The sequence below is a fragment of the Phyllostomus hastatus genome, unplaced genomic scaffold (assembly GCF_019186645.2).
Source record: "Phyllostomus hastatus isolate PE091 unplaced genomic scaffold, TTU_PhHast_1.1 phas_contig_308, whole genome shotgun sequence".
Lineage (NCBI taxonomy): Eukaryota > Metazoa > Chordata > Mammalia > Chiroptera > Phyllostomidae > Phyllostomus > Phyllostomus hastatus.
The window spans coordinates 522160-578370 of NW_025333848.1; the positions used below are offsets into that span (position 1 = coordinate 522160).

Sequence of the window (56211 nt, forward strand, 5' to 3'; positions counted from 1 at the left end):
GGTTTCATGGCACTAGTATAGAAGATTAGGCATTTGATGCTTAGCAGCTCAGGAAAATGTGGATCTTACAACAAATTAGCAAATGCCAAAAAGGTTATTGGATATGTATACTGATAAGATACGTGTGAAAGGGGTACTGATAACATATTAGAAACAAGGTCAAATACATATTTGAAAATGAAAAGAATTTAACACTGTAGAAGAACAAAGCAGAATATAATATTGAATATCTATAAAGGTATTATGATGTTTGTCCAAGGGAGTTAAACATTAACAATCTTTTCTATTAACTGGAATTTTATTTTAATATGTGATTAGAGTTATCTTTATTATTTTGAAAGGTTGATTTCTTCTTTATAGTCTAGTAAGATAAGAACTGAGAATTGCCATTGGATTTAGCACTGTGGAGATCATTAGTGAGTTTGATCTCTAGGAACAGTTTTGGTGGAAAGGTGTTTTTGAAAATTTGATTGCCATGGGTTCAAAATAGAATGGGAGGATATCAGATAAAATATACATCAAGGAGTATTAAAAGAGAATAATAGAAACAAAAAAGAAAGGATAATAGGATGATTAAATGATTTTTAAGAGATGACAAAATAGCCCTGGCCCCACAGCTCCATTGGTTAGATTGGCATCCCCACACACCAAGGTGGTGGGGTCCGTCTCTGCTCAGGGCACAGACACGAACCAACCAATGAATACATAGGTAAGTGGAACAACAAATCTCTCTCTCTCTCTCTCTCTCAAATCAATAAGTTTAAAAAATTAACTACAAAATAGGGAAAATAAAATTAATTTTAAAAAGTGGATCAGAGATTTCATAGTAGACAATGTTTTGAACATAATGATTATGAAAATATATTAAAACTTGTGTGATACAGCTAAAACTGTGCTTTAAGAGAATTTACAGCTTTAAATATATAGATCAGAAAAGATGAAAGGCTGAGAATCAATGATCTTAAGAAGTGAGAAGAACAGCAAATTAAACCCAAACAAAGAAAAGTTAATTAGTTGACATCTGACCACCCTTTTTGGTGGCTAGAGAATCACTTAATTGACCAGAAATTTAGAACTGTCTACCTACCCAAAACAATATTTAAAAAATTGGGATACAACCCTTATTCTAGACAAATATTTGAGTGTTTTTTTTTGCAAATATTTGAGTGGGTTTTTTTTGCATGTTTCTTTTTATGAAATATGATTACCTTGTACCAAGTTGTTTAGGGTCTCTTGGAATAGATGCTATAATCAGTAACTGCTTTATATAATATATAACCTACCTTCATCTAAGAAAGCCTTACCAATAAAATTGATATGGAAAGTGATAATACCTTTTCACTACAAAATCATTTGGGATATATATAATGTGTGATGTTGAATGAAAATGAATCAAAAATTTTAATGTGTATTTTTTTGATATGTCATAAAGTATAATGACAAACACAGTGAATGCTGAGAATGGCAACAGTTTCCACATTCTAATATTTCTCTTGGTCTTTTTTCTGTTTTTGCTTGTTTGTTTGTTTTGATTAGAAAAACTCCAAAGATCATTCTGATTAGGATGGTGTACTGGAGATATGCAATAAGATAACCAAATTTGAGCCATTAAAAGGTTTTGAGGAGTAACATACTTAGATTTGCATTTTATTCTCCCTGTATTAAGGAGAAAGAATTAGAAGGAAGCAAGAGCAGAAATAAAAGTTTTTTTCAAAAAACTTTTATTGAACCTTGCCTGGTGTGGCTCACTGGATTGAGTGCCAGCCTGCAGAGAAAAATGTTGCCAGTTCAATTCCCGGTCAGGGCACATACCTGGGCTGTAAGCCAGGTCCCTGGCTGGGGGAGTGCAAGAGGCAAGCAACTGATGTGATAATGTTTTTCTCCCTCTTTTTTTTTCCTCCTTTCCTCTCTACCTAAAAATAAATAAATAAACATTTTTAGAAATTTATTTATTGATGAGAGAGAGAGATTTGTTGTTCTACCACTTAATTTATGCATTTCATTGGTTGATACTTATATGTGCCCTGACTGGGAATCAAACCCTCAACCTACGTATATCAGGATGAAGCTCTAACCAACTGAGCTAGCTATTCAACCAGGGCCACAAATAAAAACTTTCATGATAAAAAGGTACCAATATGAGCCTCCCTGAGGAACATCTGGAGCTTTGGAGTTAGGCCATTAGGTTTAAATCTAAATTTTACCATGCACAACTGGTACCAGCTTTGGGCACATTGCTTAAAATGTTGGCTTCCTTTTTATTATATAAAAATGGCTATAATAATAAATCTCCTTTGTAAGAATAGTCAGAGAAGGATAAAAAAAAACTTGCCCTGGCAGGCGTGGCTCAGTGGATTGAGTACTGCCTGAGGAGCAAGGAGTCATTGGCTCAATTCCCAGTCAGTGCACATGCCTGGGTTGGAGTCCAGGTCCCTGGTAGAGGGCACATGAGTGGCAACCACACATTGATGTTTCTCTCCCTCTTTTTCTTCCTCCCTTCCCCTCTAAAAATAAGTAAATAAAATCCCTAACCGCCCCCCCCCCAAAAAAAAACTTACTACACTAATTGCTGAATACTAGTAGCTAATATGGAAACCTATTGACATGGCAGTGAAATTTCCATGAGAAGTGTGGTTACCATTTACTGAGTGTGTAATCTTGGGAGATATTTTACAAACATTGACTCTTATCCTCACCAGCACCAGATAAGAAAATTATTACTCATATTTACTTTACAGATGAGGAAACTGTGTTGCAGAATCAGTTTAGTATATTTGTAGGCAGGTATGTCTGGGGTACAGGTGCTGCAAACTCTTGAATTGTACATACATATTTGGAAACAATCAGCCTAGAGAGTATGGAGGTGCTAGTGAAAAACATGGACAAAGCAAGACAGAGAGCAGAACAGGTCTCATGACAGAATCTTGGGGAATACCACTCTTCATAGTTAGCAGAGGAAGAGAAACCCTTAAGAAGTCTGCCAAGGTAAAGATCTGAAAGGTATTCACATGCCAAGGAAAAAAGATTATTTTTTTAAAGGGTGCATTGCAATATAAATAGGTACTAAAATGGAAGTATTGTCAACATACTGAAAGGGAGAGAAATTCATATGAAAGTGTGCCTAAGATTAGAGGTTCTGGAGTCAGCTCTTCTTAGATGTGCGTTCATTGGCAAGTCATTAGTCCTGCTCTCATGCTCAGAATCTATAAAAGATAATAGTATCTCACCTTGTTGTATTAAGATCAAATGAGAGTGCATTTAAAGTAGAGTCACATAGTTAGCATAAATGCTAAGAGTCAAGTAAGATAATCCCTAAGGTTAAAGACTTGAACCATGCATGTTATCCTGGGAAGATAGGCACTATATATATATATGTTGCTCATCTCAACACCTAGCAAAACAAGTATTTCAAATGAACTATGAAGGATGGATTTTGAGGGGATTTTTACATTTTAGTTTGGTTACAGTGGCTTGTTAAGGACAGCAAATGGATTACAGTGGATTGAAGACAGATAGAGCAGTTTCCCCATGGAAACAGGTTATAGTCTGCTCAGACTGGGAAGGGAAGGTAACATGACAACACTGGATGTGTTATTTAAACTTCCTGAAGGAGGGATGGGCTGGAACAACAACAACAAATAACTTCCCAAGCTTAAGTTTCTTTACATATAAATAATATTTAACCTTGAAGCATAAGGATCATGAGAAATAAAATTATATATTCCCATGTAAGAGTACTATATAAATGTGTTTTTGGTTTTTTTTTTTCAGAGAGAGGAAGGGAGAGAAAGAAACATCGGCTGATGTATTGTTTCACTTATTTATGCATTCACTGGTTGATGCCTGTCTGTGCCCTGACTGGGGATCCCACAGCCTTGGCATATAGGGAGATGCTCTAATCTGAGCTACCTGGACGAAGCTGTAAAGTATTCTTATAAGTATTTTTGTCTAAGTTGAAACTTACTTTATTTTTCATCTTTTTTTTTGAAAGAAGTGGCATAAGGAAAGGCACAGGAAAAAGCCATTGACAAGGTCAATAATGATCATATTTCTCTAACCCCAGTGGAGACGGATGCAGCAGATGTTTAAACAAGGGCTTCTTCTTCATAGAGGGCAGAGTCTCAATAGATAAAAGGAACCATTTCTATTGACCTAATGAGATAGGAATTGAACACTGCTGATGGAATCTGCAAAGCCTTACATAATTTGAGGCACATTGAGTATGAATGTAGGATCAAGCAGCTGACAAAGGGTAAGAGACTTCAGAAGTAAGATGCAGGATCTAGGGGAGGCTAAGCATTAGGGAAAATGTAAGGGTTGCAGAAAGGATAGGACTGTGTGGCTAATCTAGTGCAATGTGCATTTATTGTGTTGCCTGAGAATGCTCACTCTGATTACGGAAGTCAAAACAAATGAAATTTGTGTAAGACATAGCACATTAACTATAGATAAATTATTCATCTGTAAGACATTGATTTAGATAAGTAGATACATGTGCACACAACACAGAAAGAGATGGAAGAAGCAAGAGACACCTAATACCTTATTTGGTCTCATAGTAAGTATCCTTATACACCAGAGGCACTCAAAATCCATCACTCTAAATTGACCATCCATGGATTACACCCACTCCAGCCTCACAGGTATCTTGATCAACTAGTGAAAAAAAATTAGCTGCTCATCAGGCTAAGGAGAGCTACTTTATGGCTAGAAGTACTTGCCCTCAGTGTCTGTGAGAGTGCAAGTCAGTGTGATTGTGTCCAGGTGCCTTTTTTCTGCAACATCCTGGCCCTAATTCAACCTCAATTTCTGGTCCTCGGTCCTTGTTCTTAGTTATTGTCACTACATCGTGCATCAGAGAGAAGGGTCAAGTGAACATTGCAACCCCTTTTCCCCTACTTGTGCCCTATTCCAAGTGCATTAGAGTGACCCATCTCATTCCTCATGCTTCATGCCCTGTGTTTAATTTGCTTCTAGCGTCTTAATTTGGTCTGAGATTTTTTTGTCGTTGTAGTGTACATGGAAGTAGTGTTACCTTTGCATTAAAGCCATTTTTCCAGGCATTTAACCTTCTAAAATTCTGAAAGGCACTTCCTTCTTGGCCAAAGAGTTTATATCAACCACCCAGAAACCAGGAATTGCTTAAAGAGAGACTGACCACCAGCTGCTGCTTCTTTTCAATCAGGTTACACTTCAACCTCACACCAAGGAACCTATTCAAATGCCTACATTTCCCTGTCCTTAGTCAACCAACTTCCTGTGCCGGAAGCTTTTGTCTGCCCCAACTGGTTCTTTATTTAACAAATTCCCTTTAAGTCCCGCTAGAGGCAAAGCTCACTTGGCCCTGGGAGCAATATTTACTTTACTAAAAGCCCCTCCCCCACTTTCCTCCCTGTCTGGCAGTTGCCCGCCTTTACCTTGATTTGCAGTCTTGGCTTGACTTTCCCTTGTAGACATCAACCTTTCTAAGTATTGAGTGTGATTATTTAGAACAGAATTAAACATGTCTTTTACTGTGAGAATTGTGTCCTTGAAATTCACTAAGCAAAGTATATATTCCTCACACTTCTTCCTTTTTTCCTCCATGTTCTTTATTTATCAAAGTAGGTGAAATGGGTGTGAGTTCTGTATGTTATAGGAAAGATGTGTGGTCTGCTGAGTACTTCTCCCACTTTCAGTCCAGAGTGAAAGTCAGAAGACCCAGACAACTCAATCCACTGTGCTTCTTCCCTTCAGGTACAAACTGAAATGCAAATGCAAGATGAAAATCGAGACAAGGTGACTTAAAAGCTAAGATACAGGGTGTGGTAAAAGCAGGTTTACAGTTGTGAATACAAGAAAGTTTATTCTTGTATGATTCATTATTGTATTATTTTTCATACAAACAACTGTAAACCTACTTTTGTCCTGCTCTGTATAATAAAGCAACTAAAATATGACATTGGGAGTAATAACCACCTCCTTCCATTTGGGAGGAGAATGAATGGAAAGAGCAGGATTTTGAGGGGAAGGGATGTGAACAGATGGAGAGGCTGGCAGGTGAATTTATAATTAACTTTATCTTTACCTTATCTCCTGTGCTAGTTTATAGTCTTGGTGGTTCTGTGACCAAAAGAGATAAACTGAAAAGCCTTTTTAAAAAACAAAATTATTTTTTCCTGTTTTTGGTTATTTTTTCCATTACCATTTATCCCCCTTATACCCTCTTCCACTCCTTGCTACCTCCTTTCCCCCTGAAAAGCTTTAAATTGGGTTTTTACCTTGCCTAATTTCTTAAAAGTTTTTAAAATTTTTTCCTTTATTGATTTTAATGAGAAAGAAAGGGAGAAAGACATCAACATTTTTGTTCCACTTATTCATGCATTCACTAGTGGATTCTTGTGTGTGCCCTGACTGGAGATTGAACCCACAACCCTGGTGTTTTGGGACACTACTCTAACCGACTGAGCTACCCAGCCAGAGCTCTCCTAATATTTTTTTGGCAGCTTCTTCCAGCTTTTGTGCTGACATTCTCACATAGATGATGAATTTGGCCCTAATATTTATTAGCTTAATTGTCACAGAGCAATCTTTTTATCTTCTTAGGTATTAACTACACATTTTTAAGTTTTTAAAACATAAACTATAAACTTGTTTTTTAATCACCATTATCTAATAGTGCTTTAATAAACTAGCCGGTTAATGAGTTCTCATTTAACCACGAAATCTGCAAGAAACAAAAGGAATGGCCAGTCCAAGAATATTGTGAAATGTCAAGTATGAAGTTTAATTTCTATTATTTATGAAAACATTTTTCCATATTTTAAAGCATATCTTAACATGTTTAAAATGACAAAATGTTAATAGCAACATAACTTGTGGTGGCAAATAACCGAAACAGAAACAACTGAAGTTGTAGTACACGTGTAATATATACTATGTAGCAATAAAAGCGAGTCAGATCTGAATATACTGAAATGGAAAGATATTTCTGATATTTTCTAAGTAGAAAAAGCAGGCTGCAGAACAAAATGCATAACATAGTCCCATATTCGAATAGGGAGAAGTGTGTTATAATTCTGTTTGTCATTTGTGCGCATGAAAATGCCTGGGAAGACATTAACAGTGATGTAAACAAAGTTAACTGTAATGACCTTGTCTTAATGAAGTTTATTTTTACTTATTGATTTTTTCCTCTAAAAATAAATGAACAAAATCTTTTTTTTTTTTTAAGGAAGATGCCCTGGCTGGTGTGACTCAGTGGACTGAGTGCCTGGGTTGCAGGTCAGGTCCCCAGTAGGAGGTGCATGGGAGGCCCCCCCACGTTGATGTTTCCCTCTCTCCTTCCCTTCCCTTCTCTTCTCTCTAAAAAATAAAATCTTTTTTTTTAAAGGAAGAAATGCTTTGGTAGAGAATATTTGAGAAAGAAACTTTCTCAACCTTTGCCTAATAAACTTAGGAAAAAAATAGGGAATCTTACTGTTTTTGCACATATGATCCTTTCAAACAAATATATTTCTAAATTCTGACACGCCAAATTGAAGATGTCATGATAGGTGAAAAAAGTAGTTTTCAAAAGAATAGAATATATGGCCCTGGCCAGGTGTCTCAGTTGGTTAGAACATCATCCCAACACACCAAGGTTGTGGGTTCAATCTCCCATCAAAGCACATACAAGAAACAAACAATGATTGCCTAAATAAGTGGAACAACAAATTGATGTCTCTTTCTAAAATTGATTTTTTAATGAAAAAATGCATGGTATAATCCTGTCACAAAGTATACATATATCCATTAAAATTCACATGTACTGCTTGCTTCAGCAGCACATATACTAAAATTGGAATGATACAGAGATTAGCATGGCCCCTGTGTAAGGAAGACACACAAATTTATGAAGCATTAAAAAAAATGTACTTGTAAAACCACCCATATACAATAGCTGTAGAAAGTGTTTATCATTGAATAGATGTTTTTAGTAGATTCACTTTATTATGTAGTTCTTAAATTTGTTTTTAATAGCAGGTTTCTTTCAGTTTTGCAATCAGAATGTACAATTTTATAAAAAGATAAATCAAAAATGTTCTTTGGCCCTGGCTGGTGTAACTCAATGGATTGAGTGCAGGCTGTGAACCAAAAGGTTACGGGTTTGATTCCCAATCAGGGCACATGCCTGGGTTGCAGGCCAGGTCCCCAGTAGGGGGCATGTGAGTGGCAACCACACATTGATATTTCTCTCCCTCTTTCTCCTTCCCTTCCCCTCTAAAAATAAATGTAAAAAATCCTTAAAAAAATGTCCTTTGCTTCCTTGATTTGATTTTGCTATCCTCTGCCTTAGGTTTTTTTATCCCCCTTTTTCTTTCTTTCTTTTTTTTTTTTTTGGTAAATGTTCACTCTGTTCACATAACACAGACCCACAGACCTGTCAGTGCAAAACAAGAAACGGCGCCAAGTAAAAAGCAGGTGAGAAGGAGGAAAAAGAAGAGGCCTGCTCAGTAACGCCCACGTGGTTGTTTATGTAAATAATTATTAAAAGGATATTTATTTAAGTGCTGGCAACCTTGGGTGTTTTTTATTCACAAATCCATTGTAAAATCTAGCCATTTCTTTATATAGTTCTTACATTGTTTTAAATAAACCTTCTGGAGAACATAACAGGTCTTAAATAATTGTCACTTTAGTATAAAGTGTGCAAGTTGATGAGTGAAAAAGCATTTTCTTAGTGTGTCCAAAGGGCTCAAAGAGTCTAGGATCATCACAACCAAAAAATAAACAGATTTATTCCAGATTTGCTTTGATCATGCAAGTCAGCAAATGGTCCGGACGCTTAGGAAAATGCCAGAACCACTGTCTGTTTTCCTGAAACTATAAAATACAGTTCTTTTTCTTACAGTTTTAGAAGCCTCCCTAATCCCCATAGGAGAAAATAACTTTTCTGAGTGAAATCCTGAAGTCAAATTTTTACCTCAAATTAAATTTGACTTACAAAATCCAAGTTTTCTAAATCGATTTATTAATTCTTATTCTTATCCTGACGGTTGGCATCGTTAATACTTTAACAAAACCACTTAAAATTGGCCACGTGTGTAAGATAGTTACATGTACAAAAGATATACACATTAAAACCACTTTAAAATAGCATAATGTGTATTGAGAATAACTTTTGTGTTCAGAAATGATGGTAAAGACCTAAAATAAAAGCCACGCCCTGTCCTCGGAGGGAGTCCCATCTTAGAAGCGGGGGCAGCTGCCCCTGTCACACCCGTAGTGTCTCTGGAGGGATGAGGACGGAAACGCCATGGTACTTGGGGTGCTTGTATTTCTCTCTGACCTGCTGCTGGGCCCTGAGGTAGGTCTGGTTCAGGTCCAGGAGACAGGGCTTCAGGTTCTCCAGGGTGTACCTCGTCTGCCGCACCCAAGAGTCAGGCCAGCTCTGTCCTGTGACCGTGTAGAGTGCTAGGTAGAAGGCCGCTCCGGCGATAACTGAGGGCAGGTGGGCAGGTGCTTGGGGTACGGGTCCGCGTGGATCAGACTCAGCTCTCCCAGAAACATTGCTAAGCTTTCAACTTCGCAGTTTGCCGGCTGCTGGTGCAGAAAGCACTGGGTGAGGAACTGATTGGCAGTCGGGGCGACCAAGTCGAACGCGAGGACTTTGAGGACCAGGTGCTCCATTCTGAGAACCTGCTTCTTGGTGTAGGTGTCGTCTGTAATGTACACAAACTCTGCTACTTCTGGGGGGTAAATTTCTTCAAACTTCGGGGCTAACAGCATAGCAGCAGTCCCCACAAGCTGAAGTTTTCCTCTCAACACAGACATGGATGAAAGGAACCTATTGATGTCGTTCACAGCCAAGTGCAGGGTCTCATTCTGTAGTTTATATTCCTCTCCTACTTCAACTAACCAGTCCACGAGGATGGCCCTCATTGCTGTTGGTGATGTCTGGCTGTTTCTTCATGTAACCCACTTTAGGCTTACATTTAACCTCCATTTCCCAAAGGTAGGTGTGGATGTCCTCGTGGTAGTCTGGGACTTCATTAACATTCACTGGCTTCTCATTTTCCAATATGATCGACATATCCATGGTCTGCGGTGACTCAAAACTTCCATCCACTGGATAATCAAGAGATACCAGTGGTTTTCTCGGTTCAGGTAAACCAATAGCTGAATTAAACGCCAGGACGTCTTCACATTCTGTTTTGGATTCACTTGGCCTTTTCTGAGTCTCTTCTGCTTCATCCACATGGATGGTAAATGCAGGCTGTTTACTGTGCATTCCAGGGAGGGATGATGACATGCTCATCATTTACATTAAGATCCTTATGGGGTGCACCCCGTCGCGTCTCGGGCCTTTGCGGCGGCGCTGGACCCCGCTAGTTCCCGGCCTTCAGTACAGCCAGCCCCGGACTGGGTCCGGGGCTGCTAAGCAGACGACTCCTTCTCTGGGTTGATGTTCTCCTTGTCCTCTTGGGGTGCTGTCTGCTGCACTGTGAACAGCGCTGAGCCCGCCTCGCGGGCCGCAGAGCTGCCTAACATCCCTGTTCCCAAGGGCAGGGCGGGATGACCCTGCGGTGCCAAGCAGCGTGCACTCGGTCCCTGGTCCCTCCGACCCCAAGTGAGGAGCAGCGCTCCAGTCAGCTGCCCAGCTGCCCAGCTGCCCGCCGCCGCAGCCCGGGCCACCCGGCCCGCCCTCCCTCCCGCCGGGATCGGAATCGCTGAGAACCAGCGAGGCCGCAAAAGGAGCAGGCACCGCTGGGCGTGGAGGAACAAGATCAACCAGAAACTCAGCCAGCAGCCCCTTTTACCTCCCTTTTTCAATCTTTTTTTTCCTTTTTCTTCTCCAGTTTCCAGCATGATGCTTTGAAGGTGATAGGTGCTCTTCTCCACTTTGCTAAACTTTCCTTAATTCTTAGCCCTATCCTTGCCTATTCCCAATGTCTAATAAACCCAAGTTTATGCAAAACACAAGCAGTTAAGCAGGGGTGTAAAGAATTGCTCCATGACACGGGCAAGTACTGCAGAGCTGTGCTGACATTTCCTGGGCTCCATCACTTTATAATAATAGTTTCTTTTCCCAAAAGTTTCTAGGCTCAGGTTCATCATTTGGTATTTCCTCAAAATTTTTGTCTACTATGTGCATTTAGTTGGAGCCAAAGATTTTGTAAAAATGTTAGTGACAAATTAAAAAAAAACATAGTTTACTCTAACTACTTTTGTTTAATCCTTCATTCATATATTCAAAACTTAAGTGAAAAAGGCAGGTGGCAGGACCAGATTGACTTTTTTCAAAGTCACGATTGAATCTGTCCTTGAACTGTAAGACTAAAAAGTGGCGACTTAGAGAATGGCATTTCGTACACTATTTTCGTAGTTCAATAAAATTTTTGTTTTGTTTCAGGTGTCTACTTGGTTCATAATGTAATGCTTGGCACAGACTCAGACACCTGACAGTTGAAAGGAACAGCGTGTTGTCCTTAGGTCTTGGCAGAAATTAATTATCCCGCCTTCCTTTTCTTCTGTGAAATGTCTAGATAATTGGATTGGATGACATTATAGAGCAATATTGGAAAATTGAGAGAACCATGAAGAAAATGACCACGAAACCTACTCTGGTTATTCTCTGCATCTCTGATGCTTCAGAGACCTGGAGGTTTCCATGGAGCAAAAGGCAGAGTCATGAATGAAAAGTGCTCCCACAATCCAATAAACTTGGGACAAGCCTGGGTGGGAACAGGGCAGTGAAAAAAAGGGTTTACTAGTATAAGTTATAGGGGACTGCTTAGCTTCTTCTAAGGTGAGGACATAGTTTACCTGGAAAAGAAAAATTCTATTTCAAACTAGCCCTAGTGTTTACTTATATATTGGTCTCTGATCCATTTTTTTTCAGTCTTAACATTAATACACTTATCAAGTCATACATTGCAATGACATTAAATTGTGCTGTGTAGTTATCTATGAATTTAAATGTCAAAAAATAAAAGCATTTTATTTTTAAAATGCTTAAAAATAAGCTTATTCCAACATAAGGTGCTTCTGGCAGGGTAGAATTACACTGAATAAAGAGAAGTCACAGAACCTGTCGTATATGTGACATTCGTTACAGGGTGACATTCCAGTACTGCCTCTCCCCGCTGCCTCTCCAAACCCAAGAGCTCTGCTCATCACTTTCCGCATCCTCTAGATGTGTCACTCTTAACTGAAAATAGCCACAACTGTATTGTTTCAATATTACACATACAAAGAGGATGTAAGCTTGTTCAAGTTTAGTTAGTCATCTATCATAACCTTCATGACTTTTTTTTGACTCATTTCTAAGATAGCAATCTCCCCAGTGGCTAGAGAAAATTTCAGTTAATTTCCCCCCACATCAAAAATGCAGTAAATACCCATGTTGAGCAGATTTTTACTCGTTAGACCACTGGGTAAAAGTAAGACAAAGCCAACTAATGGGAAAATAGATGTTTTATTTATTTGTACTTAAACTTATAAACCAACCAGCCAAACTGGTAATATGATGATACAGCAAAATACAAAACATCTATCACAAATACTTGAGTAATAAATTGGGGTTTGTAGTAAAACAGCAAAAGGGGCAGAGGAAATCAGTTAAGTATATTGTAGCTTAACCATTCACCTGAACTGAGGTTTTTAACAGGCCTCCCAATCCCAGAAAACACAAATAATCTTTTATCACACATCTTTGTACTTTTACTTTCTATTCTTGAGTTTGAAATTCTACACCCTAGAGTAATTCAAAATAGTATTATATTTAATTATCTATAGCCAGAGACATCTTATATGTCTCTAGCTGCAAGGCTACGGAAATCTCTGATTAGACTCTGCATACCTCACCCCCACCGCTCCAAACTGGCATAATGAGAAGCAGCATATCAAGGCAGAGACACACTGAAAAATCCTAGGACATATATAACCACTGCCAAATTGAGATTGAATACACCTGTTGTCACATTGAATGTTCAGGACTAAATGTTTGTGGAGTCAGGCTGCATATTCATGGAGTAATCTGGGAATAAATCCATGGTTTGCTGGGTGGTATAATACATAGGGGTTTGCAGTATTGTATCATAGCTTTCCCCAGCAGTTTCCAAGGTGACCTCTAAATCACTGATGGGAGTTTGCTGGAACTGAATCTGGGGCTGCAGGGATTCCTCTCCATAACTATAGAACTGATTGGTCCAGGCCTGGTTGTTCCAGGCCTGGGGGCACCAGGTCTGACTATTCCAGGAATGGTAGTTCCAAGATGGGCTGTTCCAGGAATGGTTGCTGCAAGAGAGGTTACTGCAGGTCTGGTTGCTCCACACTGAAAGGTTTCCAGAAGCATTCACCAAACATCCCTGGTGATGATAGGAAGAGAAGCCCAGGTACTCTGTAGTTGCTGAGCTCATCTGAAAGAAAAGGGTGTGTTAACTGAAAGGGTACAGAAAAACTCAGAGCTGTCTGTGACTGGAGTTGTATGACTTCAGTCATACAACTGTGACTTCAGCAATAAACAAAACTAAAATGTCACTGAAAGGGAAGAGCAGAATAAATGTTTCCTGTTACCTGAGTTAAACGGTTGCTATTCTTTGGCCAGTTGTACTTCTGCCACCTCTTACATTTCATTCTCTGGTTCTGGAACCAGGTCTTAATCTGCAGGAAAAAAGTGACAAAACAACATAAAATAGTAGTAACACAGATGTGCTAGGGACCAGAATATTATTCACATTCCACACCCCCCCGCCCCCCCGAGACGACTACAACTAACTAAAGCTCAGGAACAAAATTCTAATTTCTAGAGTCTTTTAAAAAACAGGCTGCAAATCTATTAACCTGGAAGTGTACTCTATTAACCTGGAAGTGTACACTTAAACGTCTACTCACCTTCCTTTAGTTTACTCATGCCATTAGTCACAGTTAATTTTAATCTGTTTGCAGTAAAAAAGCCCCATCCCCATGAACACATCATGTAACATATTTTGCCATATATAATGTGCACTTTTGTCCAAATTTTTTAGGGAAAATTAAGAATGCACATTATACGTGAGTAGTACTAATTCCCTATCTATATAAATGCTTTTAACTCTTTTAGTTATGCTTATGTGTTAAAAGTGTAACTCTAGAGAGCACCCTGGCTATTGTGGCTAAGTGGTTTATCAGCCTATGAACCAAAGGGAAGCTGGTTCGATTCCCAGTCAGGAAACATGCCTGGAATGTCAGCCAGGTCTCCAGTAGGAAGTGCTCGAGCAGCAACCACACATTGATGTTTCTCTCCCTGTCTACCACCCTTCTCCTCTCTCTAAAAATAAACAAATAAAATGCTTTAAAAAAAGTATAACTCTAAAAAAGCAATAACAATATCCATATGCAAAATAATACCTTGGAATATAAACAGTCAGTTTGTTGTAAAAAATTTTTTGTACATTGTATCTGTTCTTGTATTTTTGTACTTATTTGTTACACAAAATCTCCTGTACCATAATATGTTCAATAGTAGATGCTAAAATTCCTTTGTAATACAAATCAAGTATCTAAATATAAATGTATAAATAATTGAATTAAAAAAATTAAAATGAAAGATGTCCCCCCTGAAAGTGTGGGCCAAATCCTATGTGCACATTACACATGAAAGTACTTTATACATGGAAAAATGCAGTATTTCATGAAAATGGTGATATTTTAATTCAGGAATTATGAAATATACCACTAGGACAATTAGAAAATATCATGTTATATTGCAGGACACAATAAACTAAGATTCCACATGGCAGCCCTGGCTGACGTAGCTCAGTGGATTGAGCACGGGCTGCGAACCAAAGCATCGCAGGTTCAATTCCCAGTCAGGGCACATGCTTGGGTTGCAGGCCAAGGCCCCCAGCAACCGCACATTGATGTCTCTCTCTTTCTCCCTCCCTTCCCTCTCTAAAAATAAATAAAATCTTTAAAAAACATTTCCTATTGCAAAGAAAACAACCAAACACCTTACCTGTTTATAGCTAAGGTTCAGGACGTTGGAAAGTTCCTGCATCTGCTGGAGGCTGAGATACTTCTGTCTCTGAAATCTCTCATTGAGTACACAGAGCTGGGCCTGTGAGAAGACGGTTCTGACCTTCTGTTTCTTGAGCTGGCCCTTTTCCTCCTTTGCTACACTGTCCTCTATAGAAGTGGGCAGTGTTATGTTGGGACTGGTGGAAGAGTCAGGGCTGTTCTGAATAAGCAGGTCCATGGAGGAAGGAAGAGGAGAGACTGCTGGGAATAAAAACGACACTTTTCTCTAAAGCCTTTTAAATACTAATATGCATATTTATTTTCAAAGCATTTTTAAAGTCTTCACAACCTCAGAGCTAGGTAGGAACAAATAATTTTTAAGTAACCTGAGTAATATGCCAATCTTTGTACAGTTCAGTAAGTTTACCAGTGTTACCATTTTACATGCAATAGTCATGGCTACTCCTAATGGACTTGGCTAATATTGCTGAGGAACACAGTGGGATTCAAGCCTCTGGGGCAACACCCTGGCTGTTCATACAAGTCAAAACAGATTACTTGATTCCCAAGTACTGTGTCCCTTCATAACTTCCTTTTAGTAATCTTCATACCTACATAATTTTTTTAAACCGATGGTCAGCTTTTTCCAGCCGGTGCTATGCCATGGGCATGTCTCAAGACTGGCACAAATGCCAAAGACTGGGGGCAAGAGCAAGTCCCAGCACGAGAAGCAAACCTCTGAACTGGAACGCCATGCTGCCAGCACTCAGATTGGCCCCACTGCATACGCACAGTCCACATGTGGGGAGGCAGCAAGAAGTACCACCTGTGTATGTGGGCAGCTTCTCCTGGGGCTCCTGAGTGTTATAATGCAAAACAAGGATTACTGATGTTGTCTGCAATGCACCCAACAAGCTAGTCTGTACTAAGACTCTAGTAAAGAACTGCATCGTGCCCTGGCTGGTGTGACTCAGTGGATTGAGCATGGGCCTGTGAACCAAAGGGTTGCTAGTTCGATTCCCAGTCAGGGCAGATGCCTAGATTGCAGGCTAGGTCTCCAAGATGGGGCTTGGGAGAGGCAACCGCACATTGATGTTTCTCTCCCCCTTTTTTCTCCCTCCTGCCCCGTCTAAAAATAAATTTAAAAACAACTGCATTGTGCTTATTGGCCACACAGCAGACAGTGGAAATCCCACTAGGTACTGCCCTGGGCTGCAGGAAGGGCACCAAGTTGACTCCTAAGGAAGAAGAGAATTTAAAGATGATCAAAGAAAATTCAGAAGAAATATGACAAAAGGACAAAGAATTCCAAAATCAGCTGATGGCTCTGTGCTGGAGGGCAGGGAGCTGGGGTTCTAGCTGATAGAAATCAAGGCCCGGAATGGCAAATGAATGCTCCTCCCTCCTATTACAGCTCATGTAACAAAGGTATTTATTCCAAAAAATAAATAAATCAGTAAACTGATGATCAGATTCTGGCAATCCTATACCATCAACAGTTACTACCCATTACTAAATACCAAGACTAATAGGAGATGTGATGTTTGATAGGCTTCTGTTTCAATCCAGACTTTCTTAGCTCTGTGACCTCATCTCCAATATTATTCCTCCCTCAGTCAGTTTCTTCATTGACTAAATGAGGTAATAGATAAAAAAATTGTCTAGCACAGGACCTGGGTATATTGACTTTGTAATTTATTTCCTGTATTACCTACATTTAGGTAAGTGCTTTGATTCCTATTTGCATTAAGTAATTCCCAGTTCTCAACTCCAATTCCTAGTCATGGTATAAATGCACAGGCTTTAGAAGGCAAAAACTTGCCTTAGGTGGTGTGGCTCAGTGGATTGAGTGCTGGCCTGCAAACCAAAAGGTCGCTGGTTGGATTTCCAGTGTAGGGCAAAGACCCGGGTTGCAGGCCAGGTTCCCAGTCTGGGGCACATGAGAGGCAACCACACACTGAGGTTTCTCTCCCTCTTTTTCTCCCTCCCTTCCCCTCTCTAAAAATAAATAAATAAAATCTTTTTTTTTTTTTAAAGGCAAACATTCACAATCTTATGCTTCTTGCAAACAGATACAGGAAGGAAACAGATACAGGAAGGAAACCCTCAACTAATGACTAGAAGTGGGGCAAGTTTTAAAAATTAACCATCTACACAAACTTGCACTTGGCTTGTTACAGAGGACATGCCCACCTGCTATTTCTCTCACAATCCAGCACTGTTTTTTCAATGTTGAAATTATCAAAGGACATTAATACAAAGTTCACCCTGGCTGGTGTAGCTCAGTGGATTGAGCACGGGCTATGAACCAAAGGGTCACTGGTTCGATTCCCAATCAGGGCATATGCCTGGGTTGCAGGCCAGGTCCCCAGTGGATGCCATGTGAGAGGCAATCACACATTGATATTTTTCTCCCTCTCTTTTTCCTTCCCTTCCCCTCTCTCGAAAAATAAAGAAATTTTTTAAAAAAGCAACACAAAGTTCAAGGCAATAGGATAGCATTAAAGCCCAGAACTCACAGTGGTAACTCTTCCACATCTTAGGTTTTACAGTTGTAATAATAACATAGTTTTTAAGCTAAGTTTTATACTATTTTGAAAATGGTATTTTTGGCTAAAAGGTACTTTACCTTTTCATTTTTAACAGAATGATTTCCAAAAAGGTGTTGCTGGCTTTAAGTACCCCAAGCACCTCCCACACACTGTTATTCGGAAGCCTAGGTGCTAGAGTATAGGTTTTGAAGCCAGACTAGATTTTATTTCCCAACGCCAGCCACTGTCAGCAGATTAAACCTTCTGGAATTATCTACCATAAAGCTAATACTTCCTTGGGATTTAGGAGATTTGAGCATAGCCATGTGCTCACAGAGCTTTCCATGAACTCCCATACATCCAGCGCATGGGAGAAAAGCCAGACTGCTACTGTCGTGGAAAAGTAAAACATTTCAACGAGGTGAGACTCGTGTAACCAGCCAAGCCATTTCTGGCACTCCTGGAGAGATGGACCAGGAAGGTGATGCTCACCACCAACCACTGACACCCTGCCCCCGCAGTCCCCCCAAGCTGTGATGTTATTTATCACCTCTGGCTTAGCAACGTCTCCTATTACCATGTGCCTGATGCAGTGTTCTGATTTATACATCAGCTCATTTATCACAACACATTTGTTTCCATTGTTTACACATATAAATTCTCAAACGCACAGTACGCAGTTGAACTGCTGAGTCCCACGCTCCTAGTCTCAGTCCACAACTCCTGACACCTGGGACGTGGGTGAAAGGACACACATGCTGTATTACAATTGAAAGAGAGGTGTCACGAGGATTAATAAATAGATAATGACACCTGCTTCTGTTAGTGGGTACAATTGCTCACAAAAGGCGAAAGGATGACCCTTACCCCCTTTTCCCTCTTCCTCTCTCCCTGAAGGAACTCAGGCTTTCAAGGATTCAATTTTTTCTTACCAGTCTCTGTATGGAGTGTCTCAGTAGATGACATTGGCAAGGATGCATAGTTTTCGTCAGGCTCGTACACCTCAGGCACTGGTGAAGGTTCCCTAGAATTGGATGCTTCAGGGCAGGGCAGGCTTTGGGGAGAAGCCGAATCCACACTCATGCTGCTGAGTTGAAGGAGGAAAACGTCAGGAACTAGATGGTAAGATAGAAGAGCTTAGAGAAATACGAAGATCTCCAGGTGTAAAAGTATCAAAAAGACGGGATGAAGTGAGTCACCTTTTCTATAAGGAGAGCCAACCAACCCAGTCTAGGAAAAGGTGGAGATGGTGGAGGCTCGAGATTTATAAGGGAGGCTCGGCCACATTTAGACCCGCCCCTCCTGGTAGCCCCACACCCACACACACCCTCTCGAAGTCTCAGTTAATCCCGTCTGCCAGTCTCCCCAAGGCCATTGTAATGCAAAAGGTAGCTGCGGAATAACCTAGACTGGGTGGGGAATGAGAAAACTGGGGCCACAGACACAATAAACCCGGTAATGAAATGCTTCTAGATTCCTCACTTTCCTACCTTTTAAAATCAAAGGTATACTTCCAATTCCTGAGGCTATGTCAGGTGAATGAAACTCCCACTAGGACAATTACTTTCTTGATTTCTAGACCCCTAGAAATTGGGCTACTTATGCAGAAACTTCAACTTCCTCAGTTTACCTCTTTGACTGACCCTGAGGTAGCAATAAAACACATTGTGTGTTGCTAAGCCTTCAATTGATGTTAAAAGTAGTACTTGTTTGCAACTTCCACTAAAGTTGCTTCTTCTTTTTTCAGCTTTCATAAAGACTGCCTAGTCTTTCCAATGGGACTGTTGTCTTGTTTTCCGGAAAGGAGCTGCGATCTGCTAACCTAAGACACTTGGGTGTCCTGTTAGTAATTATGCACATACCATTTCTATGGAAGATTTTCAGTTTGCTTACACATGTTACTGAATAGAATCTTGGTTCAGCCACTTTTAAAAAGTCTCAATTTTCTCATCTGTAAATAGGGACAAAAGTACTTTCTCTGTGATGTTGTAAAAATTAAATAAAGATAAATGCACTATTTAACACAACAGTGACCTACAAACAATGGCTGTTAATAGAAATTCTATCAGGATTGTGTGCCCATGACCTTCAAGTTTGAAATTACCTTTTGTCGGGATTTTTATTCTAATCCAATGGACAACACAATAGAATGAAACCACAACCTTTTAATCTTACCTGGGACATTACTAGATGTAAAATGAGGAAGTTTACTGACCAACCAATTGAAAGGAGGGAATTAAAGAAGAACATCCTCTAGACTAATGATACTCCTATAATGGTCTTGTCAAAGTGCTTGTGATGGGTTCCTTTTAGAGTCAATGTTTGCCTTCCTGTCTATCCCTCTTTCCCATGCAGTCATAATTTTATGGCCTTTTTCCCCCCTTCCCTGGCTCTTTCTTTAATCAGTTTTTTCTTCGCTAGCCTGGCAATTCAGTCATGTCCTTCAACCCTGCTCCATCCTCACACTGTTCTTTTTTTGGTATGTCTTCCAAAGGAACAGTTTTTAGAGTTGGGTTCCAGCACTAACATATTTATGACAAACATAACAGTCCACAGCTTTCAATTTTCCTCCCCATTTCCAAATTCAACATTTAAAAAACTTAAGATTTCTTCCCCCTTTTTAATCTCTCATCCCTAAAAGTAAACCCTTAGCAAATCCCTGTCACATGTATTGGCTCTAAGATACAACTCTTAACCTGTCCCCTCCGTGAGCTCTGCTACTTGGGTCTCCAGAGCCACTGGCTTTGCAGCTCTGCAAAATGGTTTTTGTTCACAATGCAAGATGTCAGCTTGTGAGCGTAGGAATATTGCTCGGTCTAACAAGGGGATGAAATTTTATGTGACCTTTTCTTTGCCTTTATAGAGCATCATTCTGGAAACCAAGGGTCTGGAATAGGGGAGCCAAAGAGCGGGTACGTGGAAAGACTGTGTGGTTTATGCAGATACTCTCTGTCTCATTAGAAATAGGATATGAGCCCTGGCCAGTAGTTCAGTTGGTTAGAGCATCGTTTGATACACCAAAGGTGAGAGTTCCATCCCCAGTCAGGGCACATACAAGATGCAATCAGTGAATGCATAAGTGATTGGAAAAACAACAAATTGATGTTTCTCTCTTTCTCCCTTCTCATTCTCTCTCTCAAAAAAAAGTAAAAAAAGGAAATAGAATAAGATTTCTTTAAAAGAGGGAATGTGATGGATGTTAACTAAAATAATTATGGTAATCATTTATTGACATGTACATGTATCAGATTATTTTGCTGTAAACTTTAATATAAGGTTATATGTCAATTTACATCTCAGTAAAACTGGGATAAAAATAAAGAAGGGGGAACACCTGACTTCCTGGCTCTCATTTCGCAGTTTGGTGCATGACAGCAGTCAAAGCCACCGTGGTTTTCTTGCAGCTCTCTAAACTGCAGGTACTAGAAGCTTTGTTCTTTGCTGACGGGGGTTCTTTGCATGAGAGACTGGGACAAATTCACCTCATCCTCCTGACCTGCGTCCCATTGTATTCAGTGTAAGAGCCTCCGGAGTGAAAAGTCAGGAGGAAGGGGGTGGTAGCTAGCAGGCAGACTTACTACATTCTTTGCCCAGGAAAGCAATTTAAATAAGTTGAGAATGCTTCAGAAGCTGCCGGAGACCTTGGGTTTGTTTGGGTAGGCTGTGTGGGTGGAGGAGGGGTGTGTTGTAATGTGCTAGAGTCCGGGGCTGAGAATGTGACTCAGATGAAACCCTTGTTCTGCATTTTACAGGCATACCTTGGAGATATTGCAGGTTCCACTCCAGACCAACACAATGAAACAAATACTGCAATAACATAGTTACATGACTTTTTGGTTTGCCCACGCATATAAAAGTTACATTTACTCCAGTGTTGCATGTAAGCGTGCAATAGCATTATGTCTAAAATAGAGTGTCCATACACTAACTTAGAAACACTTTTTGCTAAAAAATGTTAACCATCATCTGACTGTTCAACAAGTCATAATCTTCTTTTTAAATTCTTTAAAAAATTTTTCTATAGAAGTAACATTGATTTATAACATTACATAAGTTTCAGGTATGCAACATTATAATTTGACATCTGTATGTCCTATGTCATGCTCACCACCAGAAGTCGTTTCCATCCATCACTGTACAGCTGAGCCCCTTTATTCTATTTCTATTCTTTACATTGTTCCACTACCTAATAAGCCCATTCTATAAGTAACTATTCCTTGTTGATTATGTATACACATACATGTGTACATATTTAGTGATTTAATAAACATTTATTGGCCAGGAAATATTATACTTACTGCTTATTTGTTGAAATTATAGTCAAGAGACCTTAGAGATAAAGAAATGGCCCTGGGCAGTGCAAAATAAATAAACAAACAAACCTGTAAAATTTTAATGAAATCTCCCCTTGTCATTACTTTACATTGCTCCCGTATTCTTCCTCCTCGTAACCCAGTGGTTTGCTCTCGGTCTCCTTTCTGGTTCTTCCTTCTGTCCTGTGTGTCTGAAAGTGTACCAACGCTTAGTTCTCAAACCTCTTTTCCACTTACACTCACCACCTGGGTGATCTCATCCTGTCATATGACTTTAAATACCATCAATATGCTTTTGACTTTCAAAGGTATATCTTTATCCCAGACCTACTCCCCTATCTCAAGTCTCATGTATCCAACTCCTTACTTAACATCTGCACTTGCATTTCTAATAGGCAGCACAAAATTCACCTTTCCAAACCGAATTTCCAATGTTCCTCCCTATACAAGTTCTTTATAGCCTTCTCCATCAGTGGTTAACAATTCCAATGGTTTAATTGCTCAGGCCAAGATCTTAAAACCATCTTTGTTTACCAGGCCATCAAAATATACCTAGAATCACCCCTGGCTGGTGTGGTTCAGTGGATTGAGTGCCAGCCTGCAAACCAAAGGGTTGCCAGTTTGATTCCCAGTCATGCCTGGGTTGCGGGCCAGGTCCCCAGTTAGGGGTGCATGAGAGGCAGCCGCACATTAATGTTTCTCTCCCCCTCTTTCTCCCTTCCTTACCCTCTCTCTAAAATAATAAATAAATAAAATCTAACTTTCTATATATATCTAGAATCATTCATGTATATATACACACACACACATATATACATCTTTCTTTTAATTTCTTTTCATTTTTCTTTCTTTTAATTTTTGCTTCTTTTAATTTTTTTCCTCCACATGTTTTCTGTTTTCACTGAGTGATTTTTTTTAATCATCACATGGACTAGAGCTCAGAGAACCAGAGGAGCAAGAAATGGTTATTTCTTTTAACATGTATCTGCCTGTGTCACAGAAGAGCTGGGGCTTGAAATCACCTGCATCCTCTGGCCAAAGAGTAAGCTCACATTGGCAATCGGTCTAACACAAGCTGCACTTAACCTTTGGAAGTATCTACGAGGCTACACGGCTACCACCCTGTCCAAACTACCATCTATTGCTAGGATTATTCTAACAGCCTCCCAATTGATTTCCTCATTTGCATCATCACCTTCCTGATCTAGTGTCAACCTACTGGCCAAAATGAAAAAAAAAAAATTTTTTTTTAAGACAAGTCTCATCAAACTATTTCTTTGCTCAGAATCTGTCTTTGGCAGTCTCACATTCAGAGTAACAAGTCAAACTACTGAGATTACGTGGACTCCCCTCTAGTTTTGCACTGTACCTCCATCTTGTCTCCTTGCGTTCTTCTCTACCCCATGAAGCTGGATTCCTTGCCGATTCGGGAACAAGCCAGCAAAACTCCAGAATCAGCATTTTTGCCCTTTTATCTCTTTCTGATCCATTTTCCCCTCAGAAATCTAACCAGCTTTATCTCTTCCCTCTTTTAAATCTTTACTATTACCTTCTCATTGATGTCTCTCATGCCCTATCCTCCTCCACTTGGTTATTTTCATAGCATTTATCATCATCTTGCATAACATAAATTCTATCTATCTATCATCTACCATCAACTATCATCATTTTCCATCTGTCCACTACTACTAAAATATGTTACATGAGGGCAATTATTTTAATTTTTGTCTGTTTTGTTCAGAGCAGTATCCCCAGCCCTGGGGGAGTGTGGTCCAAAGGCCAGCACCATCAGCATCACCCAGAATCTTGTCAGGGACACAAATGGATGGGCTTTATCACGGATGTAATGAATAGGAATCTCTGGTGGAGGTCACTGGAAATCTGTTTTAAAAGTTCTCCAGTTGATTTTTTTCACTTGCTATTGTTTAAGAACTACTATTTTAGGAAAATACTAGGCAAATAATACTGCTTTGTGTTACTTATAAATGAAGGAATGGGTTTCAATAAAATCTGGAACTTTATAAGCAAATAAATAGAGGGTGGGTGCCATTTCCTTGCATTTAAATATTAAATTTTACTTCAGTGTGATACACAAAATAACATTTGTGGGCCCAGAGAAGAAAAATTCACTTAATTTGAACCCCCAGAATAAATGCTTATGATTCCCTGACTGGTGTGACTCAGTTGGTTGGGAATCCTCCTGCAAAGCAAATGGTCACAAGTTTGATTCCTGGTCAGGGCACATGCCTGTGTTGCGGGTTCTGTGCCTGGTTGGGGCAAATGCAGGAGTTCTCTCTCACCTCAGTGTCTCTTTCCCTCTCTCTCTCCCTATTTTTAAAGAGTCCTTCTCTTTAAAAATAAATGTATAAAATCTTAAAAGAAATTTATTTGCTGAGATGGACTCCCCATGGTCAATTGAGGGCCCAAATTTTACAAATAGTTAGAGTCTAGCAGCCATTTGCTGGCAGGGGCTCCACAGGTACTCTGTGTGCTAGGAAGAACCTCAGACCTTACCATTAGCACAAGTTTTGAAGTTCAATGAAAAATTCATCTGCAAGAAAAATATGTGAGACATCATTGACATTTTCCACCATCCAAACCTTTACTTAGTACATTAATAACTATGTCATAATAGTTTTATTTTCTAACTCTTCTCCAGTCTGTCCCCTAGATGTTTGACACCAGTCCCTAGACCCTAGCGAAGGCACCACCTCTTGCCCAGACTGCACCAGAATGATGTACCTGAAATTCAGTCATGTTTCCCTCTGCCGAAGTCCTCTCTACGTAAGCTCACAGTCTGCCCTCTGCCTGCTTCTCAAGCCCATTTGAAGCTTTGGCAAATTGCTCTACGCAAGCAATCCCCGCTGTCTTGAATGCTTTTCTCCCCTCTTTGCTTGGTTCATTTTTGTTATCTTCCTTTTTTTAGTTTTTACTTCATTTTATTTTATCCTCACCCAAGGATTTGCCCATTGATTTTAAAGAGAGGGGAAGGGAGGGTGAGAGGGTGAGAGAAACATTGATGTGAGAGAGAAACTTTAGTAGGTTGCCTCTCGAACACTCTCTGACTGGGACCCCACAACCCAGACATGTGCCCTGACTGGGAGTTGAACTCATGACTTTTCAACCTTTCAGTTTACATGAGAAGATGCTCCAGCCAACTGAGCCACACCAGCCAGAGCTCCCATCTTAGTTATCTTTCAAGACACAGATCAGGTGTTAACTTTTATAATCCCTCTTCTCCCAGTGAATTAGGTGCCCTTCTTCTGTGTCCAACTCCCTTTACAGCATTTGTAATTTTATACTTTAGTCACAGTTTTGTGTGCCTGGATTTCTAGCTTGGAATAAAAATTCCTTGAGGGTCTGGCTTGTTACTACTACAACCTAGTGCTAGCATTATATAGTCCACAGTCCCAACTCCCCCCCCACCCCCCAGTTGGCACCGCGGGGAGCTTTTTTGAAATGTAAATTCTTGGGCTGGGTCTTACCTTAGACCCACTGAATCCAAATACCTGGGAGTGGGACCTAGGAATCTTGTCTTTTAAAAATGTCTAATTCAACTTTGGCTGGATAGCTAGCTCGGTTGGCTAGAAAATGATTCCAACATTGCTGGCCACTGTCAGGGCACATACCAGAATCAACCAATGAATGTTAAATACCGTATTTGCTGTATATAATGTGCACTTCTTTGCCCAAATTTTTGAGGGAAAAATAAGGATGCGCATTATACATGGAAAGTACCAATTCAGTATCTATATAAGATAGATGTGTTAAAAGTGTAACTATAGAAATAATGATATCTGTACGCAAAATAATACCCTGCAATATGATAATTGGTTTTGTTTCTAAATATAAATAAGTAAAAAATAGAATTAAAAAATAAAAATGAAAGATTTTCTTCCTGAAAGCTTGGGCCAAAAACATGGTTGCACATTATACACTGGAGCACATGGTACACAGCAGAATATGGTAAGTGTGATGTGGGGGAGGGGTTAAGAATATGGTCAGTGAAACAACAAATTGATGTCTCTCTCGAAAATCAATCAATAAAAATGTGTTTAAAAAGTATTTAAGATCAGTTAAAAAAAACTCTAATTCTTATACACCCTAAATTTTGAGAAGTACTGCTCTGGAATACAGTGCAAGACAGAAAGGAAAATGCTCAGTACTTATTTATTAATTAATAATTTAGCTCCCATTGCTAAAACAATGATATTCAGAAAATTGAATATTCAATTCAGAAGAACTGTAGGAACTCAAAAACAAAAATGCAAATTTCTTTCTTGTGGTTCAGTTTTAGATTTGTCAGGTCTTACTCTAACTAAAAGTTTATCATATTTAAGAACTAAATTATTACATGTACCAAATTCTCAGTTCTAGTGAAGAGTTCAGAAGGGTAAACCATCAAGCTGAGTGGTCAGAGTACTTTTTTTTAAGCATGCAAGAATTTTTTTAGGGGAAATGCTTATAGGAGAGCAAATTAGGAAGGAGCTTAAAAGGCTGGGGAGCCACTGCAGATGATGAAGCAAGTCTGACCCCCAAGTGAAGGAGGAAGAGAGGGAGACTAAATGGAAACATCCTAGACTGCCTAAAAGTCTAAGTAAGTTTCAGCAAAGCCATCTGGGAGTGCTGGAGCCAAAATCAACCATCACATGAGTCCTAGTATACTTTCGTACTTTGTCACTGGCTGGGTGAATTGTCCGAGTTTTGACCCTGAGCAACCCTAGGGACATCAGGGCATCCTCCCTCTTTCCCACCTTACCCTCAGGGCATCTTTGACTCAATGTAAAAAGAGATCCCCGCCCTCTCGAGCCCCCCGCCATTATGTCTAGCCTCCGAGGGAGGGGAAGAACATCTGGAAAAGTGTACCAAATCTGAGTAAATGTTTAAAATTGCTCTAGAATGATCTGATATTCTTTTTAAAAAAAAAAGATTTTATTTATTTATTTTTAGAGATGGAAGGGAGGGAGATAGAGAGAGAAACATCAATGTGTGGTTGCTGGGGGTCATGGCCTGCAACCCAGGCAGGTACCCTGACAGGGAATAGAACCTGCGACACTTTGGTTTGCAGCCCACGCTCAGTCCATGATATTCTTGATCTAGAGGTGAATAGAACTTCTCTGTTTATTAGTAGGTATTAGAGAATGAGGAAGAAGAACTTAGAGAAGTAGTCGAGTGAGGTGAGGTGATGGTGGTTGTGGTAAGAAGAAAGGGAAACATCTAGCACCTTAGTTGCTGGTAGAGGGATGGAATAAGGCTGTTAATACTAATAACAATTCATCTAAATATTGTACTTAAAATATTTCAGGATGTCAAAGTATTCTAATATTGTAAAGAGATTAGAGAGAGAAGGAGTGAGAGGTTCCTGTCTCCCAGAAGCAAATAAGTTTAATCATGTAAAGGCAAAAGTTCAAAGCTACAGCAGTTAGCATGATGTTGAAAAAGCAATTCAAATTTATGGAAGCATTCGTTGAAGGTACTAGAAAGGGTTAGGGCAAAAAGATGGGGAAATATGGCAATGTTTATTTTTTTATTATTTTATATTTTTTAAGATTTTATTTATTTATTTTCAGAGAGAGAGGAAGGGAAAGAAATAGAGAGAAACATCAATGTATGGTTGCTTCTCTAGTGCCCTGTACTGGGGGACCTGGCCCATAACCCAGGCATGTGTCCTGACTAGGACTCAAACCAGGGACCTTTTGGTTTGCAGGCCAGAGCTCAATCCACTGAGCCACGTCAGCCAGGGCCAATCATAGTTTTTTTTTTATTACATTTCATTAATTATGCTATTACAGTTGTCTGATTTTTCCCCCTTGGCTTTCTTCCACCCAGCACCCCCACTTCCTCAGGCAATCCTCCCACCATGGTTCATGTTCATGGGTCATGCATGTAAGTTCTTTGGCTACTCCATTTCTTATGCTGTACTTTACATCCCCATGGCTATCTGAAACTACCTATTTGTACTTCTTAATCCCCTCACCTCTTCACCCATTCTTCCCCATCCCCCTCCCATCTGGCAACCATCAAATTGTTCTCCAGATCCATGATTCTGTCTCTGTTCTTTTTGTTTGGTTAGTTTATTTTTTAGATTCAACTGTTGGTAGATATGGGTTTTTTTGTGGGTTTTTTTTTTTGCCATTTTATTGTTCATACGTTTGACCTTCTTTTTCTTAAATGAGTCCCTTTAAGCCCTGGTTGGTGTGGCTCAGTGAACTGAGCACACACCTACAATCCATTTGATTCCTGGTCAGGCCACGAACCTGGGTTATGGGTCCGGTCCCCATTTGGGAGCATATGAGAGGCAGCTGATGTTTCTCTAACACATCGATCTTTTTCTCCCTCTTTTTCCTTCCTTTCCCCTCTCTCTAAAAATAAATAAGTAATTAATAAATAATAAATTAAATAAGTCCCTTTAACATTTCTTATACTAATGGTTTGGTGATGATGAACTCCTTTAATTTTTTCTTGCCTGGAAAGCTGTTTATCTGCCCTTTGATACTAAATAACAGCTTTGCTGGGTAGAGCAATCCTGGCTATAGTACCTTGCTTTTCATAACTTTGAATATTTCTTTCTTTTCATAACTTTGAATATTCCTTCTAGTCCGCAAATCTTTTGAGAAATGAGCTGACAGTCTTATGGGAATTCTCCTGTAGATAACTAACTTCTTTTCTCTTGCTGCTGTTAAGAGCTTCTTTAACTGTTGGCATTTTAATTATGATGTGTCTTGGAGTGGGCATCTTGGCATCCATCACAATTGGGATTCTCTGTGCTTGCTGGGCTTGCATGTCTATTTCCTTCACAGAATTAGGGAAGTTTTCTTTTATTATTTTTTCAAACAGATTTCCAATTTCTTGCTCTTTCTCTTCTGGCACCCCTAGGATGTGAATGTTGGACTTCTTGAAGTTGATTCTGAGGCTGCTATCCTCATTTTTTTGGATTCTTTTTCTCTCTTGTTCTTTTTTTAAAAAAAGACTTTATTTATTTTTAGAGAGGGGGAATGGAGGGAGAAAGAGAGGGAGAGAAACACCAATGTGTGGTTGCCTCTTGTGCCCCCCCTACTGGGGAGCTGGCCCACAACCCAGGCATGTGTCCTGACCGGGAATTGAAGCCGTGACCCTTGGGTTCACAGACTGGCACTCAATCCACTAATCCACACCAGCCAGGGCCCCTCTTATTGTTCTGATTGGTTGTTTTTTGGTTCCTTATATTCCAATTCATTTATTTGATTCTCAGCTTCATCCACTCTACTGTTGTTTTCCTGTAAATTGTTCTTTATTTCAATTAGTGTATCCTTTGTTTCTGACTGGGTCTTTTTTATGCTATTTAGGCCCTCACTACGTTCCTTGAGCATCCTTATAAACAATGTTTTGAACCCTGAATCTAGTGGATTGCTTATCTCCATTTCACTTAGCTCTTTTTCTGAAGTTTTGATCTGTTCTTTCATTTGGGCCATGTCTCTTTGTCTCCTCATTTTGGCAGCCTCCTTGTAGTTGTTTCTATGTATCATGTAGGGCTGCTATGTCCTCCTGTTGTGGTAGCATAGCCTAATGTAGTAGGTGTCCTTTAGGGTTCAGCAGCACAGCCTTCCCTATCACCCAAGCTGGGTGCTTGAGGTTCACTCTTCATGTGGGTTGAGTACACCCTCCTCTTGTAGTTGAGTCTTGGTTTCTGTTGGCAGATCAATGAGAGGGATTTACCCAGGCAAGTCAGCTGTAAGGTTTGGCTGTGACCACTTACCACCAACCTCCGCCCTCCATGGAGGATCAGCTGGGCAGGGGCAGGGTGGTGGTGCAGCGGTGTGGTCTGTAACTGTCCACTAGTTGTGTTGGCCCTGGGGTACCCCAGGTGGTGCAGGCCAAGGTCAGCCCCCACCTGTATTTTGCCTGGGGCCACCCTGCCTGAGCCATAAAGCAATCTGAGATGGCTGCTACTTGTGCTGGGTTTGGCAAATCCCAGGCAAAGCCAAGCTGTGAATCTAGGCCAGCTGCCGCTACTGCTGGGCCTGGGCTCACTGAAGCCAGCTGTTGCCTGTTTGAGAGAATTTAGAAAGTTGTGAAGCATGAGCCGAGATGAGCCATTCATATGGAAAAGCTGCTTGGGCAGGCCTGTAAATTGGGTGGGGCAGAGTCTCTGGGGATTTCTAGTACTAGGAAAGCAGTGTTAGCCAGATTGATGGAGTCTCTGCTATGGCACCAGCCTACTGGCTCTATAGCCACATTGGGGGAGGGTTTAGAAAACAGACAATGGCTTCTGCTTGCCTTCATGCCAGACACTTTAGTTTCTCCCTGTATACCATTTGTGCCTTTCAAGCTGCTACCCTGATGCTGGAGCTCAGAGGGAGTGAGGAGTGAGGCTGAGTAGGTGAGTCCGTGCGTGGGTTCTTTAAGAGGAACTGCATGGGGCTCCAGCAGTTTCTTCCACAGACTCAATCCCTACTGGTTTTTGCAGCCAAAAGTTATGTGGACTTATCCTCCTGACACTGGAACCCTGGGTTGGGGGCCTGGTGTGGGGCTGGGACTCCTCACTCCCAAGTTATTCCTCCTGAGTTTTTTCTACCACATGCAGCTGTGGGACCAGCCCATTCATGTCTGTGCTCCTCCTACCGGTCTGGATGGATGTGGTTTCTTTAATTCTGTAGTTGTCAGACTTCCATTAAACTCTATTTCTGCTGGTTCTGAGTGATGGTTGTTCTATATTTTAGTTGTAATTTTGATGTGGTTGTATGAAGAAGCAAGCCACATCTGCCTATGCTGCAATCTTCACCAGTAGTCAATTAGGCTATTTGAGGTGTATGTTGTAAAAGTATTTTGTAAATGTAGTTAACATCTACCATCAGCTGACTTTGAGAACATTATCTTTAATCATCTAAGTGGGCCTCACCCAATGAGTTGAAAGGCCTTGAGCCAAACCAAGGTTTTCCTGAGGAAGAAATCCCATCTGTGTGTGGTGGCAACTGTAGCTTAAGCTTGAGAGTTTATATCCAGCTAAGCTGCCCTATGGGTTTTGAATTTGCTACTTCCCACAATCATGTAAGCCAATTCCTTGAAATAAATGCCTATATCTAAATGAAAAAACCTATATATCTCTTACTGGTTCTGTATTATGATAGGAACCTGACTGATTTAGCTGTTAGGTATATTACCAATAAATAAAAGCAAGAGTTAACACCTAGGCATTGACAGAGGAATTTGATTTATTTGGTTTGTTGAATTTGGCATTTGTTATTAACAAAGTTCTTATTATTTGGTTTTGTCAGTTTTTCCTGATCTTTAAAAACACATTAGCCCTGACTGGTGTGGCACAGTTGGCTGGGCATCATTCTGCAAAGGGAAAGGCTATTAGTTTAATTCCCAGTCAGGACAGATGCCTAGGTTGATGGTTCAGTCTCCAGCAGCTGATCAATGTTTCCCTCTCACATTGATGTTTCTCTGCCTCTCTTTCTCCTTTCCTTGCCCTCTCTCTAAAAATAAATAAATAAAATCTTTAAAAAATACATTAGAAACTTATTCATCTTTGATATTATTTAATTAATATTAGCAAACAAGTAAATACTATTCTAGATCTATTTTATTTATTTATTTTTTGGTATTTTTTTAAAAAAATAACTTTCAGAATAGTTTAAGATTTACAGAAAGCCCTGGCTGGTGTGGCTTGGTGGACTGAGCGCTGGCCTGCAGACTGAAGGGTCGCTGGTGTGGTTCTTGGTCGTGGCACATACCTGGGGTGCCGGCCAGGTCCCCACTGGAGCATGTGAGGGGCAACAAATCTATGTTTCCCTCTCACACATTTCTCTCCCCCTCTTTCTTCCTCCTTTTCTCTCTGTCTAAATAAAATAAATTAAATAAAAAAATTTAAAAAGATTTACAGAGCCCTGGCTGGCATAGCTCAGTGGATTGAGCGCAGGCTGCGAACCAAAGTGTCGCAGGTTCGATTCCCAGTCAGAGCACATGCCTGGGTTGCAGGCCATGGCCCCCAGCAACCACACATTGATGTTTCTCTCTCTCTCTTTCTCCCTCCCTTCCCTCTCTAAAAATAAATAAATAAAATCTTAAAGAAAAAGATTTACAGAAAAATTGAAAAGATGGTACACAGAGTTCTCATATACACCACACCTATTTACCCTTATTGTTAACATCTTACATTAGTATGGCACAACTGTCACAATTAAAAATCAATATTGATACACTGCTATTAATTAAAGTCCATACTTTATTAATATTTTCTAAGTTTTTATCCATTTTTATTTCTTATTATTTTTTAAAGATTTTATTTATTTTAGAGAGATAGGGAAGGGAGGAAGAAACAGAGGGAGTGAAACATCCATGTATGGTTGCCTCTAGCACACCCCATACTGGGGATATGTCCTGCAACCCAGACATGTGCCCCGACTGGGAATCAAACCAGTGATGCTTTGGTTCACAGGCCTGTGCTCAATCCACTGAGCTACACCAGCCAGGGTCCATTTTTAAATGTTAAGACTTTTTATTATAAGAATAAAAGAGGACAAGTGTAATAGCATAATCAATAAAATATATTTAAAAAAAACGAGTCTTGGGAAAGAGGTTAAGTGAGGTAAATCTAAAACTGGTCACCTACCTCTTTGTGGGAAGGAGTGGCTCACGTGCTACATGCTTCTGGTCTGCCTCCTGAGTAAGGGAGCACGCTGAAAAGGCCGGCTGGTCTAATATGCTTGCTTGAAGAGCAGTGCGTAGTGCACTGTGACTAAAAGGGAAAGGAATGGCTGCTGCAGTGGGCTGGCCACTATTGTGATCAGTTCAGCTGTTCACTGATGCTCTACTGTTATGGAAAAGGCAACTCAGACAGCTTCGGGGTTTACGAAGTGGAGATTTATTCACGCATGCGGACCCAAAGGAGGCAGTCTCCAAATTCTGGGCCCCGAGCTCAGGCAGGGGCTTGCTTATATTCTTGCTGCAAAGGCGGAAGCAAGAAAAGAACGCAGTCGCAGGCGGTTGACGTGGCGTTGCATTGCGCAGTCGCTGGGTGGAGGTGGGCTTACAGAAGCAGAATGGAAATTAGCATGTGACCTTGAGATTACTGTTATCTGAGAATGGCTACCGCTCAGTTATGTCCATCACACTACTAGATGCTGAAGCTTGAATTAGAAAGTTGGAAAATGCCGTGGTTGTGTGGATTGAGCGCTGGCCTGTGAACCAAAGGGTTGTGGGTTTGATTCCCAGTCAGGGCACATGCCTGGGTTGCAGGCGAGGCCACCAGTGGGGGCCATGTGAGAGGCAACCACATGTTGATGTTTCTCTCCCTTTCTTTCTTCATCCCTTACTCTCTAAAAACAAATAAATAAAATACTTAGGGAAAAAAAAATAAAGAAAGTTGGAAGAAGAGCTGAGGTTAGAGAAGGATGTGCGGTTGCCCATTATGCAGCTCTGGCTTGCTTTGGGGCTGGCAGACAAGACTGGAGAACAAGATAATAAGTTGGAGACCTTCATGTCCCACTTTACAAAGCTAGGAGGGCACAGTATGCCTTGAATTAAGTTCTGAGCTTGTGACAAAGCCTAATTTGGGCACTATGAGGAAGATTTCTTGGGAAAGTGAGGAGAGCAAAGTGAGGATGTTGTGGTGATTGACAGTGAAACACAGGAGATGCCCCCTGACCTTTGACTCTAATACAAAGGAAAATAAAAGCACAGCACCAACAACCTCAGCCAGTGGGGCAGCATCCCAGTCCAGGTAACATTCATGATGAGAAAATATACTCCTACTAAGCTTATTGATATAGCTGCCAAATTCTAGCAAAAGACCAGGGCAAGTATCCAGGCATGGTTAGTGCAGTGATGGGACTTGGAGGAAGGGACAGCAATGGTATTTCTTTGACTGGGCAGGAGGCAAAGAAAATGAGCTACATTGCTATACAGATTGCCCTCTGGCAGTACCTGCATGTGGCTCTGGGGCTCAAGGTACTCGCTTCCTTATAGATCGGATTATTCTAGCCTGTAGGAAGGCTTGGCCCAGTGAGGGTTCTCCCCATGGACATGTGGGAGGCTGGAAATCTATGGAGGGTGAGACAGGTTACCTACGCCTCTGTCTTTGAAGGCCCTTATTAAACCACATTCACTGTAGGAATAAAAGCCAAGATATAGCTCTAGCTGGTGTGACTCAGTGGACTGAGTGCCAGCCTGCAAACCCAAAGGTCACTGGTTCAATTCCCAGTCAGGGCACATGCCTGGGTTGCAGGCCAGGTCCCCATTTGGGGACATGTTAGAGGCAATCGATGTATCTTTCACACATTGATGTTTCTCTCCCTTTCCTCCTCCCTCCCTTCCCCTCTATCTAAAAACAAATCAATAAAATATTTTTTTAAAAAAGGCAAGATATTCAAGTCTGTCCCCAGCATCTACCGGGCACCAATATCTATATGAGCCCAGCTGTGGGATAAGACATTTGTGAGTTAGGCAAATCCATTGTTGATCTGAGAAAACTGACAAATCCTGAGAATGGGTACAGACTATGGGAAAGACTAGAGACAGAGAGGGAGCTCGAAAAGCCAAAAGACTGAAGGCAAAGGGTCTGGTAAAAGTAACCCAGAAGCAAAGGATATGGTTTGATCCCATTGCTACAGCGTGTCCCCACCTGAAAACATAGACCAACAACCCAGTACTGTGTTTGGCATGTAGAAAGCCTTAAAACCTTAGAGCCTTCAGACCTGCTCCACTGGCCCTACCATAACTGATGCCCTGCTTGCTCCAGCAGAGGCCTCAGGGATACAGTCCTGTTTGGGTTGGGTGCCTTCCACACCCCAGGTGTAAGAGGCAGGCCAAAAATGCCTCCAGGTGAGGGCCACTGGAGGTGATCAGAGGCCTCACCTTAAGAGTACTGCTCACTGGTCTCCCAGAAATAAAAGGTGATGCTCTAGTGAGACTGGAGCCAAATGCTCTCTAACGAATGATTACCCTGAGAAGTTTTCTGGCCCCCTCAGTGTCATTGCTGATTACAGAGGGCAGAAGTTATAATCAGAAAGATCCCTTTAACAGTGAAATTTGGGCATTCTACTTCCTCTCTCTGAGAGTGTGAGGTTCTCAGCTTTCCAGAACCAGAGAACATACTGGGCATTAATACCCTATGCAGCCGAACTCTGCAAACCTCTAACAGTGAATTCTACCTTCGAGTTAGAATAATCAAATCAGTGCTAAGGGGAAACACCAACTGAGAACCAGTAAGTCTATTGCCCCTGAAACAGTGGTAATTGTCAAGTTATATAAATTGTCTGGGGAAAAGTAAATGGAAAACAAAATTAAAAAACAAATAAACAAAATGAAACAAAGCAGGGAAAATAAAACAAACAAACAAAAAATAAATAAATCAGCAAACAGATCAATAAAATATTGCTGGGGGGGATGTGCATAAGGAAATGTGAGAAACTATCCAAGAACTGCATTGAGTGGGTATTGTACACCCTGTCGAAAGTGCTTTCAACAGCGCAGCACAGTGGTACCCTCATCCGTATGGCTGCGTCTGATATTGCCACCATTTTAGATAGCTTGGTCATGGTCCCAAGGGTGTACCATGCTGTACTAGACTTAGCAAATGCTTATTTCGGTATACTCCTGGCCACTGAGTCACAAGATCAATTTGGCTTCACATGAGAGGGGCATAAGGCAATAGTGAGTTTCCCAAGTGTTCCCCGCAAGGCTACCTGTGCAGCTCTACAGTAGGTCATAAAATGCCGACCTGAGACCTGTTTCTGCTGTTCTCCCCCACATCAGTAAAACAGGCATTGCACTGGTGACCTGATGTGAACATGTGAAGACGTGCCTCTGCAGCAGGACGCTCTGCAGGCTTCGCTGGAACATCTGCGGAGGATAAAATGGGAGATGGACCCACAGCAAGTTCCAGGTCCAGGCACTGTCATAACGTTTTTAGGAGTCTTATGGTCAGATAAGACACATGCGTCCCGGAAGCTGTGGTCGATCAAGTGCAAGCCTATCCAACCCCTGAGAACATGTCAAGAGGTATAAGCCATTACAGGGACTTGGGATTCTGGAGGAGTTTTATTCCCCACCTGGCACAGTGCCTCTCTCCCTTATGCCTCTTAGTTGAAAAACAAAGGGGCGGAGGGAGGCACAGTGGGACTGGGGAGCTGAGCAGCAAGCCACTGGGGAGAAAACAAAAGTGCCCGTGGAGCAGATTAAAGTTCTGGGCATCTGCCAAGCGGGGCTGCCATTTGCGTTAGCTGTGTCTGTGACTCCGGAAGGTATGGGTCAGGGACTGTGGCAGAGACAACAAAAGGGGAGACTGCCCCGAGGACTTTTGTCCCAGCTCTGGAAGGGGACAAAAACCCCAATATACCCGCACAGAGCAACAGCTCCTAGCAGTGTACACAGGGCTCCTCCAGGTAGAGACTCTCATGAAAGAACAGCATATCGTGGTAAGAATTGCCCTTCCTATCAAGGGATGGGCTTGGAATGTTTTATTGGACCCATCTCTGCCTTGGCTTGAACCCCCACTTTGACCAAATGGCATGCCTATTTGCGGCAGAGGATCACCTTGCCTGATGGCCACTGCCTCTAAAGATGTGAGTGCTCCTATGCGCTGTAGAGTGTCCTGTGGCAGCCTCTCCAGTCTGTGGAGAGGAGGAAAATCACCACTGATGCCTGGGGTAAGGATCCGTCTAGTTGCAATCCACTCAAGGACTATAGTCAGTATTCAGCTCAACACTGACACCATCTGGATGGAAACAGTAATACGCCACAGCTGAACTCAGTGGTTTGGCTGGTCATCACTCCTGAGCTGGGTCCATTAAACTTTGCACTCAGGGTTGGGCGTATCTAAAGGGATTAACTCAGTTGCTTAGACAATGGGAGGATTCTGAGCAAGCCCTTGTGTGATCAGGAAAAGTGGAGGGATATTTGGGGTCACCTGTAAGACTCTGAGGCGCTCCTCACTGTTTTCCACATCCTGGCTCATAAGACACTGACACCGCCCTGACGATCAGAAAGCTATGCTGCTGCGAGCCCCGCCGCCTGGGAAAGATGTTATCTGCTGGAATTTGCAATGGGACATACCCCCAAATGGGTGGGTTACTTTGCAACTCTGGGATTCCATGGGTCATTGCCCCGCTGTAAGCTCTACCCCTTGAACCGAGCTATACCTGGAGTGGAATATGCGTCATTGAAAAAGGGGTCCTCTCATTCAGTCACAGACACAGACAAAAATCACCTTTCAGGAGCCCAGTCACGTTTGTAGACAAAAGGCAGAAGGGGCAGTTAGAGATGTACTAACAGATTGCAGGATGCATTTAACCCATTATATCCTATAGCAGATCTCCCTTGTATTCTCTAACATTTCCACAGAGGTTTGTAATTTCTTCTCTGATTTTTTATTTAAATGAAATCAATGCACTTACATTAGAAAGCTTCAAATACACAGTAGTGTAAAAATGAAATGTCTAGAAACTTCTTTGTACCCCTCATCCAGTTCTCCGCAGAATTAAAAATTGCTAATATTTTCTTGTTTAGTCCTGACTGGTGTGGTTTAGTTGGTTGGTGTGGTCATGCAAAGCAAAAAGTTGCCACTTTGATTCCTGGTCGGGATACATGCCTGGGTTGCGGGTTCACTTCCTGGATGGGTCATGTGTGAGAGGCAACTGATTGATGTTTCTCTCTCACATCGATGTTCCTCTTCTTTCTTTCTCATGCCCCTCGGTCTAAAAATAAATAAATAAAATCTTTAAAAACAAAGATTTTCTTGTATACCCTCTCAGAACTCCACTTATACATAAGAATGGTGTCATACAAAATGTTCCACAGAACAGTTCATATACTTAACACACATAAAAATGTTAAATTTGGAAAACCATTCCCACTAAAAAACAAGGGGATCTTCCAAAAACACATTTAAAATTTTCAGAGTCAAAGAAGTTATAAAGGTGGAAAGGTACAAGAAATTGGAGATATCATCACATGAGAATTTTAATGGAGGAAATCAGGAATGTATAAACATCACATGAGAATTCTAATAGAGAAAATAGGAATATATAAACACTACATATGAGATATGAATTGACATCACCTAGAATGGAAATGCCTGAGAGATAAAAAAAGTACCGGTTCAAGCTTAGACATTTAGAAACTTGTACTTGGTGAAATCATTATTTCCCAGCAATTTAGTTTCCTTTTTTATGGTTTAGAGTGATGACTAAGTGATATAATAAATAAATATATGTATATAAAGATACACAAATAACATGTAAAAATTCTATATATAGCCTAGTGCTATTAAAAATACCAATGTTTGCCCTGGCTGGTGTGGCTCAGTGGATTGAGTGCTGGCCTGCCAACCAAAGGGTCACTGGATCAATTCCCAGTCAGGGCACCTGCCTGGGTTGCAGGCCAGGTCCTCAGTCGGGGGCACACAAGAGGCAACCACACATGGATGTTTCTCTCCCTCTCTTTTTCCCTCCTTTCCCCTCTCTCTACAAATAAATAAATAAAATCTTTTAAAAAATACTGATGTTCTTTTCTTAACATCTTTCAATCATGTGAGTTTCTGCCAATAGAAAGAAAAGCATCAAATATATTTAATATCTAAAGAATAAACAAAATGAAATTATTAATTCTATACTGCAATCAATAAAAATGGGATGGCTGTTGTGGCATGTGTGGTAATATGACAAAATGGTAAACGGCAGCATGTCAATGTTTGCACACGCACTTCTGTGTGCTGAGCGGAGTGAAAGAGAGGACAGGAAATCGTTCTTTGCCACTGGCTAGAAACATGAAAATGTTTCTGGGCTATCCAATAACTATGTGAATACGAAGTGTCCCAAAAGTTGGTATGAAAGGTGGGGCAAGAGCAGGTTTACAGTTGTTCATATGGAAAATGATGCAATAATTAATAAATAATAATATCATAATAAACTCTGTTTTACATACTCATTACTGTAAACCTACTTTTGCTCTACCCCATATTCCTTTTTCACTTCCTTACAATTTAACGTTCTACATATAAAACATTCTTACCTCTTGAGCTTTCTCTTATGTTTCCACTTACACATTTCTTTATTGAATTCTTCCTTCTTTTTAAAAAACCACTCATTTACCTGCAAAAAAAAATGAGGTGGGGAGGTGATTGATCCAAGAATGAAAGTGTTGGTTTATATGGGTAATAATACTATACAAGTGACTCTGTCAGTAAAGAAATATGTTGTCTTGCCTGGTCTTCTGTCATGTTAAATTCAAATGCAAGCATAAGACTATCTCCTATGCTGGGGCATTTCTTTAGCTTAAACTTTGCCCAGAGAGTGTCCATAAGGGGTTTACTGACTAATTTTTTCTTCAGATGTCTTTCTTCATTTTCCATTTTTCCTTCTTTTTTCACCTCCTCTTGTTCCTCTTCCAGTTTATCTTTTATATCCTTTTCCCTTTCTTCTTCGGCTCCTTCTCTCCACTTATTATTTTTCCTTATTTCATCCTCACTATGATTCATATTTGATTGCTCTGGATTATGACCACAAAGCAAAGCTGGTTGTTTTTGTGTAACAAGATCTGTGGGGGAAAAAACAAACAGCAGCTAAATTTGACTTTCACATCATAGTCAATATTCTTCAGTGTGAGGATATACGTGATTTTCAGAAGGTAGCAATGTTGTACACTGGTTGAAAGCAGAGAGGAAAGAATAAGTACAGTTAGTCAAAATCAATGAAGATTTTCATGAAAAGAATAATTTAAAAATAATTTACTTTTGGATTTAAAAACATACTAAGGAAAAGGGCTATATATTAAATTAATACATCTCCTTGTAATGTTAATTAGTAAAAAATAAGTTACTGTGAAATTCTTAAGTTATGAGTGACTAGTTAAAGGATTTTTTAGACTTTCTATTTGTTCTTGAGAGTTTTGGTAAAGTACATAGTTTTTAGAAATCTGTTCATATGTTTCAGTTTTCCCAGGATCACTGTGGCATGTGCTCCTGTCCCAGCATAACCAGTAATATAAATATCACTGTCTTTCACTCTGAGGTACTCTGGTGCTATTCTCCCCTTTTTCAAGTTTTTAGTACTTAAAACTGATGTTCCTTCATAGATACATGCATTTTCCTTATGCAGATAATAGGACGACAAGTTTCTTCTCTTCATAATTGATGTAATTATGCCATGATTTCAGGCATGTCCTAGAGGCAACTTTATTGCCTAATTGAGATTGGCTTGTCTATAATAATCATATAGTAAATTTGTATCAGATTTGAAAAATGCATTATTATTTTAAAAAGGAAGTCACAGAAAAACTTTTTCTTCAGAAAATTAGTATATTCTTTCAATGTGTTCTTTTAACTTTAGCCATCAGGGGACCTAAATCAATAATTCTGAATCACATTTTGACTCAAAATTGGTAACTAAAGTAAAAAAACTTGCATTTTCTTTTCTTGATTTTACATATTTTATTTATTATATATATTTATTAATTTAACTATAATTTGAACAGATACATATGCCAGGCAATTCTCTATATAGTTAAAACATTTGGCCTTTTAGCTAAGGACAATGGTAAGTCTTTGTAAGGTTTTAAGCAGAGAAAGAAACAGAAGTAAATTTGTATTTTAAGGAGATTCTGGCTGATGAGAGAGAGAATAGCCGAGATGGGAGCAACAGTGGACAAGGGGGCATCAGTTAGAGTGGTGATGGATTTAGGCTCTAGGGAAAAGACGGAAGGGTGGCGGAGAGAATGGGGAAATAAGTGGCACCGAGAGATAATGAGTTACGTCTGAAAATTGGGGGATAGTTGTGAGGGCAGGGAAGTGTAACTAACGACTGCCCGGTTTCTGACTTTGTCCATGGGAAACAAGAGTAGTGCCTGACGAAGGCAGTGAGCACTAGATTTATTGAGTCTGACTGTGCATAGAAAACATTGACTTCACCTTTGAAGGCTATATAAGCCATGAAAGGTGGCAAAATGGTAGCTGTGGGCGGAATTCAACAGTGCACATGTTTTCTTTATATTGTGAAGTTTTTTACGGCGACAATTTACATGCATGGCCAATATTTAAGAATCAAGGTGGGGTAGTAAGTAGTAAAAAATACAATAAAGGTTAAATAAAAAAAGAATCAAGAGAGTCAACATGAAAATTCAAATTTTCAAATAAAAAAACTCTGGAATTTTGGTGATCCTAAAATCCCATGTAATCAACAGTTGGCTGCTTCTTCTCTTCTTTATATGGAATCTGTTTTCTGTAATTATTTAAGTCTGTGTACATAATCTGCTTAATTTCACCTGGCAAGCATGGGTAGGCAGAAAAAAAAATAACCCACACCCACTTTCCTTCTCCACTTCTGACTCAGAAGATTTCATATTCTATGTATTATAAATCCCTCTTCTCATTTAACTGTTTAATCTGCTGTGGTTAAGCCTATACTGTTATCACTGAAATCCATAACTATCAGCACAAAAAAACCTAATTTTTATTGGATCTAGGACTACAAATGATTGCAATAAGGCATAATGTGGTCAGACTACTAAAATCACAGAGATTCATGTTTTGTTTTGTCTGTTTCCTTTTGCAACAAAATTTTAAAGATTAAAGTTTATCTAAGGGGGATAGAACAAAGAAAGCAAAACCCGGCAGACTTGAGAACGTGCAGGGGGATGGGCTGTTGGTGAGCAGGGAGAACCACAGAAAACAGTGCAGCCCAGAAATCCCAGACTTTTTCCACAGTTCTATCCAAATCCCTCAAACAGACAAACAAGCAAACAAAAAAACAAGATCAAACTCCCAAACCTTCACTGCTAGAAAGATTTGTCGCTGGGATTTAAGCTCAGAGCAGCCAGGCACATACACACAAAGCTGACATTATACTATAGAATATAATAATGCAGGAATTTTTTAAAAAGTATAAAGTAGGTCAATAAACACAAATACAAAAAGACATCACAGATATATTTGAGACAGAAGAACTTCAAATTAGCCCCAGCTAGTGTGGCTCAGTGGATTGAGTGCCGGCCTGAAAAACCAAAGGGTCACAGGTTTGATTCCTAGTCAGGGCACATGCCTGGGTTGTGGGCCAAGTCCTGACTGGGGGAGTGTAAGCAGCAGCTGATGGACATTTCTCTCGCACATTGATGTTTCTCTCCCTCTCTTCCTCCCTCCCTTCCCCTCTCTCTAAAAGTAAATAAATTTTCCCCCTAAAAGAGGGGAAAATGGGAACATCTATAATAGTGTCAACAACAGAAAGTTAAAAACAAATAAACAACAATTAAACCCTTTACAAAGTGTTCCAGAAAACAGAAGAGAAAGGAACACTTCCTAATCCTATAAGGTCAGTATTAATTACCCTACATTATATGTTCGAGTTCAGCTAGACAAACAGAACCAGCAGGAGATAATATATTGAGAAACTTACTGCTAAGAATAGTCTTACACAATTGTGGGAACTGTCTCGGCAAGTCTGAAACCCTCCAAATCTTTAAGGCAGCCGTTGGAAGTCTGGCACTCTTCTCATGGGCTCCAGTTGCTCTCCAAGGCAGAATTTGTTCTCTTCAGGGAAGCCTCAGCTCACCTCTTAAAGCCTTAATCAATTGGATTAGGTCGACTCAAGCTATCTAGGATAATCTACTTTATGTAGATTATCTACTTTATGCATTTAAACTGACGTGAATTTAAAGTACATCTGAAAAATACCTTTAAAATACCAATGGCATCTCCATTAGTGTTTGATTGAATAACTGGAGGTGTAGCCCAGCCAAGCTGCACATAAAACTGACCATCACACTCTGATGCCCAAACCAGACTGAGATATACCAGGAAAACTATGGATTAATATCCTTTACGGATATAGAGGCAAAAATCTTCAACAAGTACTACCAATCCAAATATAGCAACACATAAATGGGATTATACACCATGATCAAGTGAGGTTTATTCCAGGAAGGAATTTAGTTAAATATATGAAACTCAATCAATGTAATATATCAGTTGAATAAAGGACAAGCCCTGGACAGTGTGGCTCAGTTGGATGGGCATCATCCAGCAAACTGAAAGGTTGCCAGTTCAATTCTTGGTCAGGGCACATGCCTGGGTTGCAGGTTTAGTCCCCAGTCGGGGTTCCTATGGAAGGCAGCCAGTTGTTTTTCTCTCGCATCGATGTTTCTCTCCCTCCCTTCCCCGCTCTCTATAAATAAAAAATATATGAAATTTAAAATAAAGGACAAAACCATATGATCATCTCAATAGAGGCAGAAAATACTGCCTCTTAAAAAGTTAAACATAGAGTTAATTCCTTTCATAGGCACTATATACAAGAAATGTCTACACAAATATATGTCTACACAAAAACTTATTTTGTAAATGTTCATAGCAACATTTCTGATAATAGCCAAAGGGTGAAAACAACTCAAATATCCTTCAGCTGATGAATAGATAAAGCATAGTATATTCATGCAATGAAATATTATCTGGGGGGGTGGAAATGGGAGATGATTAGGGTTTTTGGATTAAAATCTGGTGGTAAATAGAAGCTACAGGGGAGTTTAATCTGGGTTGTTATCTGTTAAAATTTAAATGGGAGGATTGATGAGAGCTGTTCTGAGCCAGAGACCTGTCAGAAGGCTGAAATCTTTTCCATCTCAGGCTAAGAGTTTGGTACTAAATATTTAAAACTGTTAGACCCCTTCAGTGAAGGGTCTGTAAGTGATAAGATAAACTGTAGGGTAGGGAATAAATTGGATTAAAGAAATTTAGAGACAGACCACTTATTTCCTGGTAGTGGAGGTTACCAAGATGATGGTAACAAAAACTAAGGTAGATATCATCTGTACCTTGGATGTCAATGAGGCACAAAAATGAACACCCAGTGGTGGGGTGGACAAAGAGAACAAATAATAACTTCACAGAAAGAACACATTTCCAAAAGTTATCTGAAAAATGTTCAACTTAAAAGGCAAAAAAACTAAATCTTAAATGAGATGTGTGTATACTGACATGAAAAATATGTCTTGCATGATGCAATTTTTATAAATAAATAAATTAATCAATAAATATTTATTGAGCACTTACTATGTAGATGGCAAAATTGCTGAAACAGCTGATTGGTAGAAAGGCCATTAGATCTCCAAGACAGACCACAGGGGTTTTCACTTGCTTCTCTCCAAGGAGCCCAACACCTTTGCTACTTGATGCCCCAGTATCACAGGACACCATGTCTAATTTTATAATTTATAATGAGAAATAGGCAATTGGTCTGTGTGCCCTTCCTGGCCCAGGACTCCTAAAATCCTTGGAATTTCTTAAGTAAAGATACCATTAAGCGTACCTTTTGTTATGTTAATGAGGTGCCTGGAATGTTCCTAGGTAATCTGAAGGTGGGCTGGTTGCCAGGGAGACGAACCTTGGAGATTAGAAGGTTGGAATTTTCAGCCCCACCTCCTCACTGACTTCCCGGAGGGGAGAGGGGTTGAAGATTGAGTTCAATCACCAATAGCCAATGATCAAATCCAGGGGTCCCCAACCCCCCTTACCTGTCCAGGCCTGTTAGGAACTGGGCTGCACAGCAGGAGGTGAGCTTGAATGTAATGTGTTTGAATCATCCCAAAACCATCCTCCTCCTCCCCTATGCGTGGAGAAATTATCTTCCATGAAACCAGTCCCTGGTTCACAAATAGGCTGGGGATCACTGATATAATCAAATATGCCTGTGTGATTGATGCCTCCATAAAAACCAAAAGGCTGACATTCAGAGAGCTTCCAGGTTAGGGAACCAGAAGTATCCATGTGCTGCCACACAGGGCCCTAAACTCCACGGGGACAGAAGCTTGTTTGATCTGGACCTCTCCCTAAGTATCTCTTCATTAGCTTGTAATAAACTAGTAATCTAGTAAGTAAATTGATATCTGAGCCTTTTGAGCCACTCTAGCAAGTTAGTCAAACCCAAGGAGGGGGTCACAGAAACCTCTGATTTGTTGCTGGTTCATCAGAAGCACAGGTCATTACCTGGATTTATGATTGACATCAGAATTTGTGGTCAGCCTTTTTTTTTTTAAACCAATTTTCTATGGCTTTTAAAAAAAGATTTTATTTATTTATTTTTAGAGAGGGAAGGGAGGGAGAAAGAGAGAGAGAGAGAAACATCAATGTGTGGTTGCTGGGGGCCGTGGCCTGCAACCCAGGCATGTACCCTGACTGAGAATCGAACCTGCTACACTTTGGTTCGCAGCCCGTGGTCAATCCACTGAGCTTCGCTAGCCAGGTGTGGTCAGTCTTATAGGAGTGAGACCTTAACTTATGGAATCTGATGCTCTTTCTGGGTTGATAGTATCAGGATTGAGTTGAATTGTAGGACACCTGGCTGGTGTCAGAGAACTGCTTGATGAGGAGAAAAAAACACGTATTGGAATTGGTGTCAGCATTGCACTATATATGCATTTTTAGTGTTGAATGTTAATCCTATCAACTCATTTACACATATGTAATTAGAAGGAAATCAAATTTGTGGAATCTGAAGCAAAGTTTGGAAGTGGTGCATTTTCAGGTGGCAAGTTTAAATATACCTTTTTAAAAAATATACCATGTATTTAGGCATAACCCTAAATACATTATAATCAAATGCAAGTTTAACCTTTATATTTGTTTTGGAGTTTTATTGAAAGCCCCCAAAATACTAAACAGGAGGGTATAGATGCTCTATGTAAGTCACATTAAGAGATTATAAAACAGGCTTTGTTGTTAATAGTTTACCACACACCTGAAGTGTCTATAAGCGGCAAGGAGAGTAATCAAGAAGGGTAATAGAATTTCCTTAAGTGAAGTTGTTGGTGGGCTCTGCTTTCTTTCCCCGTCATATACACTAGCGTCACTCTGGTGGGAGAAAGAGTTGCCACTGTCAATCTCAGCCAAGGGCAGAGAGTTTCTCAATTACTCATAGAGTTTGACTTTTGTGCTTGGGGATATGCAGGGACTGGCACAAGGCTCAAGCTTGACAACTGTTAACCTGGGAGACAACTGGGAGCTGTCCATGGTAGTTAAGTGTGGGCGGAAGGTCTTACCGGTTGTGGCCCACTAGCAAGCTGATCAGGGTAGGTAAGTCAGATGTACAGCCATTGGACAGGGACTGGATCTGGTCTAACATGTCAGGGCTGCTACTATGGCTTCCCAGATTATCCATCTTAACAGCTTTTCTTGAAAGGGACCTGACTGCCAGAAGACTGGTACCAAGGAAGGAGTCCCACAGGTCAGGTGTAAGATGTATAGATCTCATATTAAAAAGGCAGTCATGGGGGACATATCTTAATAACCAACAGAAAACTCCATGGGAAAACAATCCAGAACCACAGTCTCTGTCATGCCCAGATGGCATTCTTGGCAGAGTTACAATAATACAAGAAAAATAGTATTTTGTCCTTTTTAAAAAATATATTTCATTTATTTATTTTCACAGAGAGGGGAAGGGAAGGCTAAAGAGAGGGACAGAAACACTGATGTGCTCCTTTCCCTTCTGAGAGATGTACAAGAGAAATATCTATCAGCTGCTTCTTACACACGCCCCCCACCAGAGACCTGGCCTGCAACCAGGCATGTGCCCTGACTGGGAATTGAACTCGTCACCCTTTGTTTCATGGGTGGGCACTCAATCCACTGAACCACACCAGTCAGGGCTCTCCTTCTTTAATCTGCTTATCATCTCCCTGAATCAGACCCTGTCAGGATGGGAGACACCTGTGCTCTCATAATTGTTAATGCATCTTCTGTAATATTTTTGAAATTGCTGTTTACAAAAGGAATTTCCATGGCTGACTCTTAACATGAAGAACATGTTATGCCTTAGACAAAGAACTCTCTGACAATCTTAATAAGCCATGGATTTAAATGGAAAATTACATAAAAGTCCAAACTTTGAAGTCCAACATCCTTGGGAATGCAATAGACAACATATTCAGGCACCTGCCCATGCCAGAAGAAAATGCTGACCTCTCTGTGCATCTAAAAGCAGGAGATAAATCTCCATCTGATAGGTGCTCCTTCTCCTCAGGGCTGAGAGACAACCTTATCACAAGAATGAAAAGAATCCAAAGGCAAAGGGTACATAAACAAGCCTTGTAAACCTTTATTAGTTTATTACCCAAGCCCAAATTTTGCTTAGATTCCTTTCTAAAGAGCACTGTTTTTGTTGTTGGTCTGTGGTTGTTTGGCGGTCTGTAAATTTCACAAAAAATGTATTATTTATTTGTCTAAAAAGTATAAAAAGGTGCCTGGTTTGATAATTTCTTTAAGCTTCATTTTATGATCTGAGTATCATATTGTGATTCTCCTGTGCACACATATTAAATTTGTTTTTCTCCTGTTAATCAAGTCTTCTGTCAATTTTATTGTTTTCTTACTAATCCAGCCTTAAGAATGAAAGAAGGGTGTGGGGGCTGAATTCTTCTCCTTACCCAAAGGACCAATTTACATGAGTTCATATGTATTTTAACTCCCTTTGTCCTTCTCAGATATGACTGTATATCAAATATAAAAATGATAGTGCAAAAATTATTGTACAATAAACTTTACAGAGTTGGGTTACTCTGAGACATTTTCTTCTGCCCTAGGTATGAAAATAGGCAGTCTCCAGCAAGAAATTATTAAGCTATTTCTTTTTAACTACAGTCATCGACTCCCCCTTATCAGCTGTCTTGTTTTTTGTGGTTTCAGTTATCTGAGGTCAAACACAGTCTGAAAATATTCAGTGGAAATTCCAGAAATAGACAATCAGTTAAATTGTGCACATTCTGAGTAGCATGATGAAATCTCTTGCTGTCCCTAGATGACCTGCCCTGGGGTGAATCATTTCTTTTGTCCTGCGCATTCACTACTGTATAGGGTCCCTGTGGGTGAGTCACTTGATAGTGTTGGTTTACTGTTGAACTGTGCCTTTAATTATTACTTAAATAGAAAATTACCCCTACTTTTTTAAGATAATTTTTTAAAGATTTTTATTTATTTATTTTTAGAGAGGGAAGGGAGGGAGAAAGAGAGAGAGAGAAACATCAATGTGCAGTTGCTGGGGGTCATGGCCTGCAACCCAGGCATGTGCCCTGACTGGGAATCGAACCTGCAATGCTTTGGTTCACAGCCCACACTCAATCCACTGAGCTACTCCAGCCAGGGCAAAAAATTACCCCTACTTTTAAAAGCCAATTAAGGACATTAAAAACCACAACAAATCTAGGCTCATATCAATTTTATTATTTTATTACTAATCCAGCCTTAAGAACAAAAGAAGGGTGTGGGGGTTGAATTTGCCTTACCCGAAGGGCCAATTTACATGTGTTAATACATATTTTAGCTATTTTGCTTTTTATTTTTTAAAAGATTTTATTTATTCATTTTTAGATAAAGGCAGGGAGAGAAATCAGTGTGTGGTTGCCTCTTGTGTGCCCCCTACTGGGGACCTGGTCTGCAACCCAGGCATGTGCCCTGACTGGGAAGTGAACCAGTGACCCTTTACTTCACAGACTGTCGCTCAATCCACTGAGCACACCAGCCAGGGCCAATTATTTTCAATTGACTACCAGATAGTATGTATAAAAACTTAAGATGAAAACAAACAAACAAACAAACAAAAAAACCCCAAAAAAACCTTAAGGTGGTGCATAACTCCCTGATCTTTAAATGTGGGCTGTGCATAGTGACTTCCCTCCAAAGAGAACAGTACAAACGAGGAAAAAAGAGTAACTTTGTGGTGGAGAAACCTGACAGATCTTCAGCCAGGGGTCAAGGTGGACGGACATTCACAGCAGTGAGCACGTTGACTATATGCACTCTAACATCGTGTGATGCACTCTAATATCATGTGATGAAAATGGCACTTTATCTCGATTTCCTCCCCAAAACCTATAATCAAATTTATCATGAGAAAAAAATCAAACAAATGCCAACAGAGGGACATTCTATTTACTTCCTCAACATTTAACTTTATTTACAAACTTAATTAATTAAACTTCCTTAAATAAAGACAGGATCAGTATTTCTGATGTTTTCCTTCTGCCTCAGTTCCCAACATGGCTCTGGTCAGCATTGTTATTGATCCTCTCTTTAAATTGTAACATTTTGTCTATCATGAATTTTTTTGCATTAATTTAAAAATACTTTGTAATTGAATTTATTGGGGTGACACTGGTTATTGTATTAATTTTGAACACTAAGATTTTTTTTAGGTGTTCCCTCCATTTGCCCTTGTTTTTTGTGCCTGACCCTAGCCCCTGTCCTGTCTCTACCTGCCAGTAACAACCCCCATAATCACCTGAAATGTCCCTGGGGCAAAACTGCTCCTGGTTGAGAACCCCTGCTCTAATGGTATTAACTATTACTTTCCTGGCTCATTCTGTACTGGTTCCTGTCTGGAATTTTGATTCCCTCACAGTCTCCTCTACTCCTTTTTATCCAGATCAATTATGTTTTTAATGTTTATAAACTGCTTCTCTATTTGGTGCCACAGTTAGAAAAGGTGGAGACATTTTTTTTTTCAGCTGGTGGAAGGTGGCAGCTGAAGAACAGGAAACCCTTTTAATCTCTAAAAGGGAGGGTTCTTCCACATCCTGATCTTCGTAGGACCTACTGAGATGAAATCTTGTGGTATCAGCACATGTGCCCTTTAGAAAAGATAGCGGCCACACACCCTGCCTCCTGACTTTGAAACACGCACTCTAGAAGCTGGCCCAAAGAGTGAGTCTCTACTGTACAATTTTTTAACAGATCTGGTTTTAGTTTTCCCACTTCCTAGGTATGTGACTCAAATATTTCATTTTTCTAAGACTTAAATTCCACATCTGTGTGATGGACATGGCAATATTTAATGCACAAAGTGTTACTTGTGAAAAGGTCATCTACTTAAAAAACAAACAAACAAAACTTCCTTGGAATCACCAGTAGAAAACATTCAATAGCAAATGACTCTTCTACTTAAAAAAAAAAAAAAAAGCTATGGTTTGGGTGTTGTGCTTTCAGACAGTCAGAGAACTGTGACTATCGTGCTCATCACTTTGGGCTTCACTTTTATCAGTGTGAGTGTGTGTGTGTGTGTGTGAGAGAGAGACAGAGGATGCTCCTGAAATCAGATCACATACCACTCTTCTGTTAGTAATGAAGTGACAAAATGGTACATAAAAAGAAAAAAAAACAACAAAGCCAAAACAAACCCGAATATTTCCTTTAGACACACATACCGAGGTGGGCAAAAGTAGGTTTACAGTTGTAACACAAAGAAATAATACAATCATTTATAAATAATAATACAACAATAAACTGTTTCTCAGACTCACAATTGTAAACCTACTTTTGCAAACCCTGTATTTGAATTCTTGCCCGGCTCATATGCAGGTGGATTGATCAGAAGCTTATTTTCCTTTTCTTGAAGCAAATATTTCTATTCTCGTCTGCGCAGTTTAGCCCTCATCCCCTGAGTGGTTTGCAGCACCAGTAGAGGCCATTATGGGAACATTTATGTTTAAAAACTGTATTTTCAACTTGGCCATTTGAGCCTCTGGGCTTTCCCTTGATGTTTCTCCTGGATAGGAGTGAAAGATGGTTTCTAATCACGATGTCAGGAATGAAGAAAGCTTCACTTTTAAGTTTTTTCTGGGTTTGGATCCCGAAATCTAAATGAAATTCCTGCCTCTTCAAGGTGTGTACAAGTTCCCCCTAGCTTTCGTTTCCCTGGGAGCTCCACTTACCAGGACTTTTATCAGGTTAGATTCACTGCAGTCACAACTTTGCCAGTTTCTATCAGGAAGGACCCCTTGCATTGTCTTTCAAATCAATCATAGCCCGACTGAACAGGGTCCCGCAAACTGAAGAGTGGTGGGTTCAATTCTGGGTCAGGACACATGCCTGGGTTGCGGGTTCATCACCCCGGCTCCTCTCCCCACCCCTCCCCGACTTTGGGGCTTGCGAGAGGCAATCAATGGATGCTTCACTCACACATCTGCTTCTCTTACACATTGATGTTTCTTTCCCTCACTTCCTCCCTCCCTCTACCCTCCCCCCAAATAAATAAAATTAAAAAACCCAAATCGATCTTGGAAGCTCAAGACGCATTTTTCCTCTATTAAGTTGCGTGTGCCAATCGCACCATCTGGTGTCTGGAAGAGGAACAGCACGCCACCCTTCCTGTTTCAGTAAGACAGAGCAGTCAGTGGTAATGGCTGGCCCTTCTGCTGCTGCTATTTAATCTGAGTCCTCCTCTTTTGAGGTTTACATTTTAAGTCTGCAGCTGCTATTATATTAATAATATTCCAAACTATTTTTTCCTTTGAGACAAAATTTTACTTAGAGTCATTTAAAAATACTATATACCTCATTTTTTTCTTTCTTCAGACATTATTGGCATATTATGATTTCCTGGGAATTTTTTTGTTTTTGAAGTTATCAAGGTAAGGATTTACATGTTCTTTTTTCAGCTTTATTGAGATACAATTGACTTATAACACTGTGTAAGCTTAAGTTATAGAATATGATTTGATACATGAATATACCACAAAATGTTTACCACATAAGGTCAGTTACATCCTTTACCTCACATAATTACCATTTTGTTGTTGTTATAGTGAGAATCAAGTTCTCCTCTCTCAGCAACTTTGAAAAAATTTTTATTTTTAGAGAGACGGGGAGAAAGAGGGAGAGAAACCATCAATTGATTGCCTCTCAGACACCCTTAACTGGGGACCTGGCCCTCAACCCAGGTGTGTGCCCTGACTGGAAGTCTAACCTTCGACCTTTCAGTCTTTGGGAAGATGCCCAACCCACTGAACCACACCAGTCAGGGCTCTCTTAGCAACCTTTAAATGTGCAATAAAAAAGCCATGTGTATATAACATCTTCTTTATCCATCTAATAGACAAGTTGTTTTTATGTCTTGGTTATTGCAAACAATGCTGCATTTACCATGGAATGCAGATATCTTTCAGAGGCAGTGATTTTATTTTTTTTGGATATATACACAGAAGTGGAACTTCTGGATCACATAGCTGTGGTTTTAATTTCTTGAGGAACCTCCATGCTGTTTTCCACAGTGGCTGTAGCAATTTACATTCTCGTGAACTCCTTTTCTCTGCACCCTCACCAGAATGTTATCTCTCATCCTTTTGATAAACTGCTCTAACAGGGGGGAGGTTCTCTTATTTAAGATTGTAAACTATAAACTGAATAGAAATGCCATTGTTTTCATTCTTAAAAATCATTTGTGCCTTATCTTTTATATAAATATGTTTAAGTCTCTCTGAAAGTTTATCAATTAAGTCCATTTAAAGAACCAAATTTTGACTCTGGCTTTCTTTACTGTGTTGTCATCTTGTTAATTTCCTTAAAAAACTTTTTTTAACAATGTTATTTCTTTTTAGAGAGAGGGGGATGGAGGGAGAAAGAGAGGTAAAGAAATATCTCTTATGTGGTTGCCTCTCATGCACCTCCAACTAAGGACCTGGCCCACAACCCAGGCATGTGCCCCGGCTGGTAATTGAACCAGACACCCTTGGGCTCACAGGCTGGAGCCACACCAGCTGGGGCTTTTTTTTTTTTCTTTTAAAAAACACTTTATTTAGAGGGGAAGGGAGGGTAAAGAGGAGAAACATTCATGTGAGAGAGAGACATTGATGGGTTGTGACCTTTGGATTCATGGACCAGTGTTCAGTTCATGGAATCAAACCAGCCAGGGCACCAGCTTAATTATTTTTAAGTATTCAGTTCAGTAGCATTAAGTACTTCCACATTATTGTGACTCTAACTTAATTTTATGGCTTTGAAACATCAGGCAAGCTCACTGTGGCTCCTTGAGGGGAGCTGAAGGTCAGCTCTCCTAAGTAGAACCTTCCAAAGAAAGCATGACCTGCTCTCCCTAAATAATCAGCCCGACCATTAACTCTTACTGGCCATGCAATGTGAAGAAGGCTTGAAAAGCGAGCGTATTACCAGAGGGCATGTTATTAGGTCTATTCCCATCTCTAACAAAAGGGAAGGAACACATATGTAAAAATCCTATTTGTCTACCCATTCATTAACCTGACACACTTGCTGGATTGGTATTGAGCACTTTAGTTTTCTGAATCAATGTGCTTCTGAGAAAATTTAGAAAATTGGGTATTAGCATTTTTTTGCAATATTTTCCTTTGATGTTAGAGAGGTTCAGAGATACCTTTTCTTTGTATCACTCATCAGTATTTTTAAAAGTTATGTTTAGTGCTTCTAAGACTCTCAGCCAAACCCAAAATCTATTTCTCTTTCACATGTAAAGAGCTGTTCTCTATAAATATTTGTGTAGCCTGGGCTGGTGTGACTCAGTGGATTGAGTGCTGGCCTGTGAACCAAAGGGTCACCAGTTTGATTCCCAGTCAGGGCACATGCCTGGGTTGTGGGCCAGATCCCCAGCTGGGGGTGCACCAGAGACCACCACACTGATGCTTCTCTCCCTTTCTCTCTAAAAATAAATAAGTAAATAAATACATATTTGCACAGATGAGCACTTTAGGAGTCCTGGTACCCTAGGGCTGAACTCCTGAATTGAGCCACTTCCAAATTCATGTTGAGTGATCCTTAGCTGTCACCCACAATCTCATATATTCTTTATTTCCTTATCACCTTTTGTCCCAGTCTCTTTTTCCTTACGTGGTCTGGATCCCAGAGTTGAACAACAGCTGAACATTTTGCCAGTAGAATCTGTCTTTCCATCTCACCTGCTGAGCAAACCTCACACCCTGGACACATGAATGCTACAATCTACAGTGTCTACTACTATTCTTGTTTAGAACTGATAGAGAAAATCATGTCACATTGAAGAATTATTTTACTATTAATTCACGGCTTTCAACTAGATTCTCAGTCCCTGTAGTCCAACTCTGTCCAATATGATAGCTGTTAGCCGCATGTGGCTCCTGAGCACTTGAGATGTGACTCACCCAAGTTAAGATATACAGTAAGGACTTCTGGCCAAGATGGAATAACAGGGACCAGATTTAGCCTCTTACCTGAAACAATGAAAAGACAGCACAAAATGTATGCAATAACATATTTGAACACACTAGGTATCAGGCAATGAAAGACAGTGATTCTTGACACATGGGAAACAAATGAGGCAGGCCCTGCAATTGTCCCAGCCTGTGATCTGAGCAGTTTCCAAGCCACAACACAGAGAAACCCAGCAGAGCCTAGCCGTCTCTGAGATGGGAAACGTTGCTGGGAGTCTCAGGAGACCAAGATAGGTAGAATTTTCAGGACAGAATGCTAGAACAGAGGGAGCCAGAGAGAGCTCTGGAAACCTCCTCCTGGAGTCTTCAGCTGTGCAATCAGTTTGTGTCAGGAAACTACCAAGGACTGGAGAAAGAACCTCCCTAGCTTAGCATGAGAGGGAACAGTACACAGTTCCCACATGAGGCCAGAAATAGGGCCTGTTTCCACTAGCCAGAATGGAAAACCATATAATTCATGGGTGGAGTACTCAGAAGGGTTTTGTCTCTGTTGTTGGGGAAAAATTAGCCTGACTAGAAGCTGCTCTGATCCTACCTAAAAAGCCTACAGAATCAAACTGTTTGCAAGTAATAGCGTCCTCAAACTAAGCTAAAAAAAAAATCTTTATAGGAATACGAAAACAGATTATCTGAGAAGCTAAGTGATTTGCCCAAGGTCACACAACTAGTAAACAGAGCTCAGGTGTACACATTCTTAGCCACTACCAAATACTACCCTCTAATAAGCCACCAACGGTGATGCTTAAGTAAGGAAAGAATGGATAACACCAAACAGGTGTTGTAAAAAATTATACCACACTATGAAGGACCCCTAAGTCTAAAGAAATCAAATGCAGGAACCAAGAGGAGAGACTGCAAGACCACAGGAGCTAAGAAATGAGAGCTAGTCAAACTCACTCAAAACAGGGTAAAAACAGAAGGGACAGGGAGAAAGTATGGAAAACTCAGTAAATAGATAGGATGTAGAACAAAGAAAATTAGGGAAAAACAATGAAGGATTAAAAAAGAAATACAAAGACAGCCCTGGCTGATGTGGCTCAGTGGATTGAGTGCTGGTGTGTTATCCAAAGGGTCTCTGGTTCGATTCCCAGTCAGGACAAATGCCTGGGCTGCGAGCCAGGTCCCCAGTAGGGGTCACACAAGATGCAACCACATGTGGATGTTTCTCTTCCTCTTTCTCCCTCCTTTCCCCTGTCTAAAAATAAATTTTTTTATAAAGTGTTAAAGTGAATGTGGCTAATATTAACAGTCAGTTTATCTAGCTGAGGTGTGTACAGAAGCTCATTTGGCCTAATCTTAAAAATTATATGGCCCTGGCTACCTCAGTTGGTTAGTGTTGTCTTGATCCACCAAGGTTGTGCATTTGATCCATGGTCAGGGAACATACAAGAATCAATCAGTGAATGCATAAACAGAAAAAAAAATTAGAGAGAAAAAGAGAAACATCAATTTAAAAAAGACAAAACAATTATATGTAGTTTAAAATTTTCAAAAAAAAACAACCCACAGAAATAGAAACCAATAGCTTTCACAATGCAACCTGCTTAAAAAAAATAGAAATACCTCAAACACCTAAGGAACTGAAGAGGATATGAGGTAGGAAATGGACAATGTGGGCTCAAAGTGCTGACTTAACATAGTCACCATCCATTTCATGTGAGCTCCTTATGCAGCCTTGAACACCTGATCTTCTGCTTGATTTCATAAAATGAGACTAAAAGCATGCTTGCCCTGGCTGGCATGGCAGTGGATTGAGTGCTGGCCTGTGAACTAAAGGGTTACAGGCCAGGTCCCCACTGGGGGCGGGTGCCACATGAGAGGCAACCCCACATTGATGTTTCTCTCCCTCCTGGTCTAAAAACAATCTTTAGGAAAAAAAGCATGCTTCATAAATTTGGTTTGAGGAGTGAGGTATTGCATATAAAATACTGAGAAAAAATGTCTAGCACTGTATGAAGGAAAAAATTTAGATATATCTGAAGGGCAGGCAGAGTGTATTTTTTTGTTCAGCCACATTCTAAGATTGTTAAGACCCATTAATTTATGAATTTAACATGACCACAATAAACTTAAGTTGGCTGTTTACAAAAACTAGTCTGATTTTAATTCATACAGAAAAGTAGTCAAGATGGCTGTCCTACTAGAAATTTGAAAATGTAACAAAACCTCAAGACTAGCTCACATTTATTCATGCTGGTAGATCATGGTTTGAGTAGTTTTTAAGGAGAATACCTTCTGAAGACCTAACTTGGCAGGACATGTTAATATTTACTCTTTAAAAGGCACTCTTCAACTTCATTGCTATTTCTGTTGCAACCAGGCTTGCAGACTTGTTCAGTTTGTTCCCACTCCATTTCGGATACCAGCACATTATTGTTCTTACCTATCTGCATTACCAACATAGCATTTATTTCTTCACCCCATGTTTCCAGTTGCTTTTAACAAAAAAACCC

The 56211-nt window shown here is 40.2% G+C and overlaps 2 protein-coding genes and 2 pseudogenes across 2 annotated transcripts; 1 reads left to right on the forward strand and 3 right to left on the reverse strand.

Moving 5' to 3' along the window:
- Nucleotides 1-7793: 7793 nt before the first annotated feature.
- On the forward strand, nt 7794-7893 carry LOC123819427 (annotated as a pseudogene).
- Nucleotides 7894-9235: 1342 nt separating this feature from the next.
- LOC123819413 lies at nt 9236-10512 on the reverse strand (annotated as a pseudogene).
- Nucleotides 10513-12959: 2447 nt separating this feature from the next.
- NANOG (Nanog homeobox) lies at nt 12960-18575 on the reverse strand. The gene is made up of 4 exons (XM_045839687.1): nt 18425-18575; nt 14960-15219; nt 13540-13626; nt 12960-13382 (listed from the first exon to the last, which is right to left on the reverse strand). Exons 1-4 carry the CDS (start codon nt 18573-18575, stop codon nt 12960-12962), a joined length of 921 nt encoding a protein of 306 aa, XP_045695643.1.
- A 16917-nt stretch (nt 18576-35492) lies between these two features.
- NANOGNB (NANOG neighbor homeobox) lies at nt 35493-45927 on the reverse strand. Its single transcript, XM_045839688.1, has 5 exons — nt 45858-45927; nt 38991-39322; nt 38798-38877; nt 36323-36399; nt 35493-35629 (listed from the first exon to the last, which is right to left on the reverse strand). The coding sequence occupies exons 1-5, from the start codon at nt 45925-45927 to the stop codon at nt 35493-35495; spliced, it is 696 nt and encodes a 231-aa protein (XP_045695644.1).
- Nucleotides 45928-56211: the final 10284 nt, after the last annotated feature.

Bases quoted from the DNA above. Each gene is read 5' to 3' on its own strand.
- NANOGNB (XM_045839688.1), bottom strand. From the start codon at position 45,927: ATGGATAATCTGGGAAGCCATAGTAGCAGCCCTGACATGTTAGACCAG. The intron at 38,878-38,990 runs GCAAGACAACAT...TTTTTTTTGCAG, and splicing joins TTAACATGACAGAAGACCAG to GTAAATGAGTGGTTTTTTAA. The intron at 36,400-38,797 runs GTAAGAATGTTT...TCCTCTCCACAG, and splicing joins CATAAGAGAAAGCTCAAGAG to ACTGGAGAGGCTGCCACAGG.
- NANOG (XM_045839687.1), bottom strand. From the start codon at position 18,575: ATGAGTGTGGATTCGGCTTCTCCCCAAAGCCTGCCCTGCCCTGAAGCA. The intron at 13,627-14,959 runs GTAAGGTGTTTG...TTTTTCCTGCAG, and splicing joins TGAACCTTAGCTATAAACAG to ATTAAGACCTGGTTCCAGAA. The intron at 13,383-13,539 runs GTAACAGGAAAC...CTTTTCTTTCAG, and splicing joins ATAGCAACCGTTTAACTCAG to ATGAGCTCAGCAACTACAGA.